General features: G+C 50.9%; 2 protein-coding genes across 2 annotated transcripts; one reads left to right on the top strand and one right to left on the bottom strand.

Moving 5' to 3' along the window:
- Positions 1–2,220: 2,220 nt before the first annotated feature.
- LOC130478764 (semaphorin-3F-like) lies at positions 2,221–26,329 on the top strand. Its single transcript, XM_056850977.1, has 16 exons — positions 2,221–2,377; positions 3,099–3,161; positions 3,385–3,504; positions 5,374–5,467; positions 6,328–6,447; positions 9,558–9,697; positions 10,441–10,555; positions 12,809–12,878; positions 12,979–13,123; positions 15,040–15,262; positions 17,387–17,475; positions 17,559–17,600; positions 19,751–19,908; positions 21,930–21,997; positions 24,019–24,152; positions 25,849–26,329. Exons 1-16 carry the CDS (start codon positions 2,288–2,290, stop codon positions 26,278–26,280), a joined length of 2,103 nt encoding a protein of 700 aa, XP_056706955.1. The 5' UTR covers positions 2,221–2,287; the 3' UTR covers positions 26,281–26,329.
- Positions 26,330–30,270: 3,941 nt separating this feature from the next.
- On the bottom strand, positions 30,271–54,035 carry KDM5C (lysine demethylase 5C). The gene is made up of 26 exons (XM_056850730.1): positions 53,917–54,035; positions 53,424–53,594; positions 52,427–52,561; positions 49,701–49,769; positions 49,162–49,285; positions 48,517–48,698; positions 47,073–47,231; positions 46,767–46,886; positions 46,388–46,546; positions 46,066–46,247; positions 44,182–44,344; positions 43,509–43,628; positions 42,789–42,983; positions 41,470–41,651; positions 39,380–39,504; positions 38,271–38,418; positions 37,394–37,490; positions 36,883–37,241; positions 36,398–36,536; positions 36,115–36,294; positions 35,128–35,268; positions 33,677–34,213; positions 32,715–32,772; positions 31,503–31,702; positions 30,893–31,096; positions 30,271–30,287 (listed from the first exon to the last, which is right to left on the bottom strand). The coding sequence occupies exons 2-26, from the start codon at positions 53,586–53,588 to the stop codon at positions 30,285–30,287; spliced, it is 4,146 nt and encodes a 1,381-aa protein (XP_056706708.1). The 5' UTR covers positions 53,589–53,594; positions 53,917–54,035; the 3' UTR covers positions 30,271–30,284.
- Between the last annotated feature and the right edge of the window lie 6,913 nt (positions 54,036–60,948).

Below are 60,948 nucleotides of genomic sequence, written 5' to 3'. Positions count from 1 at the left end.
AAATATACCCCAAATGCAATATGGCTCAGGTTTTTCCCAGAGGTTAGTTTGAAGTTAATGCGTATATACGTGATCCTCCCCTTATGACAGTGGTTCCCAACCTTTTTTTGACCAGGGACCACTAGGACTTTTTTGTTCGGTGCAGGGACCCCAAGGTTCAAAATAAAAATTCCGGGAATTTGAAGATAAACTTTAATCATAACTGTTAGTTAAACATTAAACTTAGAATTATATTTGAATATATATTTTTATAATAGAGAACTTTTAATTGAAAATATTAATTTATTATGGGTTTATAACTTTGTTTCGCGGACATTAATTTAGTTCTCGTGGACCCCTGGGGGTCCATGGACCCCTGGTTGGGAACCAGTGCCTTATGATGACCCGTTATATGTGAGCATCTCTGAATGTGGAAAACCTCTCCCATGAACTCTGTGGTTGTTTATAACGACGGATAATCCTGTGTTGCTCAGTTGCGCATACATTCCTGGAAGGGAGTTAGCAACATATACCTTCGGTGTTATATAATGATCATTTACATCAGATCTGGGTATGCGTGATATGCCCCTCTGCCGGGCACCCGGCCACAGACCGGCCTGCTATTTATTGGGGGGGGGGGTCTCAAACCCCCCAAACCTGCCGTGTGTTAAGTCTCGTGGAATTTCATCAGGTTTCCTGAGTCCGGTACTCTGTCTCGGGAAAAGGAGCGGGGACCGACGGAAGAGCAATGCGGTGGCTAGATACCCTGGCGTACGGTTCCCGGATTTCTTTTTTTAACGGGTCTCGATTCCCCGTTCGTTGGGACTGACGCCCCACCCACTCCCCACATCTGTCCTTGCCGAGATCCTCGGAAATCTCCTCTTCTCCCGGGCTTTCGCCCACTTATCCGGTGGGATTAGGCCAATTTCTGTCCCTGTTCTCTGAATTCTTGCCCAGATCTGACCGCCGAGCTTTACAGGGGCCCGGGGTGGGGCGACGGAGCGGGTCTCCGGCGTCCTCTGGCCCCGTCCCCAAGGTCGCCGCAGGTGGGGGAGCGCGCCACGCCGCTCTCTGATCTGGGCCCGTGGAATGCGGCCAGGGGGATTGCTCGGGATTTAGGCTCTTTGCTGTACCAGCCGCCGATGGGGCCCCCCCACCCACCCACGTCGGCCCCGCCTTAGCCACTTCATGGGACTAAAATACCCCCTGAGCTCAGCCCGGCCCGGATCAGCCAGTGCATGGATTAACATGCCCTTTCGGCCAGCAGAGGATAGGACTCGCAATAATGGGTTTAAATTGCGGGAGGAAAGGTGTAAAGGTAAAGGTCCCCTGTGCAAGCGCCGGGTCATTCCTGACCCATGGGGTGACATCACATCCCGACGTTTACTAGGCAGACTTTGTTGACGGGGTGGTTTTCCAGTGCCTTCCCCAGTCATCTTCCCTTTACCCCCAGCAAGCTGGGTACTCATTTTACCGACCTCCTGAATCCACCTTGAGCCGGCTACCTGAAACCGACTTCCGTCGGGATCGAACTCAGGTCGTGAGCAGAGTTTGGACTGCAGTACTGCAGCTTACCACCCTGCTGCCCTCTTGCCTCTTAGTGCCCCCCTAGGTAACCCAACCGCCCCCCCCCCAGGGAGTGGTATTGCCCACGTTGGGAACCACTGCTCTAGACCGATCCTGCATTGAAGAAAAAGAAAAAGAGCTGGTTTTTATATGCCGACTTTCTCTACCACTTAAGGGAGAATCAAACCGGCTTACAATCGCCTTCCCCTCCCCACAACAGACACCCTGTGCGGTAGGTGGGGCTGAGAGAGCTCTAAGAGAGCTGTGACTAGCCCACGGTCACCCAGCTGGCTTCACATAGAGGAGCGGGGAAAACAAATCCAGTTCACTAGATCAGCGCCCGCCGCTCATGTGGAGGAGAGGGGAATCAAACCCGGTTCTCCAGGTCAGAGTCCACCACTCCAGCAGGGGGTTGGACTAGATGGCCTCTATGGCCCCTTCCAGCTCTGTGATTCTATACACTTGTCAGGGATGCTCTAGGCTGATCCAGCATTGAGCAAGGGGTTGGCCTGTATGGCCCCTTCCAGCTCTGTGATTCTAAGAGAAGGGGGGTAATGCTTTCTGAGACTTCTCCATTTGGGAGGGGGTCAGAAGACTGATGGATGCGGGTCGGCCCCCTCGAGCCGTCGGTTATGGCATCGGGTCTTGACTCTCAGGCTCTCTTTCCTCAGAGCTGCTGGAGACCCGCACCGCCCGCCCCTTCAGCTTTGCCTTCAACACCAGCGACTATCGGATCTTGCTGATGGACCAGGACCAAGAACGGCTCTACCTGGGCGCCCGAGACTACCTGGTGGCCTTAGACCTGCACAATATCAACAAAGAGCCGCTGATTGTAAGTCTCGGGGGGGGCTGCAAGGACATTGGGATGAATCCCGACAGGTTGGACCAAAGATTCCACTATTACTTTTCCAGCTGTGGGTGGCCAGGTTGGGTGGGTGGGGGGACAAGCTTCATGAGATTGCCAACCTCCAGGTGGGACCTGGAGATCGGGAACGACGGCCAGTCTCCAGACAACAAAGATCAGTTCGCCTGGAGGAAATGGCTACTTCGGAGGGTGGAACCCCGCTGAGGTCCCTCGCCTCCACAAATCCCACCTTTACCAGGCCCCACCCCCAAATACTTAGGAATTTCCCAAGCTGGAGTTGGCAGCCCCACACAAGCATCCTAGGACAAGACAGGGTAACAAGACACAGTGGGCAAGGGTTGGAGGCTGATACCCGGAACTAGGGTTGCCAGATCCTTCTTTGCCACCACTGGGAGGTTTTTGGGGCAGAGCCTGAGGAGGGCAGGGTTTGGGTAGGGGAGCGACTTCAATGCCATAGAGTCCGATTGCCCAAGCGGCCATTTTCTCCAGGGGAACTGATCTCTGTCGTCTGGAGATCAGTTGTAATAGCAGGACATCTCCAGCTAGTTCCTGGACGTTGGCCACCCTACCCGGGACTCATGGCTCCTTAGAAGGGCCATGGGAAGTGACCGGTGTTCTCGGGAAGGCCGACCGGTACGAAGGAGAATGGCTTCACCTTTTTTAAGCCCCCTTTCCCCTTTCCTTCCAGATCCATTGGCCGGCACTACCAACCCATCGGAATGAATGCCGCTTGGCTGGGAAGGGCCAGTGGGTGAGTGGCGGTCCCTTGAATCGTGCAGAGCCGTAGAACTTGTGCGTTCCAGGACTGTGAACTCTTATGGCGGCCAAGCTGATAATAGGGGTCCCTGCCTGTCGAAGCTGGCTCTCGGGGGTGAATGGTAGGGGGAGGAAAATGGGGTGGGGTTTACTCCGTCCCGGTGGGGAGTTGGGAGTGCTGCAGCTCTTCACGGTTCTGCCTTCTCCCTACTCCCCAGGGCGAATGCTTCAACTACATACGACTTATGGAACCGCTGAACCGCACGCATATCTACGCCTGTGGAACAAGTGCCTACCACCCCGTCTGTGGCCTCATCAACCGTGGCTGGCGCTCTGAAGTAAGCGGGGACCCCTGAAGACGGGATGGTGAAGGAGACCGGGCTAGGGTTGCCAGCTCTGGCTTGGGGAATTTCTGGAGGTTTGGAGGGGACGAGGGGGGATTTGGGGATAGGAGGGAGCTCGGCAGAATATATTGCCACCCTCCGACGCTGCCGTGTTCTCCATGGGATTTGATCTCTATTATCTGGAGATCAGGTGTAAGCTCTCCAGGCCCCTACCAGGAGGTTGGCAACCAGGGGAGAGGGACTGTGGCTCAGTGGTAGAGCCTCTGCTTGGCATGCAGAAGGTCCCAGGTTCAATCCCCGGCATCTCCAGTTAAAGGGACCAGGCAAGTAGGTGATGTGAAAGACCTCCGCCTGAGACCCTGGGGATCCGCTGCCAGTCTGAGTAGACAATACTGACTTGGATGGACCGAGGGTCTGATTCAGTAGAAGGCAGCATCACGTGTTCAAGTAACCCTAGACTGGGCCTAGAGGCTGAATGGGGTAAGGTTGTATAATGAATTTATTACAGACAAAAATCAATAACTTGTATACAGCCCTATTATAGCCTCTATATTTCTATTAAAAATATGAACGTAAAACACAATTAGACTCAAACCATTAGATCCAAACTAAGACCAAGCGAGTTTCGGCCATGTGGCCTTCTTCAGTGGTCTAAATCCATTAAAATCCAGAATGCAATTATACCATTATACAGGTATACAAATAAGGAGCCCCGTGGTGCAGAGTGGTAAGCTGCAGTACTGCAGTCCAAGCTGTGCTCACGACCTCAGTTCGATCCCAACGGAAGTTGGTTTCAGGTTGCCGGCTCAAGGTCGACTCAGCCTTCCATCCTTCCGAGGTCAGTAAAATGAGTACCCAGCTTGCTGAGGGTAAAGGGAAGACGACTGGGGAAGGCACTGGCAAACCACCCCGTAAACAAAGCCTGCCTAGTAAACGTCGTGATGTGACGTCACCCCATGGGTCAGGAATGACCCGGCGCTTGCACAGGGGACCTTTACCTTGACCTACAGGTATTCAAATATATGTCAGTACAACAATCTTTATGACTGAGTACAAGCGGTGTTTATAAAATATAAAGTTTACTTATAAAAACACCATCCAGGTGTTCCTTTTCAATTTTAAAAGATAAAGGACCCCTGTGCAAGTACCGGGTCATTCCTGACCCATGGGGTGACGTCACATCCCGACGTTTCCAAGGCAGACTTTGTTTGCGGGGTGGTTTGCCAATGCCTTCCCCAGTCATCTTCCCTTTACCCCTGGTGAGCCGGGGACTCATTTTACCCACCTCGGAAGGATGGAAGGCTGAGTCAACCTTGAGACGGCTACCTGAAACCAACTTCTGTTGGGATTGAACTCCGGTTGTGAGCAGAGCTTTTGACTGCAATACTGCAGCTTAACACTCTGCGCCACGTGGCTCCTTTTCAATTTTAGGCTTTAGTAAATCTGAAAAATGTAATTCCTTTCATAAAACCCTCTTGAATGGGGAGATGATGGATTTCTAGCACACTATGGGGCACTGATCAAGGTATCCCAGTCATAAAGATGTCATCAAGTCTGAATAAGTGAAGCAGTATATTCAAATTTCAAATACCTTTATTTGCATAGTACAATCTGCAATATATAAAAGGATAAAGGTTAGAGTAAAATAAAATTAATATAAATCATTCCTTAATGTTGTGATTCTGCTTTTGACTAGATTCCCATCGGTTAACTACTCTCTTCAGAAATTTTGCCACGTTTTCGGTTGTCTCAGGGTCCTTATCAGCTAGTAGTTTGTAAAGTATTTTCATAGTATTTGAGCGCCTGGTAAGTTTCTGTGCGAATGCCCAAACGCTCTTCTCTCTTCCCCTCCCTCCCTGCAAGGAGTACCTCTTCCGAATGGTGCCTCGTTCGCTGGAACCGGGAAAGGGGAAATGCCCGTATGACCCACGGCAGCACAGCATGGCCGTCCTTGTCAGTAAGTCCCCTTGAGTGAGGACCTGTGGCCCCCCGACGCAGGTCCTCCACTATACATGAAGTCTGAGTATTCTGCACACACAGGGCAGGGCATAGTTAACACGCAACAAAATCCACGCTATAACATTTTTATCGGTGCTGGTGGAAAGAGCCGTCAAGCCTCAGCTTATGGCGGCCCGGTAGGGTTTTCAAAGCAAGAGACATTCAGAGATGGTTTGCCATTGCCTGCCTCTGCATAGCGACCAAGAAGCCAGCGTGGTGTGGTGGTTCAGAACGGTGGTTTGGAGCGGTGGATTCTGATCTGGAGAACCGGATTTGATTCCCCACTCTTCCACATAAAGCCAGCTGGGTGACCTTGGGCTAGACACAGCTGTCTTAGAGCTCTCTCAGCCTCACCTACCTTACAGGGTGTCTGATGTGGGGAGGGGAAGGGAAGGTGATCGTAAGCTGGATTGATTCTTCCTTAAGTGGTAGAGAAAGTTGGCATATAAAATCCAACTCCTTCCTCTTTGTAAGCCAGTTTGAGTCTCCTTAAAAAGGTAGAAGAAGAAGAGTTGGTTTTTATATGCTGACTTTCTCTACCACTTAAGGAAGAATCAAACCGGCTTGCAATCACCTTCCCTCCCCACAACAGACACCCTGTGAGGTAGGTGGGGCTGAAAGAGGGTGACTAGTCCAAGGTCACCCAGCTGGGTTCGTGTGGAGGAGCGGGGAAACAAATCCAGTTCACCAGATTAGCCTCCGCCGCTCGGGTGGAGTAGTGGAGGAACCAAACCCGGTCCTCCAGATCAGAGTCCACCGCTCCAAACCACCGCTCTTAACCATAAAGACCAACTCTTCTTTTTCTTCTCGCCCGCTCAGATAACACTCTGTACGCCGGCGTGCACGTGGATTTCATGGGCACCGACGCCGCCTTGTTCCGCACCATGGGGCCGCGCCCAGCCGTCCGCACCGAGCAACACGATTCCCGTTGGCTCTACGGTAGGACTGTTTGAAGGCCAGGCATTCCACCTTGGGCCGAACGGCGGGGCAATTAGCTGATGCAGGAGCCCATGAATGTCAAAGGCATAATAGAGAATTGTGTATTCGTTTGTTTTAAGTAACTTTGAACATGCTGTTTGAACATGCTGTTTGGTTACCTTTAAACACTGGCAGTTTTTTTGTGGCGTAAGCTTTCATGGGCTATTGCTGTTGGAAGGCTAAAATCTTCAAAAGATGGGTGGTGGGAAGCGCTGCCGAGCTGCTGCCAGAACCAGCGGGTTGAAATTAAATCAAAAGAGTTCCCGTCTAGACATTAAGAAGAATTTTCTAACAGTGAGAGCTGTTCCTGAGTGGGACAGGCTTCCTCGGGAGGTGGTGAGCTCTCCTTCCCTGGAGGTTTCCAAGCAGAGGCTAGATGGCCATCTGTCAGCAATGCTGATTCTATGACCTTAGGCAGATCATGAGAGGGAGGGCATCTTGGCCATCTTCTGGGCATGGAGTAGGGGTTACTGAGAGGGTGTGTGGGGGAGATAGTTGTGAATTTCCTGCATTGTGTAGGGGTTTGGACTAGATGACCCTGGTGGTCCCTCCTAACTCTATGATTCTATGGTTCTAAGGTGACCCTACAGGGCAGGGGTCCCCAGTGTGGTGCCCATGGACGCTATGGCACCCGCTGACGCCTATCCTCATGCCCACTGAGTGTTTTTAAAAAGTGGGTGGGGCCAGGTGGGGATTTTGCCCAGCAAGTCTTCTGATTGGACATTGGAGGTCTGATTGGCTGGGCAGATTTTTTTAAAATGTTGCTTTGACAGCCGCCGCCACCACAGCACAAAGATCTTACCGTGGGTAAGCGGCGGCAGCCATTTTGTAGCTGGCTCCACCTCCTGTGGCAGCCCTTTTGTAGCCGTGCCCGCCACGCTGCCAGAATTCCAGAGGTACCCACAGGCTCAAAAAGGTTGGGACCCTTGCCTTGGGGATTTTAGGGCAAGAGACGTTCACAGGCGGTTTTGCCATTGCCTGCCTCTGCATGGCATAAGAACATAAGAAAGGCCAAGCTGGATCAGACCCAGGTCCATCAAGTCCAGCAGTCTGTTCACACAGCGGGCAACCAGGTGCCTCTCGGAAGCCCACAAGCAAGATGACGGCAGCAGCAGCATTATCCTGCCTGTGTTTCATGCATTTAATATAATAGGCACGTTCCTCTGATCCTGGAGAGAATAGGTACCATATGCATCATGACTAGTATCCATTTGGACTAGTAGCTAAGGATAACCCCATCCTCCATAAGAACATAAGGAAGGCCTTGCTGGATCAGACCAAGGCCCATCAAGTCCGGCAGGTGCCTCCAGGAAGCCCCCAAACAAGACAACTGCAGCAGCATTATCCTGCCTGTGTTCCACAGCACCTCATATAATAGGCATGCTCCTTTAGTCTTGGAGACAATAGGTATGCATCATGGCTGGTATCCACTTGGACAAGTAGCCATGGATAGCCCCATCCTCCATAAGAACATAAGGAAAGCTCGCTGGATCAGACCAAGGCCCATCAAGTCCAGCAGTCTGTTCACACAGTGGCCAACCAGGTGCCTCTAGGAAGCTCACAAACAAGACAACTGCAGCAGCACCATCCTGCCTGCGTTCTGATGCACCTAATATAATGGGCATGCTTCTCTGATCCTGGAGAGAACAGGTATGCATCATGACTAGTATCCATTTTATGGCAACCCTGGACTTCCTTGGAGGTCTCCTATCCAAGTACTAACCAGGGCAGACCCTGCTTAGCTTGCAAGTTCGGGGCTAGCCTGGGCCATCCTTTTCCTTTCCTTTTATCCCTTAGAAGCTCCTTGATCAATTGATCTTGAGCAGCATATATCTAGTGTTGGAGGGATATAAGGACTGAAACAAATCTTGCCGCCTGGGCCATCCAGGCGAGGACCGTCAAAAGCCTACGCCGCAGTCAATGTGATCGTCCTTAAGATGCCACAAGATTTTCTCTCTCTCTCTCTTTTCTCTCTTGCTGCATCCCGCAACCAGGGCTGCCTTTCTGGGATTTCCTTTTTGTAAGTTACTTTGAGAGCTTTTTTAAAAGATGGAGAAATAATACGCTGATAACAAAAATAACCGTGAGGCCAAGTTGGCAGCTAGGGAATGCCAAAATGGGGGACCGGTGGACTGGAACTTTGACAGGGTGTGGATGGAGGGACAAGGGTGGCCAACTCCGGGTTGGAAAATACCTGGAGATTTTGGGGGCAGAGCTTGAGGAGGGCGGGGTTTGGGGAGGGGAGGGACTTCAGTGCCATCGAGTCCAATGGCCAAAGCGGCCGTTTTCTCCAGGGGAACTGATCTCTATCGGCTGAGTTCAGTTGTAATAGCAGGAGATCTCCAGCTAGTACCTGGAGGTTGGCAACCCTACTCAAGACCCAAGGGGGGCTGGATATATATTGTTTTGGATCCGCCGGGGATTTCTGCAAGTGGAAAGGATTTCCATCCCTGGACCATGGCTTCCTCTGCCCCCCCGCTGCAAACCAGAAACCCCCCTGTGTGCAGTTTGTGTGTGTGTGTGGAGGGGAAGTCAGGTGTTTGTGGTGGAAAGAGAGCCCTCTTCTCACATCCATGGAAATCCTGCAGTGGAGCAAACCCGTTGTTGTTAGTGTGCACTGAACTTGATGACTGTTCATCCTTTGGACTTGGTTTGTGGGAGGGACCAAAACCATTGGCCACCGCTAGCGTGGTGTCGTGGTTAAGAGCAGTGGTTTGGAGCGGTGGACTCTGATCTGGAAAACCGGGTTTGATTCCCCACTCCTCCACAGGAGCGGCTGAGGCTAATCTGGTGGACTGGATTTCTCCCCCCCCCACTCCTACACAGGAAGCCAGCTGGGTGACCTTGGGCTAGTCACAGTTCTCTTCGAGCTCTCTCAGCCCTACCTATCTCACAGGGTGTCTGTTGTGGGGAGGGGAAGGGAAGGTGCTTGTAAGCCGGTTTGATTCTCCCTTAAGTGGTAGAGAAAGTTGGCATATAAAACCCAACTCTTCTCCTTTTTAAAGTTTTTCTCGAGTGCCACCAAGTGGTGAACCAAAGTAACAACCTTTCTCTCTCTCTCTCCGTCTCAGATCCTGTTTTCCTCCATGCCCACGTCATTCCCGACAGCTCTGACCACAACGATGACAAGCTGTATTTCTTTTTCCGCGAGAAAGCGCTGGAGGGCTCCGTGGGGCCTGCCGTGCTCGCCCGGGTGGGACGGGTTTGCCTGGTGAGCGACCGTGCTGGGAGGGTCTTTCCTTGAGGCAAAGCTGAGGGAAATGGCAGCTGTGATGAACACATGAAGCTGCCTTCTACTGAATCAGACCCTTGATCCATGAAAGTATTGTCTACTCAAGACGGGCAGCGGCTCTCCAGGGTCTCAGGCAGAGGTCTTTCACATCACCTGCCTGCCTAGTCCCTTTAACTGGAGATGCCGGGGATTGAACCTGGGACCTTCTGCATGCCAAGCAGAGGCTCTACCGCTGAGCCACGGCCCCTCTCCAAGGCTCTCCAGGGTTTCAGGCAGAGGTCTTGCACATCACCTACTTGCCTGGTCCCTTTAACTGGAGATGCCAGGGATTGAACCTGGGACCTTCTGCATGCCGAGCAGATGCTCTGCCACTGAGCCACGGCCCCTGCCCCTTGTGAAGACAGATGAAGGAAAGCACTGTTTCAAGCAAAGACTGGGCAGTCATCTAGCGTTTGAACTCCTGCAGCTCGGGGGGGGGGAATAGATGACCTTCGAGACCCCTTTCCAGCTCCAGAGTTCTGTGACTCTGCCTCTCCCATGATTTTATTTCCATATTTCACGTGAAACTTTCCTTTGTTGCTGCCTGCTCCTGGTCCGAAGCCGGAGAAGTCGGCGCAAACGGACGCTTGGCCGTTCCCCGCATCCTAGGAGCCGCTCTGTTTTCGGCAGGAAGAGGACACAGACCCTTTGGATAATGGGGCTCTTTCCCCCCCCCTTTTCAGAACGACGACGGGGGACAACGTTCCTTGGTGAACAAGTGGACCACGTTCCTGAAGGCTCGCCTCGTCTGCTCTGTGGTCGGAGAAGACGGCGTGGAGACCTTCTTCGACGAGCTGCGTGAGTCGGGTTGCTGACTCTGACTTGGGAAATTCCTGGAGGTTTGGGCGTGAGGCCTGGAAGGGGCTGGGTCTGGGGGGAGGGGAGGGACCTCAGCGGGGTATAATGCCGTAGAATCCACTCTCCGAAGCAGCCATTATTTCCCCAAAGGAACTGATGACTGTAGTCTGCTGTTGGAACCCCAGGAGAGCACCAGACCTCACCTGGAGGTTGGCAACCCTATGCACGAGGCCCTGTTTGCAAAGGAGAAGGGAGAGGAAATTTGGTCTTGGAGGGCAGGGAGGGGACTCCAGGCAATGGGCAAAGGATGTATTCATAGAATCATAGAGTGGGAAGGGGCCATAGAGGACATCTAGTCCAACCCCCTGCTTAATGTAGGATCATCCCAGATCATCCCTGACAAGTGCTTGTCCAGCCTCTGCTTAAAGACTGCCAGGGAGGGGGAGCTCACCACCTCCCTAGGTAGCCGATTCCACTGCTGAACGACTCTTACTGTAAAAATGTTTTTCCTCATATCCAGCCGGTACCTTTCCGCCCACAATTTGAACCTTGTCCTCTGCTGCCAACGGGAACAGCTCCCTGCCCCTCCTCTAAGCGACAGCCCTTCAAATACTTAAAGAGAGCAATCCTGTCCCCCCTCAACCTCCTCTTCTCCAGACTCAACATTCCCAAGTCCCTCAGCCTTTCCTCGTAGGGCTCGGTCTCCAGGCCCCTGATACTCCTCGTTGCTCTCCTCTGTACCCGCTCGGTTCTGTCCACGTCCTTTTTGAAGGGAGGCCTCCAGAACTGCACATAATACTCCAGGTGCGGCCTGTCCAATGCCCTGTGCAGCGGAACTGTGCCATCTTGCAATTTGGACGTTATGCCTCTGTTGTTGGGCCCCGAGATCGCATTAGCTTTTTTTTTAATCGCCGCCTCACTCTGGTTGCTCATATTTAACTTACGGTCCACCCGTACCCCAAGATCTTGTTCACACGCACTGCTGTCCAGGAGTGTACCCCCCATGGCCAGAGCAGGGAAACGGAGAACCAGGGCTAAAGTCTGGACTCCAGCTTTGTGGAATACGTTTTGTTTAGTGAGAGGGAGATAGGGAGAGATGGGAATCGGGAATTCTGTCGCCAGGGCTGAGATAAAAGTTTAGGCCAAACGGCTTCGAGCAGGCGGTTGAGGCAGCTGGGAGACGGGGTTTGGGCCTAGGCTGGGGTGGGTCGCTCCGATCCGTGCGCTGCAAGATGGGGAGGGGCCGTGGCTCAGTGGCAGAGCCTCTGCTTGCCATGCAGAAGGTCCCAGTTTCAATCCCCGGCATCTCCAGTTAAAGGGACCAGGTGAGTAGGTGATGTGAAAGACCCCTGCCTGAGACCCGGGCAGTCTGAGTAGCCAGTCTGAGCAGACAGTACCGACTTTGATGGACCAAGGGACTGAGACAGTATAAGGCAACTTCATGTTTTCAAATCAACCATGTGTTCAAGGATACGCCCCTCTCCACATGTCCTTGTGTGCCATCGACAGTCAGCAGGCAGCCATCTGTTGGCAATCCCAACAGAGGGTGGCCTGCCTGGTAACAACCAGAGCACGGGGCCTTTTCCTTCGTGGCTCCGGCTCTGTTGAATGGGCTTCCTGATGAGGTGAGCCCCCCCCCCCCCCGCCTCCTTGGAGATCTTCAGGAAGCGCTGCGAGGCCTGCCTCTTGGCCAGGGCTTTGGAGAGGGTTTGACTCGGCAGGCATCTTTTAAGGGGGGAGGGATTTGGGGCGTATCTGTGGTTTTGGCTGGGGATGTTTTTACTATTATTGTAAGCTGCCATGAACCACAAGGAAAGGCAGGGTATAAATGTTTTAATTAAACAATAATAAAGAAGATGCTCGGTGTCTGCATTCAGTGACTGTTGAAGCTGGAGGGTGAGAGATTCAAAACAGATAAACTTGTGGAACTCCCTGCCCCAGGATGTTATGATGGCTGCCAACTTGGAAGGCTTTAAGAGGGGAGTGGACATGTTCATGGAGGAGAGGGGTATTCAGGGCTACTAATCGAAATAGGTAATAGTCATGATGTATGCCTTTTCTCTCCAGTATCAGGGGAGCATGCCTATTATACTAGGTGCTGTGGAGCACAGGCAGGACAATGCTGCTGCAGTCGTCTTGCTTGTGGGCTTCCTAGAGGCACCTGGTCGGCCACTGTGGGAACAGACTGCTGGACTTGATGGGCTTGGGTCTGATCCAGCAGTGCTTTCCTTATGTTCTTATTCCTGTGCCCAGGTGATGTTTTCCTGCTGCCGACCCAGGATGAGAAGCACCCGCTGCTCTACGGGGTGTTCTCCACTTTGGGGTGAGTGTCCGCGAAGTTAAAGGGATTTCAGCCGCAAAGAGTGACGCGTGCAGTCAACTGCAGGCCTAAACTTTCCATTTCTCCGCTTCCCTTCCCCAAGGTCAGTGTTCCGGGGTTCTGCCGTCTGCGTTTATTCCATGGCCGACATACGCACGGTCTTCAACGGACCATTTGCCCACAAGGAAGGGCACAACTACCAGTGGGGGCCGTACACAGGACGCGTACCCTACCCCCGTCCGGGAGCTGTGAGTCACCCAAAATCTCCTCCCCCCACCCTTATAGTCCAAACCCTTGATGCTTTATTTCCCGCCCCAGTCAACAGAAGTATAGTGTCCAGATCACATGAAGTGATGGTCTCGCTTTACTCTGCTTTGGTTAGACCTCACCTAGAGTACTGTGTTCAGTTTTGGGCACCTCAATTTAAGAAAGGTAGACAAGCTGGATGTGTCCAGAGGAGGGCAACAAAAATGGTGAGGGGTCCAGGGACCAAATCATATGAGGAAAGGTTGAAGGAGCTGGGTATGTTTAGCCTGGAGAGGAGAAGACTGAGGGGATATGATAACCATCTTCAAGTACTTGAAGGGCTGTCATAGAGAGGAGGGTGCCGAGTTGTTTTCTGTTGCTCCAGAAGGTCGGACCAGAACCGACAGGTTGAAATTAAATCAAAAGAGTTTCCATCTAGCCATTAGGAAGAATTTTCTAACAGAGCGGTTCCTCAGTGGAACAGGATTCCTTGGCAGGTGGTGAGCTCTTCTTCCCTGGAGGTTTTGAAGCAGAGGCTAGATGGCCATCTGTCAGCAATGCTGATTCTATGACTGTAGGCAGATCGTGAGAGAGAGGGCATCTTGGCCATCTTCTGGGCATGGAGTAGGGGTAACTGGGGGTGTGAGGGGGAGTTAGTTGTGAATTTCCTACCTTGTGCAGGGGGTTGGACTAGATGATCCTGGTGGTCCCAACTCTATGATTCTGTGATGCTTTCCCCACAAAATTACGGTGTGGTGTAGTGGTTAGAGTGTTGGACAACACTCTGGGAGACCCAGTATTAGGGTTGCCAGCTTCAGTTTGGGAAATACCTGGAGGTTTTTGGGGTGGGACCTGAGGAGGGCAGGGTTTAGGGAGGGACTTCAATATCATAGAGTCCAATTGCCAAAGTGGCCATTTTCTCCAGGGGAACTGATCTCTATTGGCTAGAGACCAGTTTAATAGCAGGAGATCTCCAGCTAGAACCTGGAGGTTGGCAACCCTAGCCATGGATGCTTGTTGGGGTGACCTTGGGCCGGCCATATGCTCTCGGCCTAACCTCCTTCATAGGGTTGCAGTGAGGATAGCATGGAGGCGAGCAGAACTATGTAAGCCAGTTTGGGGAGAAAGGTGGGGTATAAATGAAGTAAGTAAACAAATAAAAGTCTTCAGAGTCTTTTTCAAATGAACCAGTCTTCCAACTTTCAGCTATCTCCAGCGTGGTGTAGTGGTTAAAAGTGGTGGACTCTAATCTGGAGAACCAGGTTGGTTTCTCTACTCCTACACCTGAATCTAGTCTCAGTTCTCTTAGAGCTCTCTCAGCCTCACCTACATCACAAGATGTCTGTTGGGTGGAGAGGAAGAAGAAAAAGAGTTGGTTTTTATATGCCGACTTTCTCTAGCACTTAAGGCAGAATCAAACCGGTTTACAATCCCCTTCCCTTTCGCTCCCCACGAACAGACACCCTTTGAGGTAGGTGGGGCTGGGAGAGAGTGACCAGCCCAAGGTCACCAAGCTGGCTTCGTGTGGAAAAGTGGGGAAACAAATCCTGTTCGTCAGATTAGCCTCCGCCTCTCATGTGGAGAAGTGGGGAATCAAACCCGGTTCTCCAGATCAGACTCCAGGGAAGGAGCTCGTAAGCTGGTTTGATTCTTCTTTAAAGAGGTAGAGAAAGTCGGCATATAAAAATCAACTCCTCTTCTTCCTTCTAACAGCTGTCTGTTGTAGGTGTCTCCAACAGCGCTTTCACACATGCCAAATCATGCACTTTGAATTGCACGTCGCATCTGGATTTTACTGCGTGAAACGGCAGTATCCAATTGTAAACGATCGCTAAAGGGTGGGTTCAAAGTGCATCGTTCGGCATTGTGCGACAGCGTGTGTCTAGGCTCTGACCTTCTCCCCGGCTCTCTTTTTCAGTGCCCGGGTGGCACCTTCACCCCGGGGCTTCGCTCCACGCGGGAGTTCTCCGACGAGCTGGTGACCTTCGTGCGGAACCATCCTCTGATGTACAATTCCGTCTACCCCCTGCAGCGCCGCCCCGTGTTGGTGAGAACCAACGTGCCCTACAGCTTCACCACACTGGCCGTCGACCTGGTGGATGCGGTGGACGGGCGATATGAGGTGCTCTTTCTCGGCACGGGTATGCCCAGACTTTTCGCTCCAGGAGGGCACTAGCTGGGGATATGGTGCTGGAGATTCACAACTTCTGTTTTTTTTCCCCAGTCAGTCTTCAACTTTTTTTAAAAATTTTTAAATTAATTTTTATAACATAAAACAAAAAAACAAACAAATACAATAAAAAATAATGTAAAAAAATAACAAAAGAAAATACAAAAGAGTATCTGTATATACTTATTAATACATTCGTAGTTACAAAATTATAAAGACCATAAAGATACCCCTTCGATCCTCCACCCACCTTAAAAAAGTGACCCGACTTCCGAAGAAGTGTGTTAACAGTTTTAAAAATATCTATTAACAGTAAAATATAAAGATATTAAAACTAGCTTCTATAACTCACTAATTAAAGTAGTAAAATCCATTTTTGCCAGTTTATCCCAATATGTGATGGCCTTTGCCCAAGTTTTTTTAAATTCTTCCATATCTTTTCCATGTAGGAATTCGGTTAATTTGTCCATCCTTCTATACATCCATAATTTCTCTCTCCAGTCACAAATTGAAGGTTTATTCACTTGCTTCCAAACTTTAGCTATTGCAATTCTTGCAGCAGCAAAACTATATTGACAAATAACCCTGTCAATATTACACATATTTTTTTGTGGAATTCCCAATAGACAAAATGCAGGTTTTCTTTTTATTCTACCATTAATCAAATTATTAGTTTCCCTAATAACTTTTTTCCAAAAACTTTTAATTTTTTTACATATCCACCATACATGCATAAAAGTGCCTCTTTCCATTCCGCATTTCCAACATAAATCCATATCTCCTTCAACTTTTAATAGGGTTGCCATCCTCCAGGTGGGGTCTGGAGATCTCCTGGAATTATAGCTGATCTCCGGACGACAGCAACCAAAGTGATTAGGGGGCTAGAGCAACTGCCCTATGAGGAGCGGTTAAAGCGCTTAGGGCTGTTTAGCTTGGAAAGAAGGCGGCTAAGGGGAGACATGATAGAGGTGTATAAATTTATGCATGGTGTGTAGTGGACAGGGAGAAGCTTTTCTCCCTCATAATACCAGAACGCGGGGTCATCTGCTGAAGCTGGAGGGTGAGAGATTCAAAACAGATAAAAGGAAGTATTTCTTCACACAACACAGAGTTAAACTGTGGAACTCTCTGCCCCAGGATGTGGTGATGGCTGCCAACTTGGAAGGCTTGAAGAGGGGAGTGGACATATTCATGGAGGAGAGGGCTATCCATGGCTGCTAGTCAAAATGGCTACTAGTCATGCTGCATGCCTGTTCTCTCCAGTCTCAGAGGAGTATGTCTATTATATTAGGCGCTGTGGAGCACAAGCAGGATAATGCTGCTGCAGTCGTCTTGCTTGTGGGCTTCCTAGAGGCACCTGGTTGGCCACTGTGTGAACAGACACTTTGTCTTGATTCACGTTCATCCTTGGTTGAACTCAGTTTTTTAAATTGACATACTTCTAGGGTTGCCAGCCTCCAGGTGAGGGGGGGGGACGTGCCTTCCTGATAAGGTTGCCAACCTCCCGGTACTAAGCACGGGTGAATGGTACACAAATGTACAGAGCCAAGTTATAACAAACAAATATATAATAAGTGATAAAGCCAAAGGACAAACAATGTGTAGCAAGTAAACCTAGCAACTGTGTGACTAATAATATTTACATTAAAGTACAAGAAGTCACAATGAAATATCACAGGCAAAAAAGTCCTCTTCTTAATGTTTCAAAGATGATAAATTCCATAGGATATCCATTAGGTATAAATCCAAAAGATGGGGGACGGCCGTTTCACCTTGGTTTCTTCAGCCCCACATTATATCATCCATTCCATGGTAATTCCAAAACATAACAAAGTCCACTAAGGTTCAATATTAAGCCACAGCAATGTCAACAAGTTCCCATGGGATACTAGTGTAGTCTACACTCCAAAATCTCCCGGTATTTCCCAACTCGGAGCTGGCAACCCTATTCCTCTGGTTTGCCCTGTGTTTCTTTTGCCCCTTAGCTTAATTCTAGTATTACAGTCTACCTGTGCTAGACCGAAAGGGGGAGAGAGGCGGAGAGTTTTATTTCCCGAGGGGGCTTTCTGGCTGACGTCTGGTCTTCTTCCTCCAGACCGGGGCACAGTGCAGAAGGTGATTGTGCTGCCTCAGGAGCACGGGGTCCTGGAAGAGCTGACCTTGGAAGAGGTGGAGGTTTTTAGGGTGAGTGGGAACTCGGCTTCTAGACCAGCCTCCCTGGGGTTACCATCCCCGACCTAAACTGTTTTCTCCTTCTCTCCCTGCAGACTCCTGCCCCGGTGAAAACACTGTGGATATCCTCTAAACGGGTAGGTTGGGGGTACGTGTTGCCAAGCAGTGAAGAAGAACAACCACTTTCTGGGTTCTTTGACCACTGGAGACATCTTCCCGGGGATCTCTGTCCCCATGGTGCATCGCGAAAATATAGAAAACCTAGTTCTGGCTGTTGCTGTTTTTAACATGAGGACAGGAGTAGATTATTTTAAAAGGTAAAGGTAGTCCCCCTGGGCAAGCACCGGGTCATTCCAGACCCATGGGGTGACGTCAGATCCCAAAGTTTACTAAGCAGACTGTGTTTATGGGGTGGTTTGCCAGTGCTTTCCCCAGTCGTCTAGACTTTATCCCCAGCAAGCCAGGTACTCATTTTACCGACCTCGGAAGGATGGAAGGCTGAGTCAACCTCGAGCCGGGTACCTGAAACCGACTTCTGTCGGGATCGAACTCAGGTCATGAGCAGAGCTTTTGAATGCGGTACTGCAGTTTACAGCTCTGAGCCACAGGTTACTTACTTGGTTTATACCCTGCCTTTCTACCTATTGGGCACTCAAAGCACATTTCGTTATTATTCTCTCTTCTGGTTTTATCCTAACAACAACCTTGTGAGGTAGGTTAGGTTGGGACTGCATGACCGGCCCAAGGTCACCCAGGAATCTTCCACTGCTGAGGGGGTATTTGAACCTGGGTCTCCCAAATCCTAGGCTGACGCTCTGACCACTACACTACACTAGCTCTACTGATTTCCTGCGCATATGGAGGAATAGTAAAAGAGCAATTGCTTACTGGAAATTAATCGCTACCATCCTTGGGGAAGCACTGAATATAACCAAATCCTTCTGGATCAGAAAGCTTCTTTCTTTATTTTGTAAAGAAGAACATCTTAAGAAAATGTCAAGAATTAAACACAGTGGTAGCAGCCAGGTTGATTTATGATCGTATTTGCAAGTCACCTTTGTTCAGCGAACAGCTAAAATTGAGGTGCGCAGGAATCATTCATGAAACAGTTTATCAAAATACACCAGAAATTAAATGGACTATGATCACCTCTTACTGTATACATAACCAGATTATCAAATTATAATACTGTTCTGTTGCACCTTGTCTAAACCTTGAGGTTTTATGTGGTCAGGTTAAGATTTTTTTCAATGTATTATTAATATTTATAAAAGTATACTGGCTGAATGTTAGAAAAGGAAGGCAGGTAGCTGAAGGTCCCTGTCCCCAGGTATGCAAAGGGAGCGAGTCATCCCCCCCCGGGGTCCCCATGGGTGACATGGCGCCCGCTGACACCTTTTCTGCTGGCCGCCAAGTATTTTTAGGAAGTGCTTTCTTTTAGGGCTTTTGCCCAGCAAAGCTCCTGATGGACTATTGCAGATTTGATTGGCTGTACAGATTTTATAAATGTTGCTTTGGCAGCAGCTGCTACCACAGCACAAGGATCTGCACTGTGTTACTGAAGTTAAGCGGTGTCAAATGTATTGTGGCCAGCTCTGCCTCTTGCTGCAGCCATTTTGTTTCTGTGCCCACTATGCCGCGTTGGAATTCCAAATGTGCCCACAGGCTCAAAAGGGTTGGGGAACCCCCTGCTTTTAACTTATTGCTTTTTCATTCCTCCAAAGATCTCAGAATAGCATACCTTGTTCTTCCCGCCTCCCTTTTTCTCCACAACAACCCTGTGAGGTAGGCTAGGCCAAGAGTGTTTGACAATGCCATGGTCACCCAGAGAGCTTTATGGCATTGCAGGGATTGGTGCCTCCAAAGGTCCAGTGTGCAAACCATGATACCTCACTGGCTTTTTTACCTGGGAACTGGGATTTTTTAAAACTTAAACCATTTATTAACTGCCTTTCTTCCTTATGGAGTTCGAGGGGGCTTACAAACATAGATAAAACACATCAAATAAAATAACCTCAAAAACATAAAACCAACATTTTAAAATCACTACTCAGGAATGCGACTAAACTAAATGCAGTCCTGAATAAAACCGTCTTCACCTGCCTCCTGAAGATCAAACGTGAGGGGGCCGGGCGCACCTCCCTGGGGAGGTTGTTCATAATTGCGGGGCTGCCACTGAAAAGGCCCTGTCTCGTGTGCCCAGCAAATGGGCTTCTTTGATCGACGGGACAGTCTCTGGGCTCAGCTCCTAGCTTCTGCGGCTCACTTGGCCTGTTCTCTTTTGCAGCAACAGCTGTATGTTTCCTCCGATGTGGGTGTTTCCCAGCTGAGCCTGCATCGGTGCCGTGAATATGGGGAAGCTTGCGCTGACTGCTGCCTGGCCCGAGACCCGTATTGTGCTTGGGATGGGCAGCGATGTGCTCGTTACAGCCATACGGCTAAAAGGTACGTCTTGGAGAGAACACTGACAGTACTTTTGCGGTTGTGAAAGCAAGCCTGATTGGCTAATTTCTCATGCCCCCTGGCTAACTTCTCATGCCCCCTGGATTCTTAGAGTGACTCAACATCACATTACCTATTTATGCTAATCTGTGATCTAGGAACTTTCATGTTTTCCCACGTGCGATAAAAAAAACTGCGGCTCAAATGGCCACAGATGTCTGTTTCTCTTTCAGGGATATGTGGGAAGGATTGGACCCATAAGGGTCCAGCGCCTTTTCTGTTTTTTACCTTCCAGGATTTCTGCTGAAGTGAGGGGAAGATCGCTTCCCTCTGTTCCCTGCCTTTAAGGTGGCGGAGACCTCCTTAAATCAGATTGGAGAGTATGTAACTCTGAAGGTTAAAAATTAAGAGAGATACTAAAAAGGAAATTGGAACGGATCATGACTGAGAGGAAGAGAAAAAACATGCACAGGGAAAGATGAGAGAACATAAAACATCTAAATCGGGTCCACAACGTTTTACAATTTAAAAAGCCAAACTGTGTCAAAATTTAACAAGCCAGTATAAGAGAGTCTAGTTGCGTAACTAAAAATATGCAACTTAATATTACTCGTAGATTCCAGTCCAGTAGTACTTTAGAGACCAATGTGATTTTCGGGGTATGAGCTTTCAAGAGTCAAAGCTCCCTTTGCCAGATATAATAGTACTGCTAATTGACACGTTAATGATCCCATAAAGTTTCTGCAGCCCAAACACTGGTTATTGCAAGTCCTTTATTAGGAAGTGAGAGACGTGAGGCCTCACACTTAAAATATACGCAGGAGTATCCTGTATGGTTGTTTTAGGGTACTGGCATAAATCTGTGCATGGTTTGCGCTTGGATCTCTGGCTGTGAAGCGTCTTTTAGAAGATCTTTAATCCCGTAAAACCCGTCACTTTCACATATTTGTTATCTAGCACAGCGTCCCAACTACCCCTCTGATATACCTTAATTTAAGGATGTGGTTTCCTTGTTAAAGCCACAGTTGGCTCTAGAGCCGCTAGTTACAGACCCCCTAAACAACCGTGTGAGTAAGAAGCTGCAGGAATTGACTGTTGCCGGGCATTCGTCGAGGTGAAAAGTCAGTGACTTCAACTGCACAAAAGCTGATCTGTATCTTTGCGGAAGAGACTGGTTCCTTTGATTTGGTAATGACTGTTCGTTGTTTTATATGCTCTCAAGGGTCTTCATCTTTTACTGTCTTTAGGCGCCTTTGACCCCGGCTCAATCAGTAAAAATTGGATGAACTCAAGCACCAATTGGTGTTGCTGTTAAAAAAACAACACAGGAAGGACCCTGTGGTGGGAAAGGACTACACTTGGTCTCTTAGGGCTGTTTAGCTTGGAAGGAAGGCGGTTAAGGGGAGACATGATAGAGTTTTATAAAATTATGCATGGTATGACAAGAGTGGACAGGGAGAAGCTTTTCTCCCTCTCTCTTAATACTTGAATGTGGGGTCATCTGGAGGGTTAAGAGATTCAAAACAGATCAAAGGAAGTATTTATTCACACAACGCATAGTTAAATTGTGGAACTCCCTGCTCCAGGATGCGGTGATGGCCGCCAACTTGGAAGGCTTGAAGAGGGGATTGGACATGTTCATGGAGAACGGTATTCATCGCTACTAGTAAAAATGGATATTAGTCATGATGCATACCTATTATCTCCAGGATCAGAGGAACATGCCTAACATATTTTCTCAAAAAAGGAGAGCATTAAGTATGGGTCACAGGGGGTGTATGCGGGGAGGTAGTTTGGAATTTCCTGCATTGTGCAGGGGGTTGGACTAGATGACCTTGGTGGTCTCTTCCAACTCTACATGATTCTATGATATTGGGAGCTGTGGAACACAGGCAGGACAATGCTACTGCAGTCATCTTGTTTGTGGGCTTCCTGGAGGCACGTGGATGGCCCCTGTGTGAACAGACTTGAGGCCTGATCCAGCAGGGCTTTCCTTATATTCTTATGTTCTTCTTCCTGTGCAGGAGGAGTCGGCGTCAGGACATCAAATACGGAGACCCCCTGAGGCAGTGCAGGGGTTTTAATGCCAAGGGTGAGTCTCTCTACACTCTCCTGAGAATAGGTCCCAGGGCTTGTGTGTGTGTGTGTGTGTGCTGTCAAGTCGCTTCCGACTCATGGCGACCCTATGAATCAGTGTCCTCCAAAATGTCCTGTCTTTGACAGCCTTGCTCAGGTCTTGCAAACTGAGGGCCGTGGCTTCCTTTATAGAGTCGATCCATCTCATGTTGGGTTTTCCTCTTTCCCTGCTGCCTTCAACTTTTCCTAGCATGACGGTCTTTTCTAGTGACTCTTGCCTTCTCATAATGTGACCAAAATACGATGGCCTCAGCTTGGTCATTTTAGCATCTAGGGTCAGTTCAGGCTTGATTTGATCTGTGTTTGTGCTTTATGGGCAGTCGTCACTTCCGACTTATGGCAACCTTATGAATTAATGACCTCCAAAACATCCTTTCGTTCACAGCCTTGCTCAGGTCTTGCGAACTGCGGGCCGTGGCTTCCTTTATAGTCGATCCATCTCACGTTGAGTCTCCCTTTCCCTGCTAGCTTCAGCTTTTCCTAGCATGATTGTCTTTTCCAGTGACTCTCGTCTTCTCATAATGTGACGAGAAGTACAAAAGCCTCAATTTAGTCATTTTAGCTTCTAGGCTTGATTTGATCTAGAACCCACTTATTTGTCTTTTTGGCAGTCTAGGATATCTGTAAAGCTCTCCTCCAACACATTTCAAATCACCTTTCTTCCTGTCAGCTTTTTTTATTGTCCAACTTTCACACCCATGTGTAGAAATGGAGAGTACCATACTGGACCTTTCACCCTGACCTGGATGGCCCAGGATAGCCCGATCTCATCAGACCTTAGAAGCTAAGCAGGGTCAGCCCTGGTTAGTACTTGGATGGGAGACCACCAAGAAAGTCCAGGGTTGCTAAGCAGAGGCAGGCAATGGCAAACCACCTCTGTTCATCTCTTGCCTTGACCTGGGTAGCCCAGACTAGCCCGATCTTGTTAAATCTCAGAAGCTAAGCAGGGTCTTCCCTAGCTAGTGCTTGGATGGGAGACCACCAAGGAGGTCCAGGGTGGCTACGCAGAAGCGGGCAATGGCAAACCAGCCTAATTGAAAACCCTACAGGGTTGCCATAACTCAGTTGTGACTTGACGACAGCTTCCCCCACCTCTGGACCTTTGCCTTGTGATCCTTGATCTTCCATAGCAGGCTCAAGAGACCTTTAGAAGTTTGCTTCCCTCCCCCGTTTTCTGCTGGATTAGAACTATTATGGGCACAGGAATTTAAATCTGTTTCCAAGCATTCCAAAGGAGGGGTTCTCTTTTTGAAATCGAAGAAACTAAAGAGATTAACCTTATGCCTCTGTGACTCTTAGGATTTAGTGCTTGTCAAAATGCCTGCGGGACCTGGTTGAAGGGTGGCATAATGTTGTGTAGCTGGACACCCATGTAGCGGATTTGGGCAATGTAATAAAGAAAAGTTGGTTTTTATATGCCGACTTTCTTTACCACTTAAGGAAGAATCAAACTGGCTTACAATCACCTTCCCTTTCCCCACAACAGACACCCTGTGAGTTAGTTGGGGCTGAGAGCTGTGACTAGCCCGAGGTCACCCAGCTGGCTTCATGTGTAGGAGTGGGGAAACAAATCCAGCTCACCAGGTTACAGTCTGCTGCTCATGTGGTGGAGTGGGGGAATCAAACCCGGTTCTTCAGATCAACCGCTCTTCCCCACTGCACTACGCTGACCTAATCGATGCACCGTAAGGGTTCAGCTTGGTCCCAGCCAACAGCGGCAAGGGTGGTGACCCGCATCTCCCTAAAGCAGGGCAGTGAGCATTTGGATTAGAGCTGGTTGGTGCAGCCACGCAGCCGGGACGGAATGGGCGTGCCTTTTAAGGGGGTGATAAAATACTTTGGCTGTGCCCCTCAGGGTAGAATGTAGAGCAGCATATGTGCAGTTTTGGAGAGAATTGTAACACAGACACTGGGCTCAAGGAGCCCTGTTTTTATTCTTCGCCTTATTCTTTTTTCTTTTCTTTTTTTGGATCCTAGTAGAACAGCAGTTACCTGAGCAGGTTCAGTACGGCCTGGAAGGTGGGAGTGTGTTTCTGGAGTGCGAACCACGATCTCCTCACGCATCTGTCAAGTGGCTCGTGCAAACGGACGGCTCTGACAAGCGCAAGGTGGTAAGTCCCTCTTCAGCATTCTACTGCGAATAAAATCGAGTCCGTCGGCACACACCATCCTCCTGGCTTAGCTCACTTAGTAAGGGAAACTCCAGACAGCAGTGTCTTTTGGGTTGCAGAGATGTGAACTGGGGAAACCCAGGGGAAAATCGCTTCCCCCCCAAAAAAACTTTATTTTTCAATTCATAACATAAGAAAAGCCCTGCCGGATCAGACTTAGGCCCATCAAGTCCAGCCGTCTGTTCCCACAGGGGACAACCAGGTGCCTCCAGGAAGCCCACAAGCAAGACGACTGCAGCAGCACTATCCTGCCTGTGTTCCCCAGCACCTAATACAATAGGCATGCTCCTCTGATACTGGAGAGAATAGGGATGCATCATGACCAGCATCCATTGACTAGTAGCCACAGATAGCTCCATAAGAACATAAGAAAGGCCATGCTGGATCAGACCAAGGCCCATCAAGTCCATCAGTCTGTTAAAAAAGGGGCCAACCAGGTTCCTCTAGGAAGCCCACAAACCAGACAACTGCAGCAGCATTATCCTGCCTCCTGCCTGTGTTCCACAGCGCCTGATACAATGGGCATGCTCCTCTGTAGAGAATAGGTATGCATCATTACTAGTATCCACTTTGACTAGTAGCCATGGATAGCTCTCTCCTCCATGAACGTTTCCCCTCCCCTCTTAAAGCCTTCCAAGGTGGCTGCCATCACCAAGTCCTGGGGCAGGGAGTTCCACAACTGAATTCATTTCAGTGGACAAATTGGGATGTTCTGGGGAGGAAGCATGCTTTCTAAGACAAGGTGTTAAGCACAGGATGCGGGAGACCAATACAGTATAGAACAACTTGCAAGCACTCCAACTAGAGGGCTTTATAAGTTGAAATTTATTTAACACCCTACACACATGCCTGGGCTGGTATATAGTTGTCTGCATATATTGAGATATTTGTAAATAATCATGTGTGCTTTAAATGGGTATTATTTAACCACTGATGAAGGCCTGAGGGCTGAAACACGTCTGGTCTTAAAATGAAATATATTTATGATTATTTTGTCTTTTCCACCCAACTTTGGGTACCCAGTTCTTGGTTTTTTATGGTTGGGTTTCTTCCTCCTTTTCTTCCTTTTTTTTGTATATGGAGCCAGCAGGGCCGGTGCCAGTCATTTTTGTGCCCTAGGCAAGGCTAACTTCTTGTGCCCCCCCAACCGCTAACCAATTTTCAAAAACAGATGTCTTATAGGGGAAAAAATTAAAGCACAAAACTTTTTATAAGACATAATTAATTATATTCTATAGCACTGTTCTTATATGCTATAGCACTATATTCTATACTTAAATAAAAAATAGTCAGTTGCATCTTTTTTTCAACAAACTAATCTGTTTAAAACATAAGAACATAAGAAAAGCCCTGCTGGATCAGACCAAGGTCCATCAAGTCCAGCAGTCTGTTCACACAGGGGCCAACCAGCTGCCGCTAGGAAGCCCACAAGCAAGACGACTGCTCCTCGGGCCAGTTCTGCGCCCCTCTGAGGTCTGTGCCCTAGGCGACTGCCTAGGTTGCCTAATGGTAGCACCAGCCCTGAGAGCCAGGCTAAAGTACAAACTGCCACCACAGCAAGATCCTCAAGAGAACGCTGGTTAAGGGGGATGTCAAGAACTGAACTTCTAATCATGCGCTCTTTCCCCCCACCTAGCTGCCCCGGGACAGCGTGCTCCTGCGGACGCTACAGGGTGTGCTTTTGGGCCCAGTGACCCCCACGGACAGCGGGATCTACCAGTGTGTCGGCACCGAGAACCGCTTCCGCCACACGCTCCGCCGCGTGCGCCTACATGTCTTGCCCCGTGCCTTGCTCGAAGGGGCCATCGCCCAACAGGCCCCATCTGCCCTGGGCATCTGCGAGAGCTACTGGCACCAGCTCAACCGAGACCAGGATGCCCGCCGCGGGCGGAGCGGCCGCCAGTCCCCTTGGGACTCGGAGCAGCAGGCCGACGGGTATAGCGCCAACCACCGCTCGTTGAACTGGACGAGAAGCAGCGCCCAGCACTCCTACAGCAGCAACGGCCGGCGGCGGCACCGTCACCGCACCAAGCCGTGGACAGGCCACCGTTCTCCTCCTCGGAGCTGAGCCGAGCGGGAGCCTTTGGCGCGCGCCATCTTTGGTGGTAGAGAATGACATTCCAATGGACTCCTTGCGAGAGATGGGGAAACCCCTCCTCCCCCCCCCCGGTGGAAGGGTTGACACTATTGCTAACAGGCTGTGTGTTGTGTTGCGTTGCGTGTCCAGGCTAATTCCAGGGTTTCGCAGGACCAGGGCTCGCTGGCTCGTTCCACAGATGTATATAATGACCAGCGCTGATTCCAGGGGCTTTGGCTTAAAAGTCTATTTTTTACAGTGCTAATTTCCACTTCCCTCTCCCCCCCCTTAACATGGCTGACTTGTTTTTTTCCCCTACCACAGTAGGGAAAGGGTGGGGCTTCTTTCAACATTAACCCCCGCGATTTTATTATTAACCCTGTGTTTTATTGCAGAGAATAAAAAGTGCCAGTTTATTTTCTAAACGTATTGCAAACGAGGGAGCCGTGGTGGATTTTGTGGAAAGAAGGGGTCGTTCCCGCATGTGCAGAGATGTTAACTGGGCTGGAAAGCGTGCGCCGGGATCCCATATTGCTAGAAGCTCTCCACAAATCATCAAAGAATTAAGAAAAAAATATTCTAGTCTGTTTCGACTCTTCCCCACAACACATGAGTTCAATGGACATCTCGCTTCAAATAGTGGCAACGAAGAAGAGTTGGTTTTTATATGCCGACTTTCTCTACCACTTAAGGAAGAATCAAACCGGCTTACAATCACATTTCCCTTCCCTTCCCCACAACAGACACCCTGTGAGGGAGGTGGGGGGTCAGAGTGTGACTAGCCCAAGGTCACCCAGCTGGCTTTATGTGTGGGAGTGGGGGTACCAACCCGGTTCTCCAGATCAGAGTCCACCGCTCCAAACACGCCTCTCTGGCTTCAGTCTATTCTATGGCCAAATATAGCAGTATGATTAACTTTAATAATTCTTCACAAGCAGCGGTATAATGCTCTGGGGGCATCTCCCCCTACTGTCTACCTACTCCCAGCCGTTGCCCAGAACCTCTAGCTGCTCAGGCAGCAAAATCTACACCCACTATTCAGTTATGACGGTGACTTTTTTTGGCCATGTGCAATACCCTCTAAGGTGCCTGTTCTTACTCGCTTCTGGCTTGTTCTGTGTGTGTTCAGGCGGGGGGGAACGGTATGGAGCATACTAGAATTGTAGAGTTGGAAGGGACCAGCCGGGTCTAGTCCAACCCCCTGCACAGTGCAGGAAATTCACAACTACCTCCCCACCACTGCTTGATAGGCTTGATATTTGTTTTCGGTGATAAAACAAGTGGAAGGCTAAAGGTGGAGAAAAGTCCCTATGTCTGCCAGCTTGGTTTCTGCACTGTCCTTAAATCACTACCCAAAGCAGGAGTAAGAACATGACCAAACTTCTCTTTTCCAACACTACACTAAGAACTTTGGTACGGTGGTCGAATTTTGCTTGTGAAACTGACAGCGCTGAGTTTGTCTCGTACTTTTAAAAAGCCCGCCTAGATGTGCCACCACCTTGACCTGGGTGGCCCAGGCTAGCGTGATCTCGGAAGTGAAGCAGGCTCGGCCCTGGGAAATCGCTGAGGAAGTCCAGGGTCACTATACAGAGGCAGGCAAAGGTAACCCGCATCTGTTTGTCTCTTGCCTTGAAAAACCGTACATGGTCGCCATAAGTCGTCCCACACAATACCACCTTCACTTTGCTTAGCCAATTTCATAAGTTAATTCATAAGTTAATTATGCATTCTGTGGTGTTGGAGGCGTGTTACGGATTACGGCGGACTGCCAAAAAAACCCAGTGGGTTATAGATCAAATCAAGCCTGAACTGACCCTAGAAGCTAAAATGACAACGGAGGCTGTCGTACTTTGGTCAAATTATGAGAAGACGAGTCACTGGAAAAGACCATCATGCTTGGAAAAGTTGAAGGCAGCAGGAAAAGAGGAAGATCCAACAAGAGATGCATTGAGTCTATAAAGGAAGCCACAGCCCCCAATTTGCAAGACCTGAGCAAGGTTCAGGACATTTTGGAGGACATTGAGTCATAGGTTCGCCATGAGTTGCAAGCCACTTGATGCTTCTGTAGAAGTCCACACCTGTGACACTTCCTAGCTTGTCTCAATTTACATCGCTATTGACACACAAAATTCTAAGAGGCTGAGGAGGAAAGGTCTGTCTATGCAGAAGCCACGCTGACTCTTGGACATGGGGTTGGTTTTAAGTATTTGAAGGGCTGTCACCTATAGGAGGGCAGGGAGCTGTTCCTGTTGGCAGCAAAGGCTAGGACTAACAATAGCAGGTTTAAATTGCAGGCAGAAAGGTACCGGCAGGATAATAGGGAACAAATGTTTACAGTAAGGGGTGGATCGACAGTGGAATTCGCTACTTAGGGAGGTGGTGAGCTCCCCCTCGCTGGCAGTCTGAGCAGCAGCTGAACAAATACTTGTCAGGGATGCTCTAGGCTGATCCTGCACTGAGCAGGGGGTTGGACTAGATGGCCTCTATGGCTCCTTCCAACTCTAGAATTCTATGTATATTTCAGCATGAATGCTTCCACCGATTTACTCAAGACAGATTAGACAAACAGGTCTGTGATTGCCTATATTTCACCCGCCCCCAAAACTGGCACTGTAGTGGTTCCTTCAAATCCTCTGCAGTACTCGCCATTCACAGAGCTAACCAGAATATCAACTATTTCACCTTTGCCACCTAACAGTTCCACCAACTCTCCAGCTGGTTTCCTACTTCTGAAGTATTAAAGACAATTTTAGGAGGTGACTTCGTAACCTTAGCAATTGTGTTTCCTTGCTGCCTATGGCCACCCAATGTTCGCTTTGCCAGTCTGTTCATTTGAAGACTTCTCTTGTTCAGATGGCAGAAGGGTCTGGAAATTCTCCCCGGACAGGTTGGTGCAGATGTGACCATTTCAGACTTTTCAGTGAGTGCTGTAGGACTCAAAAGGCTGTAGAAAATGGCTTAAGAAATTGCGCTAAAGGGACTCGAGGAGAGAAAGCACCCACATTCTGGTTTTCTCGCTGCTCCGGTTATCAGGAAAAGTTACAAGACAGACAGTAGCGACCCAATCCAGACATTCCAGTTTCTAACCTCACCTCTGACCGATCTGGGTGCTGAACAATCCCCCAACACACACACCTTCCCTCCCGAAATCAGAGCAAGATCCGTAACCTCCAAAGTTTAATAATAATAAAAAAATCATAATACAATAAAATAACACACCCCGCCCTAACCCCCAACTGCCCACCCACCCCCTGCTGGAGAAAATAAAAGGAAAAAACACTAAAAAGAGACAAAAAGACTTTAGTGTCAGAGCCTGAGGCAGCCTGGGGCCCACGATTGGGGGTGGGAAGGTGAGGGGCGGAAAAGAGGCTGGAGTGGAACGAGAAGATTCCTTGCCCTTTCGGCCCACCCCCCAAAAAAGAACAGAGTGGTTACCCAATTCCTATAAAACCCAACAGGTTCCAGACGGGTTAGGGGGAGAGCTGCCCCTCTGTCCAACAGGGGGCGCCGTCCCTGTGTGTCCAGGGAATGCTGGTTCGAGGAGCGGGGAGGGGGGACGCTGCCCTCACGAGGGGCCCCCCGGCTCCTTTCGTGGCCCGAAGCGAGGAGCCCGGGGCACACAGCTGGCGGCCCACTTCCGGGGAGCTGCAAGGCTCTGGTCCTCACAGCGGCAGGGTAGTGTCTTGCGTCGCTCCCGCCGAGGGGAAACAGGCGGCCCCTGCCGCGCCTCCCCCCCTGCCGAGGTATCAACAATACAAAAGGGAAGGGGAGGAGGGGGAAAAAGGAAAATGAAAATATTACATCGTCTGAAAAGAGTCCGGTGCAGGGCCAGTGCGGAGTCCCGAAGGGGGTTGGGGAAGCTGCGGCCCCCCCCTTGCTTCCGGGGCTGGGTGCCCCCCATGCAGAGTGTGAGTCAAACCGACAGGGTGACACGGGGCTGCCAGAGTCCCTTGCAGTGCAGTACAGTCCAGGGAGGGGAAATCCAGCTGTCACAACTACTGGGAAAGAAGCAGGCAATTACTACGTGCAAACATTGGTTAAATTTTTTAAAAACAAATGACCCCCCCAAAAAAAGAACTGTGCAGTGTAGACGCACTCCATTTATAGAATCACAGAGAAGAAAGGGACCTCCGGGGACATCTAGTCCAACCCTTTGCACAAGGCAGGAAATTCACAGCTACTTCCCCTCCTACTCCCCCAGTGACCCCTACTCCGTGCCCAGAAGATGCTCCCCACACACACAAAAAACCCCTCCAGGATCCCTGGCCAATTTGGCATGGAAAAAAATTCCTTCCTGACCCCACAGAGGCGATTGGCATTACCCAGAGCATGCAAGAAAGGGCCACGAGAGCCAAACACTAATGCAAATTTCCTGCCCTCCCTCTCATGATTTACCTATGGTCATAGAATCAGCATTGCTGACAGATGGCCATCTAGGCTCTGCTTAAAAACCTCCAGGGAAGGAGAGCTCCCCCCCACCCCCCAAGGAAGCCTGTTCCACTGAGGAGCCGCTCTGTCAGGGAGTTCCTTAGCTGAAAACTCACGCCCTCTGCACACACACCCCGCCTGTGAACATGCTCGCTTGACCCTGACCCTGCCTTACCCCAACTCCATTGTGGCTGCAATCTGTGCCTGCTGTAGGGGGAGCCCCGCCCTGGGGCAGCGCTGGGTCTGCCCCCCGGATCTTCTTTGGCTCTAGTTCCTCCTTGGGCAGGGTCGGGTAGTCGCCTCGATCCGTCTTGCGCTTCCGCCGCCGCTCTGCGTCCCGGCCTCGCGCACGGGTGGCACTTCGTTCCGCTTGCTCCAGCTGAAAATTAAGAAGAGTTGGTTTTTGTATATGCCTACTGTCTCTACCACTTAAGGGAGAATCAAACCGGCTTACAATTGCGTTCCCTTCCCCTGACCACAACAGACACCGAGTGAGGTGGGTGAGGCTGAGAGAGCTGACTAGCCCAAGGTCACCCAGCTGGCTTCATGTGCAGGAGTGGGGAATCAAACCCGGTTCTCCAGATCAGAGCCCACCGCTCCAAACCATCGCTCTTAACCTCTACCCCATGCTGGCTCTCCAGAGTGAAAGTCCGACTCTGGGGTCTGGGTTAGAGAGGGTGCCATAATGAATTCACATAGCCACGTGTAGATGGCGGCACAGGGACCCAGCCATCCACTGATCCGTCAGGGTCTGTGCTCCCCCCCCATAAGAGGCAATCACTCACATCGAGCAGCTGGCGGAATTTATCGAGGTGGGGGGCGCAGGCAGCCTGCAGCAGGCGCCACATGCTCTGGCTCTCGTCCAGCGTCACCTCCAGAAGGTCCCCTTCCATTAGCAGCTCCTCCAGGGAGAGACGAGTTGCCTCCGACAGCTCCAGCACGGGGCCCTGCGCCCGCGACAGGTACGAGCAGAGAGTCTCCAGTTCTGCACGGGGGGCACAAGAGGAGACAGAGCGAGAAGCAACGAGAATCGTGTACCCCCACCAGCTCCAACACTACACAGGGGATGGGCACATCGTCCCCAAGAGCTCCTTATCAAGGGGGATGCAGTTGGCCTAAAATAAAAGCGTTGTAGCCTCCATTCCCCCAAGAACTCACTCATTCCCACCATCTCGCAGCTGATTCTGGTCTTACTGATCTTAAGAAAAATGTGCCGACTTTATCTACCACTTCAGGAAGACTCAAACCGGCTTACAATCACCTTCAGTTCCCTTCCCCACAACAGACACCCTGTGAGGTAGGTGGGGCTGAGAGAGTGTGTCTAACCCAAGGTCACCCACAGCTGGCTTCATGTGTAGGAGTGGGGAAACCAACCCGGTTCACCAGATTAGCTTCCGCCCCTCATGTGGAGGATTGGGGAATCAAACCCAGTCCTCCAGATCAGAGTCCACCACTTAAGGAAGAATTCAACCGGCTTACAATGACCTTCTCTTCCCCTCCCCACAACAGACACCCTGTGAAGTAGGTGGGGCTGAGAGAGTGTGACTAGCCCAAGGTCACCTAGCAGGCTTCATGTGGAGGAGCGGGGAAACAAACCCGGTTCTCCAGACGAGAGTCCACCACTCCAACCCACAGCTCTTAACCACTACACCATGCTGAAAGGTTGGTTTTTTATGCCAATTTTCTCTACCTTTTACGGAGAATTAGACTTACAATCTCCTTCCTTTCCTCTCCCCACAACAGACACCCTGTGAGGTAGGTGGGGCTGAGAGAGTGTGACTAACCCAAGGTCACCCACAACTGGCTTTGTGTGTAGGAGTGGGGAAATAAACCCAGTTCACCAGATTAGCCCCCGATGCTCATGTGGAGGAGTGGGGAATCAAACCCGGTTCTCCAGATCAGAGTCCACCGCTCCAAACCACCACTCTTAACCACTACACCACGCTGGCACAGAAACGGAGAAGCCAGGATCCACCCAGTTGGACCAAAGGTAGTACCTGAGGCACAGGAGCTGTTCTTCTCCGGTGCTGCAGAGTCCCCGTTCTCCAAGGAAACCTGGATGAGGAGATGGAAGATGAGAGACGAAAGGTACACAGGAGTTGCCCATGGCAGCCCCAGCACAGAGCCCCAGCAGCCCGACAGGTGGCATGAGGGGCTTCCTTGGCTACCGGGATTCGCTTGACCACATGGCCCAGTCAAGACAGGATAAACTCATTGCAGTGAACGTGCGGCAGTGAAGCCTTTGACGCTGACTGGCCAGCCCGGTGTTGACCAGGGAAACAAAACAGCTTGCAGTGCAAATTTTGAAAAGTTGTCAAGTCTCGCTAGAATAACAACGTATTTTTAAACCATGCTTTTTGAACATGCAAGTCGAACACGGGGACGTGATGCTAAGATGCCTGAAAGCTGAGACACAGGAAACCCAGAGCTGCTAAAGCAGGGGTGTCAAACTTATGGCCCGGGGGTCAGATTCGGCCCCTTGAGAGCTCTTATCCGGCCCGTGAGCCAGCCGAGGCAGACACCCCCCCCCCACACACACACACACACACTCAATCTGGGCTGGTGAGCTCACTGTGGCCCCCACCAGCTGAGGCAGCCACCCTCCCAGTCCCGATCTGGGCTGGCGAGGCATGGCCCGGCCCAGTGGCATTTATGTCAAATCCGGCTCTCGTAACAAGAGAGTTTGACAGCCCTGTGCAGGGGAGAGGAAAAAGTCTGAAAAACAGAGTAATGGGAAGACTTGAGTTGGTTTTGCGTCGAAACAGTGTCGAGCTACCAAGGAATGGAATATCGTGCATACTGAAAAGTTAGATCCTGGCTGAAACAGAATAAAGGAGGTTACAGCGGCCATGCATAAATGACCTAGGACAGTCAAACCAACCCCAATTTCCAGCTAAACATTCGGAAGAATTTTCTAACAGTTAGAATGGTTTGAAAATGGGCTTCCACCCCCACTCACCTTGGTCTGTTCGTTGCAGCTACTCTCTTTGAGCGCTCCGGCCTCCTTGGACGAGTCCCCGAGCAGCCGCTGCCGTAGCCCGGCCAAACGCTCCAGGGCGGCCGCTACTTCCGAAGAGGCGAGGAGCTGGCGGGCCCGATCCTGCCACGTAATGGCTCGCTCTGTCAGGCACTGCAAGGCTTCTCCCTCTGGCAGCCGGACGGGCAGCTTCTGCAGGGCCACCAGCAGCGCCAGGATGGTCTCCAGGCGGGGCCGGCGGGAGCGCTGGCACAGCGGGCAGAGGAACTTCGCTTCCCATTCCCACCAGGCGGGAGAGGGGCGGGGGGTGCCCAGGCGGGGCCAAGCCACACAGGTGGTGTGGAACCAGTCCTGACACAGTTCACACTGCAGCATGGCAGGGCTGGGGGGCTGCAAACACACACAGTACTGCCCCCCAGGAGGACTGTGAGCCGATGGCACGGGCTTCTGAGCGTTGGACTGGCGAAGGCAGAGGATGCCCGCTTTCTCCTTCTGCTCGCCCTCTTTGAAGGCCAGGATCTGCTGGCACAAGACAAGATCGTCAAGAATAAGAAGATCGAGAAGAAGAGTTGGTTTTTATATGCCGACTTCCTCCACCACTTAAGGAAGAATCAAACTGGCTTACAATCACCTTCCTTTCCCCACAACAGACACCCTGTGAAGCAGGTGGGGCTGAGAGTGTGTGACTAGCCCAAGGTCATATTTATACATCTTCTGTCTTCGGGGTGAAGGAGAGTTGGTTTTTATACCCCTATTTTCTCTAAGGAGCCCCATGGCACAGAGTGTTAAGCTTCAGTACTGCAGTCAAAAGCTGTGCTCACAACCTGAGTTCGATCCCGACGGAAGTCGGTTTCAGGTGGCCGGCTCAAGGTTGACTCAGCCTTCCATCCTTCCGAGGTTGGTGAAATAAGTACCCAGCTTGCTGGGGGTAACGGGAAGATGACTGGGGAAGGCACTGGCAAACCACTCCTCAAAGTCTGCCTTGGAAACGTCGGGATGTGACGTCACCCCATGGGTCAGGAATGACCCGGTGCTTGCAGAGGATCTTTACCTTTTTATTTTCTCTACCAAAAGGAGTCTCAAACCAGCTTACAATCACCTTCCCTTCCTCTCCCTACAACAGATACCTTGTGAGGAAGGTGGGGCTGAGAGAGTTCAGAGAACTGTGAGTAGCCCAAGATCACCCAGTAGGCTTCATGTGAAAGAGTGAGGAAACAAATCCAGTTCCCCAGATTAGCGTCCGCCACTCATATGGAGGAGTGGGGAATGAAACCCGGTTCTCCAGATCAGAGTCCACTGCTCCAAACCACTACACCATGCTGGTGTACACAAAGGAAGATTTGCCCCGATGTCTAACGTCTACCAAAAAACCTGCTCCACGTCACCAGCAAGTATTACTACGGGGGGGGGGGGGGCACGCCCCAGCCACTCACAACAGAGCCAGGATCCCTGAGGTCTTGCGCTGAGAGGCCCAGGCTCTCCGTGTCGGATTTGTACAGGCCCGGTTCCTTCTCCCGCTGCCACTTGGTGCGTTTGACGCTGTCTGAGTCGGCGTCGGCACACGGACACAGCACCTGGAGGGAAGGTGGACAAACTCTAGTTAGGGATGCTCTAGGCTGGTGCTGCATTGAGCAGGGGGTTGCACCAGATGGCCCGTATGGCCCCTTCCAGACTCTACGATTCCATACACTTGTCAGGGATGCTCTAGGCTGATACTGCATTGAGCAGGGGGTTGGACTGGATGGCCTAAATGGCCCCTTCCAACTCTAGGATTCTATGATTCTATACACATGTCAGGGATGCTCTAGGCCAGTGGTTCGCAAAGTGGGCAGTACCACCCCCTGGGCGCACAGTGGGATTACCTAGGGGGGCATGAAGAGGCAAGGGGGCAGCAGGGGGGCACCCCTTCAATTGTGTTGTTCACTAATTTACAATAGATCAAGCCATGGCACCATGCTGGCAAATTTGGTGGAAACTATCAGAATTTTTTCCCAGACTTTGAAGAGCTGGTACCACTGGATCAAGTTCATCAGTTTTGCTGAATAAATTTCAACTAAAAAGTTTTAATTCAATTTTGAATAGATGTGCAATTAATTGTTACTGTTTTGAAATTTTATTGTTATTATCTTCTTTAGTGAGTCATGCAAACCCCTAATTTTGAATAATGCTTTGTATAGGGCGCTGGAGTTGAGTTTGTGGAACCGAGGGGGCGGTGGCCCGAAAAGTTTGGGAACCCCACTGCTCTAGGCTAATCCTGCATTGAGCAGGGGGGTTGAACTAGATGGCCCGTAGAGTATCTTCCAACTCTTATGATTCTAGCTCTTCTAGGAAGAGGCCAAGAAATAAAAAGCCAGGCTCTACGGGGCTCCTCCACTCAACCCTGGCCCACCAACCCCACAAGCTCCCAAGACAGGACGAACCTCGAGCAACATGTAGCAGGAGTTCTTCTTGAGGAAAGTCTTGGAGGCCTTCTCCCGCCAGGAGTGGGCGGTGGCCACTTGGACCTCGAGGTGACGCAGCTCCTCCAGCCGGACCGGCAAGTCCCTGCCCACTGCCACGAGCCCCTCCAGGTCATCCAGGCAGGGATAGTGGTCCCCGTTCTGCAAGGGGCAGAAGGGCATGGTTGGGTGAGGCCCTCAGAGCGGGCTCTGGGAAACCCACGCCCAGCCCACCCCACGTCCTCACGGGGGGGCCCCAGCGCACCTGGATCTCTTCCACATCAGCAATCCAAGCCTGTGCTTTAAACAGCGCCTCCTTGAGGGACAGGATGTTGGGCAGGTGCACCGGGATGTTTTCGGCTTCCTTGATTATGGCCTCCAGGGTGGCGGGCGGGTGCTTTTGCCTGCGGTGAAAGGGGGGAAGCTATCAGATAGGGATTTCCACGGGTGTGGCCTCCCAAAGGGCCATTGAGAAGAAGAAGAGTTGGTTTTAATATGCCGACTTTCTCTACCACTTAAGGAAGAATAAAACCGGCTTAAATCACCATCCCTCCCCCCCCCCCACAGCCCTGTGAGGTAGGTGGGGCTGAGATAGATGTGACTAGCCCAAGGTCACCCAGCTAGCTTCATGTGGAGGAGTGGGGAAACCAACCCGGTTCACCAGATCAGACTCCACCACTCCGAACCACCGCTCTCAACCACTGCACCGCGCTCTGGCCGCCCCACACGCGGCAAGGACCAAGACCTCACCTGGCCTCCAGGCACATCTGCGCCTTCTCCTCCCAGCGCTCAGCGATGGTCAGCAGCTCCTGCAGCTCGGCCATGGCCTTGTCCACGGCCGGGCTGGGGGCCACCCCGCGGCCGGAGGTGATGAGCGCCCTCATCACAGAGAGGGTGACTTTCTCCCGGGGGGAGCGCAGAGTCTGCTTCACCTCCTCCAGCCAGACGGCCTGCTGCACCTGCCGCTCCAGCAGCTCCATCTCGGGCACCTCCACCCCGAGCCTTGTCCCCCGGGCCAGCAGTTTGTGAAGCTCCGGGGAGTTGGCGGGGAGGTCCTGCAGGGCCTCCTGGACGTCTGCTTGGAAGGCCTCCACTTTCTCCAGCACGCCCTAGGAGGGGACACGCGTCAGGTCCAAGCCACAAACAGCGTCACAGCCAGCATTTCATGCCAGAACTGTCCCAGTTGAGCCCGGTTCAGCGCTCCAGCTGGCCGCCGGGTCTCTCTTAACTTGAGGCTGCAATACCGCCCCGCTTTGACTACCTGGACTTCCTTGATCTGGTGCATGACGCAGGGCAAGTTGCTCATTTGCTCCAGGAAGGAACGCAACTCCTCCACTGTCATATGGACTGCTGCTTCCCTGGAGGAGGAGGAGAAGGAGAGTGGGTTTTTACATGTTGACTTTCCCTACCACTTAAGGGAGAATCAAACCGGCTTACAATCACCTTACCTTCCCTACAACAAACACCCTGTGAGGTAGGTGGGGCCGAGACTGTGACTAGCCCATGGTCACCCAACTGGCTTTGTGTGGAGGAGTGGGGAAACAAATCCAGTTTGCCAGATTAGCCTCTGCCGCTCATGTGTGGAGGAGTGGGGGAATCAAACCCAGTTTTCCAGATCAGAGTCCACCGCTCTTAACCACTACACCATGCTGGCACCACACTACACCATGCTGGCAAGCAAGAGAAAGAGTGGGAGATGTTTTAGCGGCCTGGAGAACTCGACATCCCTGAAAAAGATATTATGCAGACTCCCAGTACAATACTTTTGGAGCAGGGACGAGGCCTTCTGCAACAGGAAGCGCTCGGAAAAGAGCGGTTCACCTATACCAGCCAGACGGCTGTGGCTCAGTGGTAGTGCACCTGCTCGGCATGCAGAAGGTCCCAGGTTCAATCTCCGGCATCTCCAGTTAAAGGGACTAGGCAAATAGGTGATGGGAAAGACCTGTGCCTGAGACCCTGGAGAGCCGCTGCCGGTCTGAGTAGACAATACTGACTTTGATGGACACAGGGTCTGATTCAGCATGAGGCAGCTTCATGTGTTCCTGAGCCCTGCTGGATGAAAGGCCGTGGCATCCTGGCCCTGCCAGCGCCGCGCTCAGGAATGGAACTGTTATTGGCAGGGCGGAGTCCCCACTCACCCCGTTTCTTGACTGCTTAACAGACCAAGGGCCTCCGAGACACACTTCTCAGCTTCGCTCAAGCAGCTCTTGAGCCGGTGAAGCAGCTCGTTCTCGGGGAACTTCCTCTCCCGCGCCTCCGACTCCAAGGCCCGCAGCTCCTCCAACGCTGCAAGAGACCAGACCCTCAGTGGGGCTTCGGCACCAATCCCACTTCCCCAGCTATACCGGCTACCCACGGCAGGAAACAGGCTAAGATGAAGGGCTTCAGTATCTGCCGCAAGGCTTCAACATATTTTGGGATGCACTTCTTGCCAATGTGGAAAGAAGTTACTAATCCTGCCACCCGACCGCTCCGTCTCTATTTCTTGTGACCCTGATAGGTTGAATTCACTGCTTGAATTTCCACACTGCCTCCCCACCCCAATTAACCTATCTGCAAGGTCATACATACTCTGTTTTACAAAAGAAAAGCCCAGCCATGTCAATAAGGGCGGAGCAAGTTCTGCTCACTCAGCGCTGCTTAACGCAGAGACAGAACAGAATCAGAGCTGGAAGGGATCACCAGGGTCATTTAGTCCAACCCCTTGCACAATGCGGGAAATTCACAACTACCTCCCCGCCCCACACCCCCAGTGACCCCTAATCCATGCCCAGAAAATGGCCAAGATGCCCTCCCTCTCATGGTCTGCCTAAGGTCATAGAATCAGTATCACTGATTGATGGCCATCTAGCCTCTGCTTAATGTTTAGCTGGAAACTCTTTTGATTTAATTTCAACTCATTGGTTCTGGTCCGACCTTCTGGGGCAACAGAAAACAACTCAGCGCCATCCTCTATATGACAACCCTTCAAGTACTTGAAGATGGTTATCATATCACCTCTCAGTCTTCTCCTCTCCAGGCTGAACATACCCAGTTCCTTCAACCTTTCAATCCCTGGTTCAATCCCTGGCATCTCCCACTGAAAAGACCAGGTAGTAGGTTATGTGAAAGACCTCTGCCTGAGACCCTGGAGAGCCACTGCCAGTCTGAGTAGACAATGCCGACTGTGACAGGTGAGTGATCTGATTCATTAGAAGGCAGCTTCAAGTGTCCATGTTTGTCCAACTAATCGGCTCAAGCGACTTACTTCTCTTGCGTCCGTCTTCAACTTCCAGAGCAATCCGAACCTTGTTAGCCCAGGTATCGAAGCACTCTGCTCGGACTTTCAACTTGTGTAACATGGTGGGGAGCTCGTCCAGGGTGTACCGATACCTTCAGGGTGGGAATCGAGGCAAAGAGGGGTCACAGTCTGATCTCTCAGCTTAACGGAAGCCCATCTGCCCAACTCCAGCATCCACTCGGGACAACCTAGTTGCTGCACTGTGGATCTCTTCTAAAGTTATGCCCAATCTTTAAAATAGCAGCAATAGTTCTGAATACCTGACACCTCCAAACCCTTTGTAATTTAATTGAAGGAAAAATTTCCCTGACTTTGGGCTCAGTTAAAACAGGTGTGTGGGTCCCCGTGCACGTGCTGTCAAGTCACAGGGAGGGGCTGTGGCTCAGTGATAGAGCACCTGCTTGGCATGCTGAAGGTCCCAGGTTCAATCCCCGGCATCTCCAGTTAAAGGGACCAGGCAAGCAGGTGATGTGAAAGATCTCAGCCTGAGACCCTGGAGAGCTGCTGCCGGTCTGAGTAGACAATACTGACTTTGATGGACCAAGGATCTGATTCAGTATAAGGTGGCTTGATGTGTTCACAGCTGACTTATGGCAATCCCATAGGGTTTTCAAGGCTAGAGACGTTCGGAGGTGGTTTGTCATTGCTTTCCTCCATATGGGCTGACAGAGTTCTGAGAGAATTGTGACTGGCCCAAGGTTACTCAGCAGGCTTCATGTGGAAGAGTCAGGAATTGAACCAGGTTCTCCAGATTAGTCTGCTGCTCTTAACCACTATGCCATGCTGGCTCTCTAAAACAGACATTGGACATCTGTAAATCACATCTTTAATTTTCTTTACAAACACCTGGAAGGGTCCCGATGAGAGTTTTAACACTTCACCAATCCCTCACACACACACACAGGAGTCCACCCTGAGCATGACAGATTCACGGAGAAGGGGCTGCTAGCCATGGTGACTACAGGGAACCTCCACCTTCAGAGACAGTAAACCTTCTTTGAATGCCAGGGTTAGCAGGCAACATCAGGCATAGGCTTTATGCCCTGTTTGTTGGCCCTCCTGGACAACTGGTTAGCTGCTGTGTGAGCAGGGTCAGCCTTGGTCAGTATTTGCATGAGAAGAAGAAGAAGAGTGGGTTTTATATGCCAACTTTCTCTACCACTTAAGGGAGAATCTAACCGGCTTACCATCACCTTCCCCTCTCCACAACAGACACCCTGTGAGGTAGGTGGGGCTGAGAGAGCTCTTAATAGAACTGTGACTAGCCCAAGGTCACCCGGCTGGCTTCATGTGGAGGAGTGGGGAATCGAACCCGGTTCTCCAGATCAGAGTCCACCGCCCCAAACCACCACCCTTAACCACTACATCACGCTGGCTCTCACCACCCAAGAATACCAGGGTCACTATACAGAGGTAGGCAATGGCAAACCACTTTATTCATCTATTGCCTTGATCTGGATGGCCCTGGCTAGCCCAATCTCATCAGATCTCAGAAGCTAGGCAGCGTCGGCCCTGGTTAGTAGTAGGATGGGAGACCACCAAGGAATACCAGGGTCGCTACACAGAGGCAGGAAGTGGCAAACCACCTCTGAACTTCTCTTGCCTTGAAAACCCCACCAGGTCACCGTTAAGTCAGATGAAACTTAATGGAAAAACTCAGTGTCTCCAGGGTCCCTTCTAGACCTCTCAATCCCGAACCAACAATCTGAGCAAGCAAAGCCAGTGCATGGATCTATTGGGGGGTGGGGCCAGGGAGGTGCACTTAATTCAATCCTAACATTAGAAGACAAACAAGACACCTCTGACCCAGCAGCAGGATCCCACCCCAGTTTAAGAACTAACAATTCAACCACCCTCGGGGGACACTTTTGAAGACGGCAGCCTTAATAAAAGGCAAGCGATCAGCCAAGATCGTAAGACACGCTAGAAGCAGACGCGCTACCGCAGGGTGCTCCAGCCACCGTCCAGCCCAGCCCAGTTCTCGACAGAAGGGAGATGGCTGGATGTTTGCAACCACAGCCCGAGAGGGGAGCGGCGGCCGCTCCTTCCCCGCCCACCTGAGGTACTGCCGGCTGCTGGGGCACTTGCACAGGTCGTCGATGTGGTAGAGGCAGACGAGGCAATCCGGGCAGTCGTAGCAGGCCAGGGCAGAGAGGAAGCAGGTGGTCTTGCATTTGTCGCACTGCCGCTCGTCATCTGGGAGCAGCTCGAAGGCCTCCCGCTCCGCCTCCGTGATACCCTGGGATGGGGAGGAAACGGGGGAAGAAAAAGAGTTGGTTTTTATATACTGACTTTCTCTACCACTTGAGAAAAAAGTTTTAAAAGCTGTAGAAGGCTCCCAAAAAGCTTGCTCGCGCATCTCTAGTAGGGTTGCTGAGAGAGCAACCAGAACAGCTGCCTAACCTGTAGTGAGGCAGGAAGGAAAGTGGAGACAGAGGGCGATTCCAGGCAGGAAACAGGAAGTGGGGGGAAAGTTTCTATTTCCTGCCTACCTTAGAACCGGGAACTGAATCACCCATCTGTCTCCAAGATGCCCTTCGCCTCAGAAGAAGAAGAGTTGGTTTTTATATGCCGACCTTCTCCACCACTTAAGGGAGAATCAAACTGGCTTACAATCACCTTCCCTTCCCCTCCCCACAACAGACATCCTGTGAGGTAGGTGAGGCTGAGAGGGCTCTAACAGAGCTGCAACTAGCCCAAGGTCACCCAGCTGGCTTCGTGTGGAGGAGCAGGGAAACAAATCCAGTTCACCAGATTAGCCTCCCCCGCTCATGTGAACACATGAAGCTGCCTTATACTGAATCAGACCCTCGGTCCAACAAAGTCAGTATTGTCTACTCTGACTGGCAGCGGCTCTCCAGGGTTTCAGGTGGAGGTCTTTCACATCACCTACTTGTCTGGTACCTTTAACTGGAGATGCCAGGGCCTGAACTTGGGACATTCTGCATGCCAAGCAGATGCTCTACCACTGAGCCACGGACCCTCCCCTAAGGAGTGGGGAATCAAACCCGGTTCTCCAGATCAGACTCCACCGCCCCAAACCACTACACCACGCTTGCTCTGGGCCATCTGCGGCAAACCCAAAACAAGCCCATGCCCTGCTGGCTGGGGCCTCCCTGACCGTTTGATAGTCAGTCGTTCCACAGAGCCTGCCCAGGAGATCTCTCTGAGTTCTGCCCCCTTCCAGAGGAGTCAAGAAAACAGGACCTTCCTACATGGACATCCAGCATTCACTGGCTGCTGGCAAACAGCAGGCAGAGTTAGTGCGCACTTCCCTTTTCTGAGTCACTTTGAGGACTGTTTCAGTCGGAATAAAAGGCCAATACGTTTACAGAGTAAAATACGTGCAACGCCCACCCATGCCTACGCCTCCCACCTTGTCGAGGAGAGCCTTGCGCAGTTTGCGCTCCTCTTGCACCAAGATGAACATCTCTTTATGCACAGCAGCTGCCAAGTTCAGGTCGAGCTTCTCAGGACAGGCGGCCATCTTGCAGATAAGCTCCTCATGCGAGAAGACGCAGTAGCGGCGGAGACGCCGGTAGTGTTCGATGCACTGGCGACCAGCTGGCAACTGAGGAGGAGGGCCGGTAAACAACATCAATAAGAAAAAGAAGAGTTGGTTATTAATCCCCAATTTTCTCTACCTTAAGGAATCTCAAAGCGGCTTACAATCACAACCCCTTCCTTCCCCCACAACAGGCACCTTGTGAGGTAGGTGGGGCAGAGAGAGTTCTGAGACACTGTGACTGGCCCAAGATCAACCAGCAGACTTCATGTGGAGGAGCGGGGAATCAAACCTGGTTCTCCAGGCGGAGCGGGAAATCAAACCCGGTTCTACAGATTAGAGGCCGCCGCTCATGTGGAGGAGTGGGGAATCAAACTCCAGATTAGAGTCCGCTGCTCTTAACCACTACACCATGCTGGCTCTCAACGAAGGACTTGCACTCCTGAGAATGCTGGATGTGTCGTAGCGGTGTGCACACCTCAATGTCACAAACTACAGCCCAAACTCCCGCTCCCTGTCCCGTAGCCCGCTGCAACTTTCCCCCGAACCAAGGACAGAACTCGCGCAAGTCTCGGCTGGTTCCGTACTCACCCAGTCAGCAGTGCAGAAGTTGACGGCTTCCGCAAAGTTGTAGCCCTGGTTGAAACCACTGTGGTAAGCTCTCGGGAAGGTAATGACAAACTCTCCGGCACACTGATTGGTGCGGACCACCTGCAGAAGTAGGAAGGGAGAAGTGATTGTTTAGCCTGAAGAGGAGAAGACTGAGAGGTGATATGATAACCATCTTCAAGTACTTGAAGGGCTGTCATATAGAGAAGGGTGCTAAGTTGTTTTCTGTTGCCCCAGAAGGTCGGACCAGAACCAACGGGTTGAAATTAAATCAAAAAAGTTTCCGTCTAGACATCAGGAAGAACTTTCTGACAGTCAGAGTGGTTCCTCAGTCGAACAGGCTTCCCCGAGAGGTGGTGAGCTCTCCTTCCCTGGAGGTTTTTAAGCAGAGGCTAGATGGCCATCTGTCAGCAATGCTGATTCTATGACCTCAGGCAGATCATTTATAGGGAGGGCACCTTGGCCATTTTCTGGGCATGGAGGAGGGGTCACTGGGGGTGTGGGGGGGAGGTAGTTGTGAAATTCCTGCATTGTGCAGGGGGTTGGACTAGATGACCCTGGTGGTCCCTTCCAACTCTATGACTCTATGAGAAAAGGTTGGCTCCGTGGTGGACGGATGGACAGAAGGGCAGGGGAAGGAAGGGCGACCACTCACTGGGACTCCATGAGCCATGAGGGTGTTGGGGTTCATGAGCGTCACCAGCTGGTGCAACAGGTCCGGCTGGCTCTCAAACAGCTCTGGGGTTAGTTTCTTCATGACTTCTTCCAGATGTTCGGCTGCAAAGGATGGGACCCCGTACCAGGTCTTGGGCTCACCCCTAGGAAGCGGAAACACAAGTCAGAATTAAAGATTCCGGGAAAACTTCCTTTATATCAAGAATTCTCTGTGTGTGTGTGTGTGTGTGTGTGTGTGTGTGTTTTAAGTGCCGTCAAGTCGCTTCTGACTCATGGCGACCCTATGAATGAAAGTCCTCCAAAATGTCCTATCTTTGACAGCCTTGCTCAGATCCTGCAAATTGAAGGCCGCGGCTTCCTTTATTGAGTCAATCCATCTCTTGTTGGGTCTTCCGCTTTTCCTGCTGCCCTCAACTTTTCCTAGCATGACTGTCTTTTCCAGTGACTCTTGTCGTCTCATGACGTGACCAAAATACGACAGCCTCAGTTTAGTCATTTTAGCTTCTAGGGTCAGTTCAGGCTTAATTTGATCTATAACCCACTTTTTTGATTTTGTTTTTTTGGCAGTCCACGGAATCCGTAACATTCCACCCATACTCCTCTGAAATTCTGTTGAACATGCCACAGAAAAGCGACTTTTGTTCACCATTTTCTTTTTCCACTTTTGGTTCTGCTATGATTTAACAAAGTATTTTTTTTAACTTGTTATTGTAAAATAAACTTAAAATAAAAAACAAAATAAAAATGCAACAACAGGAGGTTAAACGTCGTACAGCTGAGATATGTCTCAATACTTGGTTCCAATATTATACATCTGTACTTTTTACAGAAGTCATGCCATACAAAGTCCCTCACGGTACCTTAATTGTCCTACTAGAAAAATTTGATATACAACTCTACCCAAAAAGGGGAACAGATTTCAATACTGCTCCTGGCAGCAAAATCTCTGATTGCCCCGTACTGGAAAAAAGCAAAGATGCCTTCTAACAGGCAATGGTATGAGAAGGTGTGGAACCTTTTAATTTCAGATAAGACGTTTTCACAACTCAAAGTAGCAAATAACTTATTTTACTCTACAAACTTTTCAAATAGATGGTTGCCTTTTCTGGAATATGTGGGAAAGGGGGCATCACGTATTTAAAAGATGCCCACGAAACTAACAATATATATATTTTAAAATTATGTTAACATAATTTTCTTAAGACCTCACCTTTCCTGGTTTCAACAGCGGCTTCCAGTGCGATCCTGAGGAGAGTTACTCCAGCCTAAGCCCATTCATTTAAAGGGGCTTAGACTGGAGTAATTCAGCATAGAATTACGCTGTTAGATACAGCTCTTTTACTTCTCCTTGGGGGCATCAAGTATTTAAAAGGGCTTATTCTACTCTTTTTTTACCTTTTTTTTTTTTTGCTGTCAAATCACAGTTGACTTATTGTGACCCTGTGGGGTTTTTCTTATTTTAACGCTTTAAGTTTATTTTATAATAACAAAATAAAAATGCAACAACAGTAGGTTTAAACGCCGTACAGTCGAGATATGGTTCAATATTTGGTTCCAATATTATACATCAGTACTTTTTACAGAAATCGTGCCGCTTAGCAGACCTTAATAAATGCAAATCATATGATAGTTTTATGGGCATCGTTTACTTCGTGATGCCCCCTTTTTCACATATTCTAGAAAAGGCAGCCATCTATTTTAAAAGTTTGTAGAGTAAGGTAAGTTATTTGCTACTTTGAGTGAGCATCCGTGGTACGAGTGGGGATTCGAACCTGGGTCTCCTCTATACCACGCCGGCGTGGGAAGCCCAGCCCGACAGAACGGCCCTGCTTCCCCCCCCCCACAAAGCCCCCAGATGGCTCACCAGTGGAGGTAGTTAATGGAGTAACTCCAGTGATCTTCGATGTGCCAGCAGAAAGCGGAGAAAACCATGCCCACGTAGAGCCACGGGACCTTCATGCCTGAGATGTCGGCGTTGATGTGGCACAGCACTGACTGCTTCAGGACCGGCATCACGTTGAGGTTCCAGCCGCTGGCAGCGTATTCCTGCAATCACAGGTGCTGGGCTGAGAAAGGCTGTGCAGCCGGGGATGCAGACTGAGCCTCAGGGAGAGAGGGCCGCTAGAGGAGAGGGTCACAATACTTTAGGGTAGAGGGCTTCAGGCATGGCCAAGGGGGTCACGCACCTCCTCCTCAGGGGAGAGCTTCCTCTTGCCGTCGTTGATGGGGAAGCCGCTTCCGAACTCCTTGGAGTGGATATCAGCCCCGTACTCCACTGTCACGTCCTCCTCGATGCTGTTCACTAAGCGCCAGAACTCCTTTTCCACAAACTCTGTTGGCACCATCTGGGAGGGGGGGACAAAGGAGAGAATCGGCATGACGGAGGACGCAACACGGAAATGTGGAAATGCTGGTAGCTCCAGGTCAAAGGACACATCAGGGCAGAACCCGCCGGAGAAGAGGAAGCAGGTGTGCCGTGCTTTCAGCATCTGGCGGACCCTTCCCATCCTAGACACGAAGATGAAGGGTGCATTAGTAGCTCGGGATGAGGCTGCCGGAACTCACATGTACAGGCATGTTGAAGTAGTCAGCCTTGAAGGAATCGGCCATCTCCCCGAAGCTCTGCAGCGTGTACTCCCGAGTGGCCTGCTCAAAGCCAAAGGCCTCTGGGGGCCGCTTGCATTCCTACGAGAAACCAAGGAAAGTAAGCAGAAGAGCCCAGGGGCAAAGGGTTACCGAGCAAGAATCACCAGGCTTGTGTTACCCTTCTCAGAAGTCTGAAAATCTCAGCATCTAATGACAGGGCACAAAACACAAGCCTGGTCAAGCAAATAAAGCCAACGCACTGACAGAGTCAGGGGACCTCCTTACCGCCATGACACATTTGGGGCACCTCCAGACTCCTTTGGGGATCTCGGGCAAGGGCGGCAAGAGGCAGAAGATGTGGTAGTTGTCGTCACAACCGTCACACAGCAGCAGCTTGTCGTCCTCATCCCCCCGTGCGCAGATCCGGCAAACGTAAGACTCAATCTGGGAAGACAACCAACGCCAAATCTGAGAATCACCAAGACAACGATGAAGGCCGCCTGATAGATCCAGGACTACAGCTGCTTCTTGGATGGCCACGGGAAGCAGGTACTTCACACGAACACATGAAGCTGCCTTATACTGAATCAGACCGTCGGTCCATCAAGGTCAGTACTGCCTACCCAGGCTGGCAGCAGCTCTCTAGGTTCTCAGGCAGAGGTCTTTAACATCACCTCCTGCCTGGTCTTTTTCACTACCGGGGACTGAACCTGGGACCTCCTGCATGTCAAACAGAGGCTCCACCACTGAACCAATGACTCTCCCCTCATAATGAACACACACGAAGCAGCCTTCTACTGAATCAGACCCTCGGTCCATCAAAGTCAGTATTGTCTACTCAGACCGCCAGTGGCTCTCCAGGGTCTCAGGCCAAGGTCTTTCCCATCACCTACTTGCCTAGTCCCTTTAGCTGGAGATGCCAGGGATTGAACCTGGGACCTTCTGCATGCCAAGCGGAGCCTCCCCCATTGAGCCACAGCCCCTCCCCTCTAACTTCAAAGTAAGAGGAAATCGCAAATCTGCTGGGACCAGTCGGTCTCTCTTCACCTCAGCAGGCAGAGGAGCTACAAACACCATGAGCACAGAGTCACATCTGCCAACAATTCGCCAGTTTTAGTCAACTTGGATGTATCATCCGCACGAAAAGAGGGGACCCCGAGACATTATTCTGCAGATACGCCAGCTGCAGTTCAGCCCCAGCTCAAGCAATTAAGCCGGCTAGGGCAATTACCAGCATTTTAAATCCCTTTGTGGCTTGGGACCAGGGTATCTGAAGGACCGTCTTCTTCCCGTATGTTCCTGCCCAGGAATATCACAGGGAGAAGCCCTCCTGACTGTCCCCATCAATCAAAGGAGCTCGTTTGGTGGGTACACGAGATACAGCCTTTTTGGTGGCAGCCCCACGATTGAGGAAGGTGCGCCAGGGAGGCGAGCCAGGCCTCCTAGCTTTTGATCTTTAGGAGGCAGTTGAAGAGGACCATATTTGCTTAACTTTACTAGCAGTGCTGAGCTGCGATTTTAAACGTTGTTTTTTAGGTTTTGAATGTGTTTTACTTTTTGAATGTGTTTTACTTTATATGTTTTATCTGTGGTGTAAGCCGCCTTGAGTTCTTAAAGGAAGAAAAGTGGCTAATAAATGTTTTAAATTTTAAAAAAATAGATGAGATAAACAAAGAGCACAGGATGCATGGAAAGGACTCACCCAACCAGGGAGGGGGGTTTAACTTACAAACTGAGTGTTGTGGTTGCGACGCAGACGCATAGTCATCTTGGTGCAAGGCTCCGGACTGTGCCTGAGCTCCTCTTTTATATTTGCATAGCTACGGGGAGAGGCGGGCTCCAGCTTGGTCTCGGGAACAGGGGCCTCCTCTTTCACTATCACGGTAGGAGGACACTCCGGGATCTCCTTGTCTGAAACGGGGAGAGAACAGAGCTTAGGACAGAGTTTAGGAGGGTGAGAGATTCAAAACAGATAAAAGTATTTCTTCACACAACGCAGAGTTAAACTGTGGAACTCCCTGCCCCAGGATGTGGTGATGGCTGCCAGCTTGGAAGGCTTTAAGAGGGGACATGTGCATGGAGGAGAGGGCTATCCATGGCTACTAGTCCAAATGGACACTAGTCATGATGCAGACCTATTCTCTCCAGAATCAAACGAGCAAGCCTATTGTATTAGGTGCTGTCGAACGCAGGCAGGATAAATGCTGCTGCTGTCGTCTTGTTTGTGGGCTTCCTAGAGGCCCCTGGTTGGCCCCTGTGTGAACAGACTGCTGGACTTGATGGGCCTGGGTCTGATCCAGCAGGGCTCTTATGTTGTCATGAGGAACCCTCCTCCCCTGGTGCCCTAACTGTGTAACTGGACCGCCACTCCTACCTTTTTTGCGCATGTTTTTGTCTTTGGCCACAAGCCCCAAGCCCATCATTTTGGGGCCAGCACCGTAGATCTGCAGTTTCTTCAGCTCCGGGTTCTTCTCGATGTCTTCTTCCGTCGGCTCTGGCTATAAGGGGGACAGAAGCAGACACTGACATGAAGCAGTCGGTCCCAAAAGGTGTGGCAGAGATCCATCGAGAAAGCAGCAGCAAAGGAAAAGCGGTGACAACTACGCAGTCAGGGTGAGAAGAGGAAACGGTTTACAAAGGCAGACGTGGATGACACTAAGATAGCGTTGGGTCAGTTTTCGGGAAAGGAAATCAATCTGGTTGTGGAGCAGAGTTCCTAGCTAGATACATCTCAACTGTGAGACATGCCCAGAGCGCACTGCAAACAGAAGCAAAGTGAAGCAGGGTAAGTTAGGACACCTCAAGCCACAGCTCCCTTTTCACGTGGCCCGTGGACCTCCAGCCACGAAGCAGGGTGAGTAAACACAGCGAGAGAGACAGAGGCAAGAGGAGCCGACAGAACAGGAACAGTACCCATGCTCGAGGCGCTTGCTCGGGTACCAGAGCTGGGGCGCTGACTGATTCGGGGCACGATTCGGATTCCTGTAGGATGACAAAATGCGTTGGGGAGCAGGGATCAACAGCTGTACTGACAACTGCAGTCAGGTGTCAACAAGAGGCACAAAGAGGGGAGGTATTGTTGGATCACACTGAAGGAGACAGATGCTGTAGCTCTACTCCTTTTGATTGAACATCTAGAAATGAAAGCCGCTAAAAAAGTCAATACGTGGAAACTGTAACTGGGGAGAAGGTGGGCTTCCATTTATTCAGGAACTCAGAAGATTTTAGGGGGGGGGACCCTCAGAAGTTAAGGGATAACAAAACATCCTAAAACTATACTGTTACTAGGGTTCCCAATTGCCCGCCAACCATCTAGTGGCTGGCTGGCGGTAAGCCAGCTGGGATGGGGGGCAGCGGCGATCTATATGCGCCATGCACGTCCACTGGCACTTCCAGGTTACCCCAGAAGTGCCAGCGATGATCTAGCAATCTCCCCCAAAACTCTATGGTTTTCATAGTGTTTTCTGGGGGGGGGAATTGCTAGAGAGTCCCTGCACGTGCACGGCACTTCCTGGGTAAACCTGGAAGTGACAAAATCGTGCCGTGTGCACTCACAAGCATGCGGGAGAAGCTGCCCATGGCCTAGGCTCCTGCCAGAGGCCAGGCAGGACCTGGCTACCCTATCACCCTGACCACAAGCATGACAAGAGGGAGAAAGCTGGAAGTTTTTTGCATCACCCTTTTAACAGCAAACATATGCAAGCAAAGTGGGGCATCCAATCCACTGCAAGCAACAGAGTCCACAAAGAGTAATAGCTATGAAAACATGAAGCTGCCTTATACTGAATCAGACCCTCGGTCCACTAAAGTCAGTATTGTCTACTCAGACTGGCAGCGGCTCTCCAGGGTCTCAGGCAGAGGTCTTTCACATTATGTCTACTTGGTCACTTTTTAATTGGAGATGCTGGGGATCGAACCTGGGACCTTCTGCATGCCAAGCAGAGGCTCTACCACTGAGCCATGGCCCTGTGGATTGATTAATGTCAAGGATGTGACCTTGTAGAGGTGGAGTACCTATACATACTACTGCAGGCTTCCTTCTTGACTAAGATGCAAGGAGGGAGGGAGGAAACTGTCTAGATCACGGGTCCCCAACCTTTCTGAGCCTGTGGGCACCTTTGGAATTCTGACACGGGGCGGGAGGCACAACCCCAAAATGACCACCACGGGAAGTGAAGCCACACACACAGAAGAAGCTCAAGTGCAGGGGGGGCAGGAAGAGCCATTTTTTAAAATATGCCGGGAAAGGAGCCAGAGAGAATAAAACCCAACACTGTGGCAGAGCTGCCCCCAAAACAACATTTTAATCTGCGCAGCCAATCAGATCTCCAATGGCCAATCAGAAGGCCTGGCAGGCAGGATCCCCACCTGGCCCCACCCACTTTCTATAAACACTTGGCAGGCGCCAGGAAATGTGCGGGCGGGTGCCATGGCGCCTCCAGGCATGACGTTGGGGACCTATGGTCTGGATCGTGCTGCTCAGAAGAAAAAATTAACCATGAAAAAAAAATTAAACAGTTCAGGAGAAGGAACCACTAAGAGCCTTCTCTCTCTGGAGCAGGCATGACCAAAATTAGAACAGATTTGTGGTAACTAGTAGTTTGGTCTGATACAGACCTAGGAACAGAACCTAGGAAATTATGCTCTTACTGCATACTGTGAGCCAGAGAGACAGACAGAGTGGTGTGGTAGAGCGTTGGACTAGGATCAGGGAGACCAAGTTCGAATACCCACTCTGCCATGAAAGCTCACGGGGTTACCCTGGGCCAGTCACATACTCTCAGCCTAGTCTACCTCGTAAGGTTGTCGTCAGGATAAAATGGAGGAGAGGAGAATGACGTAAGCTGCTCTGAGTCCTCCTCGGGGGAAAAAGGTGGGGCGATAAATGAAGGAAATAAATAAATTAACCCACATGAGAGATCCGAAGACCCATCCTCCTAGATCTTGAACAAACTACAACTACCTGATTCCGCAGTTCCTAAACTTGTGTGAGACAGGTAGGCGAATTCTTGTTTCCTTTAATAACCACAACCACGCACAAAACTCCCCAAAAGCTTACAGAGAATCAAAGCTTGACCGGCAAGATTTAAAAATAAGTGGCTAGCTCATAAAGACGCGAGGGGGGGGCAAGGCAACGCCCATTAGACAGAAAGGGCAGAACACCGAAAATTCAAGGCTCTCGTCCACTTCGGTCCAGTCACTTCCACAGCAATCAGGTGCTTTGTCCCAGAGGGGTTGGGGAAAAGGCTGAAACAATTGTGGCCTTCGAAGCTCGTGAGGAAAAACTAAAGCAGGGCTGGGAAGCAATATGGCCGTCTGCAGAGACAGGGAGACAGGTGTGCGTACCACAGCCCTGGGAGACAGGAGCTCACCCAACCCACATGAACACATGATGCTGCCTTATACTGAATCGGACCCTTGGTCCATCATACGCAGTATCATCTACTCGGACTGGCAGCAGCTCTCCAGGGTCTCAGGCGGAGGTCTTTCACATCACCTAGTCTCTTTAACTGGAGATGCCAGGGACTGAACCTGGGACCCTCTGTGTGCCAAGCAGATGCTCTGCCACTGAGCCACAGTCCCTCCCAAAAACCAGAACAAAAGCAGTGAATATGGCAAGAGATACATGCTACGCTCACCTCCTGCTGCAGACGCTTGGCCCGGCGCCCGTAGCTGTTGAACTTTGAGGGCTGCACCGATTGCCGCAACGGGATGCTGTGCGGCTTATACTCCTTGTCCTTCTCCTCGTTGTCAAAGGGATGGGTGTTGCACTGCTGGGAGAAAGAGCAGCGTTAAAAGATGAGCGAACGTCCTGACCGCACTCGCCATGAGCGGAAATCAGAAAGCAAGCGACTAGGAACAGCTAGAGAATAAACAACGCAAGGAAAGACCTGGCGCCTTTGGGCAAATCAAGCTCCTACCCCACACCCTCCTCCAAGAAGTGCCTTCCCAGAATGTGAAACCAAAGCCAAGAGGGTTGTGCTCAGGAGGCTGTGACACTTCCCTAAGGGCTCCAGAGCACACAAGCAGGAAATGGAAGGCAAAATGAGATTCAAAGAAAGGTTAACACGAAAAGAGTTGATTTTTACATGGCGACTTTCTCTACCTTTTGTGTGTGTGTGTGTGTAAAGTGCTGTCAAGTCGCAGCCGACTTACGGTGACCCCCTTTTGGGGGGTTTTCATGGCAAGAGACTAACAGAGGTGCTTTGCCAGTGATTTCCTCTGCACAGCAACCCTGGTATTCCTTGGTGGTCTCCCATCCAAATACTAACCAGGGCTGACCCTGCTTAGCTTCTGAGATCTGACGAGATCAGGCTAGCCTGGGCCATCCAGGTCAGGGTTTCTCTACCTTTTAGGGAGTCTCAAACCGGCTTACAATCACCTTCCCTTCCCCACAACAGACACCCTGTAAGGTAGGTGGGGTTGAGGAAGCTCGAAGAGAGCTGTGACTAGTCCAAGGTCACCCAGCTGGCTTCATGTGGAGTGGGGAAACCAACCCAATTCACCAGATTAGCGTCTGCCGCTCATGTGGAGGAGTGGGGAATCAAACCCGGTTCTCCAGATTAAAGGCCACCACTCCAAACCACCACTCTTAACCACTACACCACGCTGGCTCCTACAGTAGGGGCTGCTTACCACCAGGTTGGCCCCCGACTGGTACATTTCATAAGGATAAATTATGCGCTCGTAGTGGGAGCGGAGAAGAGAGCCAATGTTCTTTCCCGATGGATAGGAAAGGCGTTGGGCAACTCGGGCCCACCGGCGATCCTTGCAGATGGCTTCATATCCACCTTCCTCCATCACGATCTGAAACACGAAACAGAGAAATGGCAAACCTCCCCTGCTCTAATGGTCTCACTCAGTCCCGGCACACAGTAAATCCACTTCTCCATACGCTGTGTCAGTATCATCCTGGTCTCTTTCAAGCTGTGTCAGTATCATCCTGGTCTCTTTCAAGCCCCACCTCCAAATCATGACCCAAGTTTTCCCCATTTCTAGCCCCGGCCTTCCAGTCACCCGTCGACACATACCAAAGGCAGCCATGAAACAAGTTCTTCTACCTGTTCCCAAGCTTTAGAAGGACTAGCCCCCCTCCTCCATCTCAGGGAGGTATTGAACTCCAACTTACTTTGCTCAGGCTGTACAAATCAAGAATTCGCCTCTCCACGTTGGGGATTTTCAGTGAGGAGCCTTGGATCTCCCAGAACTTTGCAATCTGGTCCAGGTAGTTCAATTTCACCCTGGTCTGTGCCTGGCAACAGGAATATGAAAAACTGCAGTCAGATTATCTCTCAAATCAATGGCTTACAGATAGATTAAATACAGTCACTGACTAGCATAACAATTTTAAAAAAAGCAATCACAATAGTACACAATCATACAATAGTATATTTAGAGAGCTGTTTCACACTGCAACAACGATCTCCGTATTCTGGTGGCAATATAGCAAAACTTTGCCACTGTATGTGAGATGGTAGGATTCTTGTCTTCAAGTAGAAAATTCACCATTAAAACACTACCCTGACTGCAGTGGCTGGTGTATTCAGGGGAACCTGAACAGCAGAGGTGAGATTAGGTGATTTCTGAGATGCCTATAAAATTCACAGTTCAGTAAAATATGAACAATTGACTCGATCGCACTGGCACTGCAGGAGCATCACCGTGCCTCCATAGGCCAGCGTTGGAAAATCAATAGCTTGTATAACAAGAGTTCCTCAAAGGAATGGCGCCTTTCATCCACCAACCGCTGCCTTTTCAGTTTGCTTGCAGGGCGCCAAGATGCCACCAGCTTTGACAGAAGTAGAGACAGCGTACACACACTGATCTGGGCTGGTACTTGCCCTGGGTTTCTGCGCACCAGCTGCAAGGCAGAGAAGTTGTCCGCATTCCTGTTCACCCCCACCACCTGACTTGAATCCTCCAACTGGGAGGGTTCACTTGAGAACCAGAATTTTGAATGAAAAGGTTATGAAAGGCCATTCTGGATCAGACCAAGGCCCATCAAATCCAGCAGTCTGTTCACACAGTGGCCAACCAGGTGCCTCTGGGAAGCCCATAAACAAGACGACTGTTCCGAAGCACCTCACACAATAGGCATGCTCAAAAACATCTCCAAAACCAAATACACTGTAATCCCCCATGAGCAGTTTATCTTTATAAGACCGTATCAAGCTGCCATTGATTGGCTAGACTATTATAACACCAGATCACACTGAAGTTAATGAGTTGGATCCCAAAAAACAGCAGCTCACCACAGGTTCTGGAGTTGATCCTACCCATAGCTCAATACTGTTTGGAGTCCAACTCATAAACTACAGTTTAATAAAGTTTTATGATGCTGTTCATTGATGACAACTTAGTGACAAACTAATTGAGGAAAATATCTGGACATTTTTAGAAGTGTGAGACGCGTGCTTAATTATCATTTTTGCATTAAATATTGCAGGTTTGCTTGACATTCAATTTCTGTGATGTGCTGTGTCCCTCATCTTCTTGCTCTGGAACTCCCCCGCCTGCCCGGGTTAAGTGGCCTTTTGTGTGTGTGTGTGTGTGTTAAGTGCCATCAAGTCGATTCCGACTCATGGCAACCCTATGAATCAATGTCCTCCAAAATGTTATCTTTGACAGCCTTGCTCAAGTCTTGCAAACTGAGGGCCGTGGCTTCCTTTATTGAGTTCATCCATCTTTTGTTGGGTCTTCCTCTTTTTCTGCTGCCCTCAACTTTTCCTAGCATGACTGTCTTTTCCAGTGACTCTTGTATTCTCATAATGCGACCAAAATACGATAGCCTCAGTTGAGCCATTTTAGCTTCTAGGGTCAGTTCAGGCTTGATTTGATCTACAACCCAATGATTTGTTTTTTTGGCAGTCCACAGTATCCGGAACCCTCTCCTCCAACACCACATTTCAAAGGAATCTACTTTCTTCCTGTCAGCTTTCTTCATTGTCCAGCTTTCACACCCATACATAGTAATAGGGAATACAATGGCATGAATTAATTTAATCTTGGTGGCCTTTTAGTCCTTCAGAAATATACCCAATAGCACAACATCTGCCCCAAGAAACTCACCTCCAATTCATTGAGCCTCTGTATCCGCGGGGTAAACCGGAAGTTATCCACTTCCACGGCAAAGGGAGGCTGCCAGTCCTGGGGAAGAGGCAGAAAGTGGCATGATTAGGATAGCAATGCTCTGTGCACATGACATAAAGCCCCCTAAACAGTACCCTGCCAGAATATCAAACACCCTTGACCCCATCCCCTACACGCTCTAACACAAACTGCTGGGGCCAAGAATAAAAACCAAGTGTTCCCTCGCTAGGGCAGGAGAACCTCATAGGATCCCAATTCAAATGTGCAGCCCCAAGAGGAAGAGTTGATTTTTATATGCTGACTTTACCACTTAAGGGAAAATCAAACCGGCTTACAATCACCTTCCCTTCTCCTCCCCACAACAGACACTCTGTGAGGTAGGTGGGGCTGAGAGAGCTCTAACAGAACTGTGACTAGCCCAAAGTCACCCAGCTGGCTTCATGTGGAGGAGTGGGGAATCAAACCTGGTTCTCCAGATCAGACTCCACCACTCCAAACCACTGCTCTTAACCTCTAAACCATGCTTATGAATAAGAGGTTAAACACACTGACACGGAAAACCCTGACAAACGGGAAAGACCCTTATACTATACTGGAACAAGCCTTGTAATGCAGAAGCGAGATGAGCTGACATTTGAAAGAGACCTAGGTTTACACATGGATGCACGCTAGTGAAGCATAAACAGATTATGCACTGTAAAGTGTGCTCTGTGCGTGTATCTTCTTCTTGGCTGTTATGGTCGGGGAGACCGACTGAAGCACAGGACAAGGCCTGTGCATCTTTAAACCGATCCACAAACATTCTTCCTCAAGGCACTGGACTACTATGCTGATGCGGAGGAGGCTGGCATTTCAAGGGTGGGGCAACTGCTTATCATCATTAGCTACCGAGGACATGAAGACAAGAGAAGGCCTGTGAAGGGGGGGGGAATCCAAGGCCTCCTAACAAAAGCTTTTTGGAAGGGAGTCAAAATGATAGTTAAACATGTTAATTTGGCTATCATGATTTCTCTCCCTCTCCCATGAGTCATGTGAACACAGCCATTTCTTGCATTTGTAATAGCAGTGAGATTAAGAGGAATATTTCATTAGTTTCTAATAGCAAGGCAAACTCTGCAAAGGGGTCTGAGGGAAGAAGGCAGGTAAAACTGGAAAATTCCTAGCTTCATTGCAAAGTGCCTTATTACATTGCTTTATTTTTATGAGTTAAAGCCTCTGATTGAGAAGAGGATATTTATAATGCCTTAAGTTCTCCTAAACACATTGCATACCTAACTGGCAAATCTTAAAGGGACTTATAAAATAGTCCCAACCATTCCCAAAATCTAGAAACTGGACGGAAAAATCAGCCACTCCAGCAAGGTATCACTGTCCAGAATCACACCAGCGGAAAGACAGGTTCCCAACCGCAGCTGAGCTATAGGTTTGACGGCTTCAGCGAAAGGGTACTGATTATCAAGAACAACAACAGTTAGGACCAAAGTTTACAGTCCTGCAGAAATATATGGGGAAAATGCGTTTCACACAACAGGCCCGTCGCTCACACAAAGCCATTCACTGGATGGACGGGCACCGATAGGCTGCTGCTCCAAGAAAATCACAATGGCTCCTCAGTGAGGGCAGGGGAGGAGGAGGGGCCCGGCTGAACTCTGTCCCAAGTGCTTTTGTGGGACCAGACAGCAAGAGATACTGAAGAACTGGGGGGGGGGGTTTGAGAGAGGCCCCTCCGCTAAAAACATCAAACCTGTTCCTGTTTCAGCATCTCCTGCAGCCTGGGCCCACATAAACATCAACTGTTGTGAGCAGGAAATTCTATTAGGGAAATGGGGGGGGAACCTCTATTACCAGGCTTCTCCCCCCCCCCCCACTCCCCTGCTGCTTCCTAGACAAAGGCTCTGCCACTGGCGGCCATGCTGGCCATGTCACTGTTATTAAAAACACACAGGACAAGGGCACAGCTTTAGACTATGCCTGGAAAGCTGGGAGGTTTCCTGTGTTGAAGTAACTCAGCAGGAAAAGAATAAGTAGCACATCAAAAGCGGAGAAAGCAAGGATATGATGCAAAAGCCCATCCCTGTGAGATGACAGATGCTGTTCTAGTGTACTTTACAGGTGAGGCCTAGCTGGAGAAAACTAGGACGTAGGGAATAGTGTCTCCCAGCCATTCCCAAAATCTAGAAACCGGACAGAAAAAAACCAAACCACTCCAGCAAGGTCTCACTGTCCAGAATCTTTAATAGGCTGACGTACCATGAGTATAACCAACCCAGGCGCTCCTACGAGTAACGTGAATCTCTTTTGAGTCTTGACAGTTCAAACCAGAAGTTCAGGCCTCTTCTCAGCCTACTCCTGACGTCCCTGTACCCACCCATATGGCATGTAGGCAAGGAATCAGCATTTCCTGCCCATTTCAGCATCACACCCAACTACATCATAATAGGTCACCGGTTATACCACAAATGGAACGCCCAAGTCAGCAGCACGTTGGGTATCACTGCCTCCAATATCCCTTTATAGCCATTCGATTACCACCACAGAGGCAGGCATCCCCATCACTTGACAGACCTAGGTGCCTCACGTGATCACACATGAAGCTGCCTGATATTGAATCAGACCCTTGGTCCATCAAAGTCAGTATTGTCTACTCAGACCGCCAGTGGCTCTCCAGGGTCTCAGGCAGAGGTCTTTCACATCACCTACTTGCCTAGTCCCTCTAACTGGAGATGCCGGGATTGAACCTGGGACCTTTTGCATGCCAAGCAGATGCTCTACCACTGAACCACAGCCTCCTACCACGCCAGCCTCTCAAAGCCATGCACCTTCCACCACCTACACAACGCTTCCCATGAATCATGACTGCCCTCAACGATCTCCTTCCGGTATTGCAAGCATCCCCACACCATCAAAGTGCAGCATCTATATACCCTACCATCTGTTCCACTTACCAATACCCAGTCTCCAGACACTCGAATTTCTGCCACCCATTCACCAGCCAACGCTACAGCAGTTCAACCCTACGTTCCACCTGAAAGGTGGGCACGCTACCACCCCCTCCAAAGGTACTTATCTGTGGCTACTCAGAGCAATCGCTGTTGCCAGCTCTAAGCATCTGTACCATTCTAATCCCATGAGAACAAATGAACACATGAAGCTCCCTTATACCGAATCAGCCCCTTGGTCCATCAAAGTCATGCCATCTAAGTCAGTGTTGTCTACTCAGACCGGCAGCGGCTCTCCAGGGTCTCAGGCAGGGGTCTTACACATCACTTACTTGCCTAGTCCTTTTAACTGGAGATGCCAGGGAATGAACCTGGGACCTTCTGCATGCCAAGTATGCAGATCTACCACTGGAGATGCCGCCTGGGATTGAACCTGGGACCTTCTGCATGCCAAGCAGATGCTCTGCCACTGAGCCGCAGCCCCTCTCCATGGCTCTCCAGGGTCTCAGGAAGAGGTATTTCCCATCACCTACTTCCTGGTGCTTTTAACTGGAGATGCCGGGGGGGGGGGGGGAGTGAACCTGGGACCTTTCTGCACGCTAAGCAGAGGCTCTACCAACTGAGCCAAGGCCCCTCTCCTAAAGACGGCCACGTTCACACGAACGCACAAAGCTGCCATATACTTAATCAGACCCATTCAAAGTCAGGGTCTCAGGCTGAGGTCTGTTCACATCACCTCCTTGCCTGGTCCCTTTAACTGGAGATGCCGGGGATCGAACCTGGGACCTTCTGCGTGCCAAGCAGATGCTCTTACCACTGAGCCACGGCCCCTCTCCATGGCTCTCCAGGTTCTCAGGCAGAGGTCTTGCACATCACCTACCTGCCTGGTCCCTTTAACTGGAGATGGCAGGGATCGAACCTGGGACCTTCCGCGTGCCAAGCAGATGCTCTACCACTGAGCCACGGCCCTAAGGCTGCATCCCCTCCCCCCCCCCACAGGAAACCCCCCCACCCCTGCCCCATACTTACAGCCGGAGGGCGTATCTTGCAGATGCCGCTCTTCTCAGCGATGGGCCGGATCTTGGCAATGTAGCCCAGGGGGTCGCTGAACTCGGCCCAGCTGGGCTCGAAGACGGGGCACTCGGGAGGGGGCAGGAAATCCTCGGGGGGCAAAGCGGGGTCGGCATCCCAAGCCGGGCCCCGCTCCCCCCACTCGCCCGGCTCGGTGCCCCACACGCCCCGGTCGGCCTCGCGGAGGGCCCGCAGCCCGCGGGGGCCGCCCCCCTCCCTCGGCTCGGCCTTCTCGCCCCGGGCGGCCCGCTCGCCCTTGGCCGGCCGGGCCTTCTCCCCGCCCCGGCCGCCCCCGTCGCCCTGGTCCCCCTTCTCCCCGAAGCCCCCCTGGCGGTCCCCGGCTTCGCCCGGCTCCTCTCGGGGCTCCATGCCCGGTTTGCCCCCCCCTCCGCCGCGCCTGCGCACTTCCCCCTCCCCGGGGGGCCCTCAGGGGGCCATGCCCGGCCCCTCCCCCCTCTCCGCCTCCTCACTCGAGCCGCAGGCCTGGCGGGCCGGGATGGCCGGGCCCCGGCCCCGGCGGGCCTCCGCTCGCCCGGGCCTCTCCCCCCCAACCGCCGCCTGCCGAAGGCCTCGCGGGCCGCCTCCCCGGGGGCCCGAAGCCGCGCTCGCCCTCCCCACCCGCCCGCGACGCTCAGGGCCTGCCGGGTCCCCTCGGCCTGGCCGCCGCCGCCATCTTGGACTTTCCTCAATAACCCTCCACAGAGAGGCGGCCCGTCAACAACAAAGCGTCTCCCTCCGCCGGACTCCCCACTCTCCCCCGCCCCCACCCCAGATGCCGAAGTCGCCTCCGCCAAACTGTACCGCGCCCGTCTAAAAAAAAAAAAAAGCCCTTTTCGTGTAGGAAAGCCCCCGGGGAAGGACGGTTTGGGGGACCGGGCCGCCTAGGCGGCTACCGGGGAGGAAGAAAAGAGGGAAGAAAGTCCCTTCCCCCCCCCCCGACTCCAAAGCAGAGGCGGAAGGATTCAAGCAGCAAGGGGATGGGGTTGCTGGGACTTCTTGCGCACGTTTAAAGCGCCGCATCGCGCCTGCGCCAAAGGAGAGAAAACAGGAAGAGGGGGAGA

Source organism: Euleptes europaea, chromosome 1 (genome assembly GCF_029931775.1).
Source record: "Euleptes europaea isolate rEulEur1 chromosome 1, rEulEur1.hap1, whole genome shotgun sequence".
NCBI classification, from domain to species: domain Eukaryota; kingdom Metazoa; phylum Chordata; class Lepidosauria; order Squamata; family Sphaerodactylidae; genus Euleptes; species Euleptes europaea.
Note: the sequence above shows the minus strand (reverse complement) of the source record. Positions and strands in the feature narration are given on the sequence as shown.

Coding starts and splice junctions, on each gene's coding strand:
- LOC130478764 (XM_056850977.1), top strand. CDS start 2,288: ATGGACCAGGACCAAGAACGGCTCTACCTGGGCGCCCGAGACTACCTG. Junction 9,698..10,440: donor GGGTGGGACGGGTTTGCCTG/GTGAGCGACCGT, acceptor CCCCCTTTTCAG/AACGACGACGGGGGACAACG. Junction 24,153..25,848: donor GCTCTGACAAGCGCAAGGTG/GTAAGTCCCTCT, acceptor CCCCCCACCTAG/CTGCCCCGGGACAGCGTGCT.
- KDM5C (XM_056850730.1), bottom strand. CDS start 53,588: ATGGAGGAAGGTGGATATGAAGCCATCTGCAAGGATCGCCGGTGGGCC. Junction 52,562..53,423: donor AGTCGGGGGCCAACCTGGTG/GTAAGCAGCCCC, acceptor TCTTTCTCCCAG/CAGTGCAACACCCATCCCTT. Junction 46,887..47,072: donor GCCCCAAATGTGTCATGGCG/GTAAGGAGGTCC, acceptor GGTTTCTCGTAG/GAATGCAAGCGGCCCCCAGA.